Source organism: Emys orbicularis, chromosome 2, assembly GCF_028017835.1.
Source record: "Emys orbicularis isolate rEmyOrb1 chromosome 2, rEmyOrb1.hap1, whole genome shotgun sequence".
NCBI lineage: Eukaryota > Metazoa > Chordata > Testudines > Emydidae > Emys > Emys orbicularis.
The window spans coordinates 214,174,123-214,234,987 of NC_088684.1; the positions used below are offsets into that span (position 1 = coordinate 214,174,123).

A 60,865-nucleotide genomic window follows, 5' to 3' on the forward strand; every position below is an offset into this window, starting at 1 on the left:
CTCAGCGTGAGCCACAGTCTAACCATTCCCACTTTCTCAAAACAAGTCCTTAATCATCATAAACTGACAAATTAATACATGTGAGAGTAGATTTTAACAATCTTTATTAAATCCCCATTAACTAGAATCAAAGCAACTGTGCCCTTAAGCCACTTACATTATCTTATCTCCTATTATAGCCTATAATCCACTAATCAAGGAGACAGGAAGTGCCAGTGACATCCATCTCTAGTACATATTCAGCAAGACCAAGACTGACACCCTGTTAAGATATTCAGTAATTCCCCTAGGCGGTGATGGTAATCGTCTTTTCCCCAGATATTCCTTTGACTTGGTTAGAGGTCAGTTTGGCTACAATTTTTTTCTCTCCTGTTTTATTTGGAGCACATATTATTTGGGATTTAATGATCCTACCAGGCATTATGTCCCTAAGAAGAAGAGGGAAAAAAGAGAGTTACTAACACAATGCTATATGTATTCATTCCTTTCTAACGGTTTCTTTGCGAATGAAATATAGCTTTCGTAGTCAACATAGAGCTGATATTTCCCGCAGCCTGAATGTAAAGTAAAACAAAAATTCTAATGGGGTGGGTGGGGAATGAATTAATGAGCCAATTGGTGGTTAGGGACTAGATCCACTAAGGGACTTAGGCACCTAAAGTGGCTGTTAGGCACCAAAGGACAACATTCAGGCACCGCTAGGGTGACCAGATGCCCTGATTTTATAGGGACAGTCCCGATTTTTGGGTCTTTTTCTTATATAGGCTCCTATTACCCCCACCCCCGTCCCAATTTTTCACACTTGCTGTCTGGTCACCCTAGGCACCGCTGAGCTCTACCTAACACTACTGCCTAAATTTCTGCAGGTACGCATGCACAAAACTGCCTAACTCCTGGTGCCCCAACCTGCTCAGCACCCTCCTTCACACCTAGGTCCCAGCAGGATTCTCAGAATAGGCATTTCCCCACCTATCTTGCCTTCAGTGACTGATCCATTAGGTGTTCCTAGAGCATGTCTAAATCCTTACAATGGACTGCTGGGGCGAACAGATGGGGAATTTTCCAGACTGGGGCATATCACCTTCCCTGTGATTAGAGCACTTACCTGGGATGTGGGAGGCCTGTTTTCAAATTCCCCGCCTGATTTGGAGCAGGGACTTGAACTTAGGTTTCCCACCAGTAGGCTATCAGCTATAATGGGTTTTGATTTTGGGTATTCTGGGTTTTGGCTGCAAGGCCACAGGCTACCTACTCAGCTGACCTGGCGTAGGCACCTAACTCCAGGAGAGGATGCGTCCTCCGGCCTGGACTTAAGCGCTGAGCACCCTGAGAGGGGTGGGACTTAGCCTCAGCATTTCCTACTTGTTCACTTAGGTAGTTCTCCACTCAGTGTGCTGGCTTCTGTGAATCCCCTTCTTAGGCACCTAACTCTCCTCATGCATTGTATGCTGGGAGCCTGGGTGCCTATCTCGGGGCTGTGGATTCCATCAGGCAACAGGCTGCCTTGAAGTCCGGCATGCCAACGCCTAAGTGTCCTGTGTATTTAGCCCTAGGTTTCTTTTCACTGTCTCCAGGGATGGGGCTTCCTCCACTTTCCTTGGTAGACCATCCCACCCTCTTATAAGGCTAAAGTCATTGAAAGGAAAAGGCAAAGAAAGTCAATTCTTTAGCTGTATATGTTGAATAAACCAAGGTTAGATGGGCTGCTACACAGAGACATATACTGTGTGGCATTGCACCTGCTTGCATCAGGTCTGACTAGGGACAATAGACTTTATAAAGGCAATGGGACATATTATTGGATGTACCTAATTGCTTTTAAAAAGTGTACAAATTTCTACAGACAGCAGAAGTTGTACATTAATCTAATGCAAAGTACCATAATTATCTTAAGTGTAATCTCACCCTTGATCAATCGTTTCCATTTTAAAAATGCCCAGTCCTTCTACATGCAATTTGCATTTTTCCAAGGGAATAGACAAGGTATTTTTGAAGATAAAGGAGCAGGTAAAATCTTCATTAATCTTTGCAGTTTCTGGCATCTGCAAAATAAAGAAGGATTACAGAGGCACAGATTAGGTGCATCCTCTTATTAAAAAGCAGAATAGGAGGTGTTTATGGCAGATTGCATTAAAAGAGAGACTGACCATGAGAAAGTCATGCCTTAGTCAAAAAGACAAACAGCTGAGGTCAGAGAGTTAACCGAAACCAGAGATGTTAGTCATCTGGTCCATTTCCCTGCCAAGACAGAGCTGTTTTCCACATAGATTCTCCAGGGCTTTGTACGCTCCAATTTTAAATGACTCAAATAATGTAGTTTTCACCACTTTCCTTGGGAGTCTACCATCTAATAGATTTCACTGACAGGAAACAGACTTTAATATTCAACCCAACATTTAATTTGCTCAGTTTCATTCCATGCCCCTTCATTATTGCCGCATGTGCTCCTCCCACTCCTCAGTGTTTATATACAGGTAGCTGATTCTCATGACCATCCTACCTGTCATTCAGACAAAATAGTCTGCTCTTTTAATTTTTCCTCTGAGGTCATTCTCTCCGGTTATTCTATTTATTTGGCCTTTGAATTCTCTCCAATTTGTTAACATCTTTTTGGGGAATAAGGAGCCCAGAGATAGAAATGGGCCCAAACCAAACCTCCCAGTTTGAACACCCCCAGACTTTGGAATCTCAGGCCTGGTCTACCCTAGGGACTTACATTGGTATAGCTACCTCTCTCAGGGCTGTGAAAAATCTATATCCCTATGAGACATAGCTATACTGCCCTAACCCCTAATGTAGACAGTGCTAGGTCGATGGAAGAGGCTATTGCCTCTCAGAAAAGGGGATTATCTATAGGTTGTGTCTACGCTGAAGACTTAGCGTGGCACAGCTGCGCCACTGTAGTGTTTCAAGTATAGACATACCCTGAAGCTAGATTTTCATTTTATGATTACCCTCCATCTTGATAATGGCCAAACCAGAACTCAAAGTCTAAACAGCCCTGGGCTGGAGGGTTTGTCTAGGCTGCAGTTCCAGGTCCAGATTTTGAAGGCCTGTGGACTCTTGGCTCATCTCTACCTAGAAATAATCATAGCATTCTTGGTGTGGTCTCACCAGTCCTGGGCAGAGTGAGACTATCACCTCCCTTTTGTCTGAGGTGAAGCCTCTGTGATTCTAGCCTATATTTGGTGTTATTTTATATGCCCTAGAGAACCAAAGCACTGGCTGCCCCCTTTTTTTTTTTTTTTCCTGCATTTCAAACTTCCATCTAATTTGTGGTCCTATATAATCCTAAAATAGGTTTTTTTCCCCCATTAGTGCTTTCCAATTAAGTTTTGAGGCCTTGAAATTCAGTCTATCCTGGATTGCATTTTCTACCCTGCAGGGTTAATTCCATTGAATAGCATCAAAATCCTGTTTAAAAAATCCCTTCCTTCATGTGGATCAGGTGAAATATTAGGGCTCTGGGACTATTTACCCTTTATCAGATAGCTATATTTTGGATAACTATTCCCCGGTTCTATCCGTTTGCATTTTATCAGGATGTAAATACCTATTGTATTTCCTGTCCCTGCTTCAAACATCTCTCTGTCAAGGTGTATTATTTCTAACATCATCATCTTCTCTCTTTTTTTTTTTTTTTGCTGTACTTGTCTTGTGCTGCACTGATGGACTAGGGGAGAAAGAGGGCTGATATAGCCCCTTACTTTCATGCAAGCACAGGGTAGGATCTAGGATCTCTCCCTAAGATGTGAGATTGCTAAGGGAGGAGGATGTCCATCTACAGTGCTGACTTATGTATTTTAGGAGTCCACAGGCCAGTGAGGATGTAAGCTGCAGTCAGCACACGTAGCTGTTCCTTTTCATAGGTGCATTAAAACATTCTCTTCCCTCACAATCCTCAGGCCCACCAGTGTAATACCACCCTGGCCAGCAGCATTAACTACAGAGAGAGATGTCTCTCCCAGAATCCTGGCTCGCCTTTGTAGCACAAGCCAGAGAAGGATTTGGCCTTTAGTCTACAATAACATTGAGTGAATATGTTATTTGGATCATTAATAAAAATGCTGAATGAAATCTTGCCTAGCCCTGATCCCTACGGCACCCACTGGCCTACCTTGGTACATATCTGTTTCTCAGTAGCCTCTGAGGCAGTTTTCAATGGACATGAATGTACACAGAGTTATACCAACTGGAACTCATCTTTCAGCCAGGATTTTGTGAGGGACTGTGCCAAGGGATTTAAAGTCCATCTTTATGACATCTTTAAAATGCCACAGCAGTGCCCAGTCAAACACTGCAGCCACCTTTGTAACAAGAGGAGCTGAAAGTCAGGCTCCTCACTCTGGTATTTAGCCCTATAACAAGAGGCCTGGTTTTCAAAACAGCTGAGCTCCCAGCAGCTCTCCCATCATAGGAGTGTTGAGTGCTCAGCACATTTGAAAATCAAGCCACTTATTTGGGTATCTAAATATAGATTGAGGAGCACAGTTTCAGGTTCCAATTTTTGAAAATCTTGGCTGCGATGTTAGGTTGAGGTAGTTCGGGGCACCTACATTTATCTGGAAGCAGGGCTCCATGTCCTTATTTTGGAAAATATCCAGATGCTCAGTTCTCACTAGCCTTTCTAGTCACAATTCTAGCTAACTTCTTTACCTAGCCATCCATCCATAGGCATTTGTATAACACCCATCACCAGGGTATCTATGCACAGCTTCATCCGTCATTTAAATTCTTACCTCTATCTTGAGAGGGGGATATTGGAATGTTAGTATTAGCTCATCAGTGAGCTTTTCATTAGTTTCCTGAATCTCAGCAATAATATTGACTTTGATGAGAAGTTCATCCTCCACAGATGTTATAGTCTTCATATAAGCATCAGCTGCTATATTCAGAGGGAGCTGAATAACTGGACAAACAACAGGGGGAAAAAAGATGTTAATGCAGCATATTCTGTACACAACAGAAGGTTGAAGCAGAAAGTCAGTTGATCTTCATGAAAATGTTTGGTGATATCTATTCTACATAGACTTAATGTGCTGCACAGCTTTAATTATGGACCAATAAATGGTGACTGTTTTGCTTCTGGTTTAACGTGGTTCCAACTAGGGATGTAAATAACGGTTAAAAAAAGTAACCGTGTAACTGGGGAACTATGGGTGTGGGGGGTGCTGCAGGATCCCCACGTTTTACATGGGGCTCCACTGCCAGCCCCTGCTGCGGGGGATCCTGGCTGCTGGCCCTCACCACTGGCCCCAGTGCCCGGGGACTCCGCTGCCCACCCCCGCGCCCAGGGTTTCTCCTGGCTGCCGCCCCCGGGGCAGCAACGGAGTCCTGGGCTCAGGCAGCAGCAGAGTTTAATCATTAACCGAAACAGATAAGACTGATGCTTATCCATTAACTGGTTAAACTTTTACATCCCTAGTTCCAATATGGGAAGAAGGTGAATTATCTGCAGAGGCCGTGGGCTGAAACTCACAGAAAAGGGTGTGGCTGCTGTTACTAAGCAAGCCATGGTTAGGATTGAGGAATGGAACTCCAAAGAAAGTCCCACCCAGGCCTCCGCACAGTAATGATGGGGCCTATATGTGTGAAAACCAGGGACATGAAGACCCTCTGGGAGAAAAGTTCAAGTGAACAATATTTGATTGACAAGGGAAGATTCTGTCCCATATGTAACTCTCTTGGCAGCAGGGCTCAGCACTTATTAGTTATAGTGTGTTTCCTTGATTCAGAAGTAGTTTGATAGGATGGATTGTAAAGTGCCTAAGTGCATTTGGACGTATGAAATGCATAGATGCATTTGGGATACTTCCACTTCTTTGCCAGAGGCACAGGACATAAGGTATTGATTGTGATTATGTAAATTCTCTCCTCTTCTTAACTTCGCATTTTATTCCTAATTTTCTGGAAAACTTCCTTAGTGCTTGTGAAAAGCACCCAGACTTGACTTGCAGGAGACTGAATTCTATCTAGCCACAAAACCTCCGTCCAACTAATCTTCTTTATATTTCCTGTCCTCGCCTTTAAAGTGCCAACCTATGTAGCAGACCTCCACCCCCCCAAATGGTAGAGCTAGTGTCCTATCACATACATTCTGTGTATTCAGATGGCCATTTGATATATGTAATAACACTCATGAATCTCCAGAATTGAATGTATTTTAGCCTGAATGACTATTCCTCTGAAGACTCTTACTACAAGTGCATTATTTGCTGTTAATTATTTGTCATTCATTAGTCTCCTGTTTTAAAAAATTTCAGTCATCTAGTCAGGGATTGGAAATACTCTCACGTGACCCCCAGTGACACACAATGAATAACAGTTATGGGGCAGCCCATCGTCTGAAATTAGTTTGTGTAAACTATTCTGCAAATAACAGCCAAGAATGAATACATTTGCAGAAGCCCTGAATCAGTTCATCAACAATTTAGAAATAGAAACAACACAAATGGGTTTAAATTCACAATCCCCAACTATCTCACCACCAATAATCCAACCAATTTTAGCTGCCAAAATCTGCAAATTGGTGTGTTGGTTTTAGTGCTGTTGACACTCATCCACTGGAAACTGGACTGAAGTTAGCAAACTTATTTCACTCAGGCAACCAAAAGGCCATCAAATTAAATGCAAATGTTTCAGATTATAAACTCTTTGGGAATGTCTTTCTTTGTTCTGTGTTTGTACAGAACCTAGCATAATGGGGTTCTGATCCTTGACTGGGGCTCCTACGCACTACCACAGAAGAAATAAATAATGATAATGATAATTATATAGACTCCCCTGCACAAATCCCTCTTTGCTATGCCATAAGCATCGTCAGACCACAGGTCATACACCTGTGTTGATTCACAGTCATTCCACACTAGCTCTCTTGAAGACACATTGCAGTATCATAAGAGAAGGCACATGGGATAGGACAGATTCATGGACCCACCAGGTTTGCCTTCGGTCTGGACAGTCTGTTTGATGGATCCAAGATTGGCCTCTACTTTCCCGGTGTAGGACTGCAGTTGGCAAGAGGCAACGAGATTGATCGTCCATGCACCAGCAGAACTGTTTTGTACCATGATGTTCAGATTAATGGGATTGCCCAGCCATAAAACTTTTTCGCCCTCTACGTCCAGTTGGATCCCAGCCTGGAGGGGTGGAAGAGGAGTTTTGCTCTCACAAACTGCCAAATTTGAAGAGTTCAGATAGGAGCAAGCCTTTTCCACAGCTTTCCTTTCCTCTGGAGAGCCTGAATACCAAGAAAAGGAAAAGCAAAGCTAAAGTCATAATAAATAATGTGCACTGTAGTTTCCTCAATCTGGTCCAATTTTTCTGTTTATCCTTCTGCTAAAATATAGACATAGCAAGACATGCTTCCCAGCACTGAGCACTGCATGTTTAAACTAGTCTATATATCTCTAGGGATTTTACTCTACCATAGGATCTAAACAGTAGGTGAACACACCAGGCCAGATTTTCAGAAGTGACCAGTAATTTTGTGGGTTGTCAATTTGAGACACTTCAGAGGACCCTGATCTTTAGAAGGCAGGTGCTCAGCACTTCCTGAAAATCAGTCTCTCAAGTTGGGCACCCAAACCACACTACTCTTTTTTGAAAACTTAGGCCACCAGGTTTACACAACTCAAGGGTGAAGGAGGATGACTGGGAGTCAATATCAATATATGTGGTGGCCAAAAGCTACACTAAAAGTGTTCCATAGAACTTTGTACATACAGAATGGAGCGTGAAGCAGGTTCAGAGATCCCAGGCTTCTGTTCACAAGAATGGGCTAGCACAAAGACCTAAGACTGCAAGAGCTGAGGAGAAGTAAACTTATCTAAAATATCTATATTGGAAGACTGGTGAGAAGAAGGATCAAATGCAGAGTCTAACTTAAATGCCTTTCTGCAATGTTCCTCTGATTTCCCAATTTGGCTGTTCCTCAAATGAGATGTTTTAATAGTCACATTGCTTAACATAGCAAGTTTTGGGTATGTGGTAAGGGGGGCGGGGGAAGGAGCTGCTTCTTGAAATATGATATAATTTGTTGATAGAAGAAGATAAGAAATGGAGCAGTTTTGGATCAAGCAGAACTGCTGAATCTATTGGGCCTACTTCTCTTGTTAATAGCATGCTTGCTACAACTTCTTACTAGAAAACAGCCAGCAGGTGTCACTGCGGACACAAAGATACTCATACGCGAATTTTCCTGATTCCCTCGCTGTTTCTGAATGTATTTTGCTGAGTAGTACACTTTAAATGTGCATTACTAAAGCAGCCGATCGGATTTCCACACTGATAAAGCATGTGACTACTCTGGTGTCTGCAGAAAATCACATGACCAGCAGTCTCATCTTATCTTCTACAGGATGCTGGAAAGATCTCAACCGGTCACCTTCTGGGAATTTGTACTGTGTCGTAATGTCTTCCCTTGTGGTCTTCCCAACAGCTTTGGTGCTGATGCTCTTCCCAATGGCCTTGGTCTCCTCACGCAGTTTGACAAGTTTCTGTTTGCCATTCACGTTCTTCACTTGCCAGAAGACCCTGTCGGCATTCACTTCAGCAAACACAAACTTGGAGTCGTACAGCAAATAGACTTCTCCACTTCTGATGGCTTTGAGTGGACAAGGGCCGCACTGGTAAACACCTAAAGAGTATGTTGAATGTTACTTGCTTTTCACATGTATTAAGTGAGGCTCCATTTTCCTCAATCACCACATACACATAATATCCCTGACCTCCCACAGCAGTGGCCCACCCCCATGGTAACGGAACCTGGCAATAAATACTCCTCCACACTAGTTCCGAGCCCAAAACTTTTTCGCTCCTTTAAGTAGCAGATTTTTTACACGATGAAATGTGACTTGTATCAAAGGTGCAAAGCTCAGAGTGGCCTGTAAGAACTTCTATATATTTTACTCTCTTGAAGAAACACAGAATGAGAAAGAGACAGTCTTGTGATTCAGGGAGTTGGACTCTGGAACTCTGGGTTCAACTCCCGGTCGTGCCATTGATCTGCTGTGTGATCTTGGGTAAGGCCCTTTAACCCTCTGTACCCCAGTTCCCCATCTGTAATATAGGATACTACTACCCTATTTGACAATACTTCCTGTCATTTACAGATGTATAGAACCAGGGCCAGTAATACCTTCCCAGGGAAACCCTACAGAAAGGGCAACATTACATGGGAAACCTGAGAAGCTGCAATTTGTGGTTTCTGACTCACTGTCCGGTTGGGGAGAGGAAATCATGGTCCTCCTGTTGTGAAGCCTTTGCAGAAATCCCATGGCTCAGAAGGTATTGGGACCTTGATGCTACTCCCTGGGCCTCCTGGCTAGCAGCACAGCACCTGCCTCCTCCTCTACCATAACCCGTCCCACAAAAGAAAGCAGTGTGAGAATGTTATGATTAACTGCCATGGAGTTTGCAAGAACACCAGGTAGAGAAACTGTTCCATGACGATGCAATCTCTGTCCACCTTCCTGAAGCCTATGAAGCCCTAACCACATGGGGTTTCCCTCCATAGGTTCAAAGGAGTGACACCCTTCCCTCAGCTGTTTTAGGATTAAAGGAGTGGGATTTCTCTTCCTTTCAGCCCATTCGCAATGCAGAGTGGGGATGGAAAAGGGATTGTGGGTCAGATAAGGCCCCTGAAGTATGGGCTACTGGACTGAGACTCAGGAGTCCTGAATTCTATTCCCAGCTTTGCCACTGACCTGCTGGGTGACCTTGGACAAAGCACAGCTCTATGCCTCAGTTTCCCCATATGTAAAAGAGGGATAATGATACTGACTTCCTTTGTAAATCAGTTGAAATCTACTGATGAAAAGCACCATATAAGTGTTTTATTGTTATTTGAAATCTGATTGTTGATTTTGTAAGGAACTTATTTTTTCTCAAGACACTGGGAACAATTCCCCATAAGAACCATTCAGGTTCAGTGCACTAAGGGCCTTGTCCCAGTTTAAACTTCCTATTATTCATTACACTCTGTCCCCTTCCCTCACTCTGCAATCCCCTAGTGCTTCGTTAGATGCCATCTCCCTCCAGCCTCCTCCTTACTCTGGAGTAGGAGAGATCTGATAAATAATCCCACTCTTTGTATGTTCACTGTTGGTAGCCCTGATTGCCATCCCCAGCCCAGCTGATGCTGCTAGGAATCCTACCACATTCTCCCCTATGAAACCAGCTGCAGACATGCAATTTCTAAGCAGGTTTTACAAAGCAGCAAAAGATTTCCGAAGCCCAATATCACGGCGCTTCCTGAGCACCCTCAATTCCCATTGACTATAACGAGAGTTGACAGGGCTCAGCACCACGCAGCACTGCAGGATCAGGCCCTTTGTATCTAGCTGCATGTGCTGGAGTTCAGCATATTTCAGTTTGCAATGATATTTCTAGGCCTTCTTTATTTCACCTCTTCTGACTCCTGCTACAATTATACAGTTGCTGACTACTCTGTTCCCAAACCCGAAATGGCAAGGGACAGCATATTAAATAGCATCGGTAACAGGGGCTAATGCACAGGCCAACCCTTTGAAACCTGCTTTATCGGTAGGATCTAGAGATGTATACTGATGGATGTTGGAAACTGACCCAAAAAGGTACAGGTTGAAAAAAGTGTGTCAACAGAATTTACTGTAAAATAAAAAGAGTGCTTTGCCTTTCTGTAGTGCTTGTAATCTGAGGACATCAAAATGCTTTGCTAACATTAATCAATTAGTCTTCACAACACTCTTTTAGGCAGGTAACTATCATCTCCTGTTCAGTAATGGGTAAACTGAGGCCCAGAGAGGCAAAATGACTTGCCCAAGGTCACCCAGTAAATCAGGGCAGAGATGAGAACAGAACCCAGATCAGGAGCCCATGCTCCAACCCCTTAAACCATTTTCATTTCCTAGTGCCATCAAAGGTTTGATTTTCTGCTTGCAAAAATGCCATAACATTTATATCCACGGCACCAGCAGTGAGACCAAAGGACTTTCATTTAAGAGGTCAGAGCATAGGGCTGGGAACCAGGAGATCTAACTTCTATTCTCAGCTCTACCCCTGTGTGAACTTGGGCAACTCACTTCACTCAGGTTTGACATGAATTGGATTAGTCAAGTGCTTAAAGTGTTTAAGTGCTTTGCTGAAAAATTTTCCTTGTAGAATATCCCCTCCTGCCTCCCAAATCACAATAGAGTCTCTTTGTTTGTAAATCCTACCTTGACTTATCTCCTGTGGGGTGGCATCAACTGCCTGCCAACCATCAAAACCCTGGGGCAAGTCTGGCCTTTTCATCCACACATCATTCCACACGTGAAAATTCCTACAAGCAATTAGGTTGCAAAGTTAAAAACAAAATTATTTGCACCCTGCAATTTAATATGCATGTTCAGCCTCATGGACCCAAAGAGCTGAGTGATCATATTGATCCCCCAGAGGAAGAAGTGGGCTCAGTTTGGTACACTGACTCATTTTTACAGCAGATATACTTTTTTAAAGAATGGGGGGAGGAAATCTGTATTTTCCATGCATTACGTCCTTTGCACGTTGTGAGAAGAGAGCTGTAAACCACTGCAGCAGTCTTACCTCTTTCTGTCTTTAATTGTCGGATTGGGTCAGATTGGGTCAGATTGTGATCTCCTTACTCACACTGACTGGTAGTTTACACTGCAGCTTTACCACTGGGGGCAACAGGGCCGGCGCAACCCATTAGGCGACCTAGGCGGTCGCCTAGGGCGCTACAATTTGGGGGGCGGCGACCCCGGCGGTATTCCAGCGGCGGGACCTTCCGCCGCCTCTGTGGGGGGCGGCATTTCAGGGCGGGACCTTCCGCCGCCTACGGCGGCAGTAAAGCTGGCGGCGCTCCTGGGTGGCAATGAGACTAGTTGGGGAGCCACGTGCTACTCAGCCTGAACAAGGGGGCCACAGTCTGGCCCTTTATTTGGGGAGAAGGAACAGGGACATGCACCTGTGCAGAGTGAGACCCTCGTCCAAAGCCTGCTGGCTTTGGTTAATGGGAATCTTACTATTGACGTCAATAGGCTTTGGATCGGGCCCAGAATGAAGCTGGGCTCCTAAACATGACCTGCCTCATTCACTATAAATCAGCTAGGCTTTTGATGCACACACAGCACCATCCACCTTTGCTCAGACCATTATGTGATCGTTGCTAAAAAGACCCTTAATGTTATTTTTAAAAATGTACGACCTGATCCAATGTCCACTGTAGGCCATAAAAGTCTTCCATTGAGTTAAAAGAGCACTGGATTAGGCCCTTACTGCTCATGGGCAAAGTATGATTTTCAAAGGCTCATGTGGCCAAGTCAACCACAAATTGCATCAGGTCACTTGGAAACACTTCTCTGGTCCAAGGGTTGTTTCCATGACACATGTCAAGCACCAATCATGTAGTGGGGGCAAAAGACATATCTGGCTTCAAGACTAAGCTTGATAAGTTTATGGAGGGGATGGTATGATGGGATAGCCTAATTTTGGCAATTAATTGATCTTTGATTATTAGCAGGTAAATATGCCCAATGGTCTGGGATGGGATGTTAGATGGGGTGGGATCTGAGTTACTACAGAGAATTCTTTCCTGGGTGCTGGCTGGTGAGTCTTGCCCACATGCTCAGGGTTTAGCTGATCGCCATATTTGGGGTCAGGAAGGAATTTTCCTCCAGGGCAGATTGGCAGAAGCCCTGGGGGGTTTTCACCTTCCTCTGCAGTGTGGGGCATGGGTCACTTGCTGGAGGAGTATCTGCACCTTGAGGTCTTTAAACCACGATCTGAGGACTTCAATAACTCAGATATAGGTTAGGGGTTTGTTACAGGAGTGCGTGGGTGAGATTCTGTGGCTTGCGTTGTGCAGGAGGTCAGACTAGATGATCATAATGGTCCCTTCTGACCTTAAAGTCTATGAGTCTATGAGACACTAGAACTAAGTAATACGTAAGGTTTTTTTTCATAATGAAAAAAAAGGCATTTTTTTCATTTTCTTCACCCACAAAGATGGCTGAAACACTTTTCCATGTGGTTTGCAGGAAAATTCAACTTCAGAAAGAGACCAAGCATGCAAAATTTCAGCCGGATAGGACAGAAAGATATGAGCAGGTCAAAACAAGAGCTTAGAATGGAACAGTTTGGGAATCCTTAACTACAGCTGCAGCTAAGGCTATAACACAAACCCTGCTAGAGCCCAAACTGTCTATTCCTCTCAGATGCAGGTCTAACAGGGAAATGCCTATAGAAAATATTCAAGCTACCTCTTATTGTTCAGCGGCAAAATCAAAATAATAGAGAAGTCCTAAAAGAAAAACCTCCTGGTGCTTAGAAATACAAATGAAAGTTCTACAGGAAAGCTTCAGGAGTACAGGAATTATCTAGCATTCTTTAGAGTTACCAGACAGAGTCTGATGTCATGTCATCCAGTTTTTCGCCTTTTTCATTCAGGTAGATGTCAACTTTCAGATTTTCCTCAGTATCATGAGCCGAGGCGAAGTTAGTCACACTTCTGGCTGGAATCCCCAGGCAGCGCATGGCTGAAATATAGATGAACGAAACCTCACTGGGAAAAGCTGTTTGGAAAGTTCCCCACCACCAGCTGCACTGTGTGGAGGAATCTCTCCCCAGTGTTTGGTGTATCAGGAAAGATGGATGGCACCGTATTTTACCTGTAGTAAGAACTCCAGAGAAAACCCAGCACTGACCAAAGCAGATGGGTTTTTTTGTTTTGTAGTATTTCTGCAAAATTGGAGCACTTCCTGTCCAGGCCATGGGGGAGGTTCCGCCAGTATAGGTTCCTGACCAGTTCCCAAAAAGGACTCCTGAGTCATCATGGGAATTAACCTCAGACACAGAGAACAGAGAAAACAAAGTCAAGCAAGAGACCCAGTGGAACTCAGACTTGTCACGGAGATCTCTTCTGTGCCTGCACTTCCTCTGGGCACAGGGCACCCACTGCCACTGTAACTATGACAGTTAGCAAGGCTGTCTTGCTATCATTAGCTGGCTTCCCTCAGCCAGCTGCCCATGTTCTTCCTGTAAGGCTCAGACATCCAGAGGGGAGGTGTAACTGCTGCTCAGAGGAGCTGTAACTCAGCATGCATTTTGCATCATAAGTTCTTCTAGTGCACTGAATGGGGAACATACCATGTACAACAGCTGTTCTCCTGATTCTTGCCCTGCAGAGAGTACAACTTCAGCATAGCAGCCATGCATCAGAAAGGACTGGCTAGATAATGTGGGGATGCTACATTGCAGCTACCTTTTCCCTCTGCCAGTTTCTTCAGACCCTCCTCCATGTGAGTTATAAGCAAAATCCATTTCAAATTAGGCCTGTCATGGTTTTCTAAATGCCAGGGGCGCAGAAGAGATTGAGACAGACAAACAGGAGGAAGGTTGGGACAAACTGATTTGTAGCAGCAAAACAAAAAGAAATGAGTCAATGGCAAGTCACTTCTCAGAGAGACTCACCAAGGCAGACATGGCTCTGGACACAATCACAGGATCTTTTCTAACTTTTTGCTTGAGTTTACTTTTGTCCAGGAGATACATACAGGAGTCCAAGACGTCTTCCTCAAACTGTTTTGGAGAGGAAAAAAAAAGGCCCGTTTACTTGCTGCTCCAAATGCAAACTGCCTGATTCTGACAAGTCTATTTGAGTTTTCTTACAGCAACTAATCGATATGACTCAGATTAACCTCCAAACCTTATGATGTCAAATGAATTTAGTGTTCATGAAAGGTACTGGATTGACTTCCATGGAGACTGAAGTTCACCGGTTATCTACAGAACAGGGCCCCAGAACTGTCATACCTCTGTCTTAGGCTGAAATGGAAGGACCTCGTCTGGGTGGGGGGGCAAGCATAGACCAGTCTCCATGCATTAATATATAGGACCTTATCCAGCAATCCTTACTCATGTGAGTAGTCTTTAGTTACATTAATAGTCTCACCGAAGTCAGTGGAACTACTCATGTGAGTAACAAAAGCTTGTGAGAGTAAAAGGTAGAATGAATAAATCTATATATTGCCACCTAACCGTAGAGAGACAAGGTGGGGGGGGCAATATCTTTTATTGGACCAACTTCTGTAAATGAGAGAGACATGCATACACAGAGCTCTTCTTCAGTCCTCTGAGACCTTTCTCCCTCGCAGGGTCTCAGAACCCAGGCTCCAACCTGAACGTAAACGTTTACACTACAATTTTATAGCTGCTGCAGCCAAAGCCCCACAAGCCTGAGTCAGCTGATCTGAGCCAGCCACAGCCATGCAGTCCATCTTTTATTGCAGTGCAGACATACCTCTAACTTTGTTTTGTTTATTTATTACTTGTGTGAACAGAGAATTCAAGAAATATGCCAGAGAGCACTAGAGGCTAAAGCTCTCTATCTATAGCACACATACAGATTTCCTCCACTTCTCTGCTAATGGTATCTCACAGCTGCCTTGGCGAGTGACCTTTATGAGTTACAGGGTAGTTCACCCACCGTGCTCATTCAGTCACTGGTCAACCAGTATAGTGTGTAAATTAGGGTGACCAGACAGCAAGTGTGAAAAATTGGGACAGGGGGTGGGGGGTAATAGGAGCCTATATAAGAAAAAAGACTCAAAAATCGGGACTGTCCCTATAAAATCGGGACATCTGGTCACCCTAGTGTAAATTACATGATGAGGTCTTTAGAACATTTGGGCCCAGTTCTCCCCTTTCTTACACTGATGTAACAGCGTGGAGAATCAGGTCTTTTATTTCTTAACACTTTCTGAATATCATTATCACACTAATAACAACCACTTTTTAAATCAAATCTATCGTTTAGGGTTTTATACTGTCTCCAATCACGGTAATATCTGAGTGCCTACCATGTTAAATCAACAGCAATAGCAAAGTCCCTAGTGGACTTCATGGAGTCTCTGGCATGTCTCCCTTTTCGAGGTAAAAACCTCTGCTTGGACTAGGGTTTTTGCTTTCTATCTTTTAGATTTCATTAATTTACCTTTTAAAACCATGTCTTGGGGGACTGCGGCTTGGTATTGGGGGGTTGAGTAGAAGGGGTGTCCGTGCTGTGTCATTCATACGGTGGGGAGGCCTTTTTGAAGAATAAGGTTTCACAAAGTTTCCTAAAGATGGTTAGACTCTGGATTTGCCTGAGATCCTCTGGAAGTTGGCTCCATAGCCACCTCCCCTCTACCAAGAATGCTTTAATCATGTGTGTTACTTTAAGCATGTGAGTATTCGCATTGAAATGAAAAAGAGTACTCATGACCTCTGAGATATGTGTGTGCTTACGTAGCTCCTTGAACTGGGGTCTCAATGAAAGGTCACATTTGTTGGAATAGCACCTGCTTATGTTGAGAGAGAGAGAGAGAGAGCGAGTACATGTGATCATGCCCATATTATTACTGTCTTTTACCTGTCCAAAATTCCAGGGTCTTCCAACTATATTTTGTATTGATCCAACATAGATGTAGCCTGTGTCACTGAGAACGTACTCCAATCTTTCAGTATCATTAGGCATGAAAACTGTGTCAGCTGAAGAAAACACATGAACATGTTACTTGATTTTCATGCACTTCGTAGAAAACTTTTCAAAGGCTAAACAAGTCTTTTCTGTTCTTGAAACAAAGCTAGTGAAGCTTAGAGTTAGTAGCACTGGTTCCAGAAGAATGATTAAACAGCGTTCAGATTTAAGTCCTGAACTTTCTTCCGTCCCTGGAAAAATAACCATGTTCTCTATGAAATGGTAGAAAATGTCTTTATTTTTAACACCTACTTGTTCGCAATGAACTGGAGGGTGAACCCCTTTTTCCCATTGATAAGCCGCTACTCAGAGAAACGATGCCATTGGCTTAAATGGGACCATTAGTGTGAATAATGGAGCACCAATGGGAGTAAGGGATTCACAGTCACAGTCAGGCCCAGTATCAGTGCTAAATATTATTGGCTGATGTTCCATGGCTTGCAGAATTAGGTGTCAGTGTTTTAAAGAGAAGAGGAGCAAGAAACTGAGAATAAAGAGGGAAAGTCTCATAATCTCCTATAGCAGTCATTGTAACCATGTCACGAGGCCATTTCTATTACCTTCACACCAAGGGTTGAACAACACGTAGACAACTTTGTTTCCAGGGTTATAAATGTGAGGCCCAGTTTTCACACTCAGGAAGTATTTTCCAACAGCTGCATCTGCCGGACTGGTCACAGCTACCAGGCACTAAGCAAAGCACAAGGCAGGCGATTACCCATCACATTGCCCCCTCTTCAATGTGAACAAGTGTGGTACAAGTAACACTCTCCGATCTTACAGCAACGAATCTAGTCAAGCCTGTGGCGCGTGCTAAAGGGAGAAATGGAGGGGATGAGGACGAGGCAGCTGTCAGAAATATAGTGATAGAGCGATGAATTAAACGGGACGGTGTTTCTCCTATAAAGCTAGTGAGCAGGCAGCAGAAGCCAATCTCAGAGCTCTGAGTACTCTCCCATGTCTCCCAATTAACTCCCCTTCCCATATTGCAGTGACTCTTTCCCAGGCACAGAAAAGGGCTGGGCACAGCTTCCCTTGAAGCCTGCTGACTCTGTTCCACCTTGCATCCATCTGCCTCAAAGGGGGCCTTAGGGAGTGACACAGGTGTTCTCGCTCTCCCCAAAGCTGAGTGTAGTCCCTGCTTCCACAGCGCCCTCAGGCCCTGGCATACCCAGAGCACCCACTCTGCCATTGCAGCACTGAGTGGTCCTTTCATTTGCCACTTGAATGAATTATGTGTACAAGTGATCTGTCTACCTCCTTCCCACTGGTGTTAGAGATGTTGGCACACCAGCACCGGGAGTCCTGCCCAGACTTCAGGTTCATCGACAAAAGGGTCTCGTTGGATTCCATTGGATTCTCTCCTAGAAATAGATCAATACAAAATACAGAGGAGGTGTGAATCAGCATGTGATAAGATGACAAGGTCTAATGGTTAGACCAGGTGTATGGTAGTCAGGACTACAAAGTTCTATTTCCTATTCTCATGCTTTGATCTATAATCTAGCTACCAGCCAAGGTCTGGAAGAAATTAAGTCTCCACCATGATGGTGTAGTATAAAATTGGCCTGGTGCATCCAAACCTTCACCCTTTTCTGTAGCAGCATTGGCTAGTGTTGAGACTGGATACCATACACGTCTGGTCGGGCTAGTGTACCCCAGTATGGCAACTCCTGCATTGCTAGACATACCTCTGAGAGCTAAAGAGTTGTGTTCTTACCGACACTGAGCTGCACCACCACTTTGTCATTGTCTTTCAGCTCCCGGTCAAAGGTCAGCTTTAACTGAAACACCTGCCCTCGTCTCACAATCAGACTGGTGTTCTCATGATATTCCTCAGAGTGATGAAGACGGGCATTTTGCTTTTGGAGCAAATCAACTCCAAGGGTCTTCAGGCTGCTGGCTGGAAACAGTGAGCAAGGAGGGAGAAAGAGAAACGGTTTGATGTTAAAACACTCCAGTGGGGGGGAAATTCCAGTTGCTTTTACTGTTTATTTTGTTAAATAACGAAAACAACTGAGTGCAGTTTCTATTCTTAGTGGGGTGGGACCCAACTCCCAAGCCCATCTACGTGTGTTTGATGACTAAGTGCAAACAGCCTTTAAAGAGATTTAGGACCGACTCACGTTAGGACCCCAAACAATCATCCTGCCTCCAAACTCCCCCCGCCTCAGTGTTAACTAGTCAATAACATCGTGCAAGGGAGGGTGAAAGTGACTAGAAATAACAGTGAAACAGAACAGGCTCTGATTACCCAGTGCCCAAACTGAACGAAATGTACGAAATACAAATAAATTAGATTCTTAAAATTCCTTCAGTTTTCTTAAGTTCAGATGTCACTGGCAGCAAAGTATAGCCAAGCCATAGACACAAAGGGCCCCATTCATCTCTACACCCAACCAGCACTAGGCACAGGGCCCAAAACAGGAGGGCAAAGGTAACTTTATGCCACTTTTTCCTTACCCAATCTGCGTGCCAATGTAGGGCTGCTCTCCCTTGGGCCTGGCTGCCAAAGGCCCCAAGGAGTCATTGAGGCAGGTGGGAACTGCCAGAGCACAGAAGCACTCCACTCATGTCTCCATTCCCTCAGGAATAGCCCCCAACGTGTCCCCTGTTTGGGGACCTGCTATCGTAGCTGGCATTGAACAATCTGTGCTGATGCTATGCCACATGGGGGGCTTCCCTTATCTCAAGGGCATTCTTCAGAGCAGCCAGTGTAAAGGGACTGCAGCACAGGGATGACATAACCGGCATCTAAACAGCCAACATGCAGCATCAGGAGTAGTACCCAGAACCTTCATTTCCAAAAACACCGGCCTTTACCACACAAATTAAGCTTGTGCTGCTCCTTCAGCTCTGCTTGTAGAGGTCTTCATTTTTGCACCTGTAGGAGCTAAGCGTTCATACCCTGTGGCGAGGGGTACGGGATGGTTGGAACAATAGATAGCTAGATTCTAGTCTGATGCCAAATGTGTTCAGTTTAGTTGGCAATTGTGTTGTTTGTACCAGTTGCTCCTCTGGCAAAATGGAACTCTACAACGAGGGTAAAGTTCATCTGTGGAGGACAGAACTTTCTCAAGGGCTGGCCCAGGACTGTGGAATGAACTCCTATAGGAACTAAAGTATCAGGAGGTAGCCGTGTTAGTCTGTATCCACAAAAACAACAAGGAGTCTAACATTTATTTGGGCATAAGCTTTCATGGGTAAAAAAACCACTTCTTCAGATGCATGGAGTATCTGAAGAAGTGAGGTTTTTTACCCACGAAAGCTTATGCCCAAATAAATCTGTTAGTCTTTAAAGTGCCACCGGACTCCTTGTTGTTTTTATATGAACTAAAGACCATCCCAAACCTCACCACCGGCACTCCGAGTGCAAGACACATTTCTTTGACTTTACCTTCTTTCATTTACACATAGAACAACATGCATGTGTATAGATATTAATAAACAAATAAACAAAAACACTCCCTGGTACACACTTCCCCTCCTGGGGTGAGGGTGATAAAGCAAACACGAGACAGATGTTAGCTACATTGTTTAATGTGCTACCAGAGGGTGCTCAGATATAGTGGTGATGAGCATGATATAAGAACCTATATAGAAGAGAGTAGCTTATCCGCATTGCTCTCCAAAACATTCGGATACTGGGTTTCTGCAATGCGCTTCCTTCCTGCCCCTTCTAAATACAATAAACAATTAGTTGTTCAGGATTTTTTGTGATAACTGAAAACAGAACCGAGCAGAGCAAGGGGATTGCCAACTTTTGCCACGGCTGCTCATGCACACCCTACTTCTCGGGGGATGTGAGCACTGTCAGCTCTATACAATGTGCCTTGCGTAACCATTTTCTTGGTCAACAAAAGCTTGGATTACATCCTTGTCACTTACGGGGACGTTGCCATGGTTTGGAAACTCAACTTTACTGCTCTAGAGTTTAGTCTTCTGTGCTACCAGCTGACATGAGCTAGGCAGGTGCTGAGCTGCGTCTCCTGCTTATTGCACGACAACTGCATCCTGACAACAAATTTTGGACGGGATATTAAACCTCATGCTTCAGCCAATCTCTAGCTATTAGACAGCAGTGAGAGACCTGTGGGGGGAGCAGCTTACTCCACACCTGCCTACTGCGGAGTTCTTATACCTTCCTCTGCACCAGCTGGTATTGGACACTCTCAGATACTATGGACTAGATGGATCTTGAATCTTATCCAGTCTGGCAATTCCTGTGTTCCTAATGCTTCATTGATACCTCATTCGCTCCCTCACCCCACATCAATTTGTCTCATTCATCTGTTGTGCCAGCTCATAACCTAGACTATGAATTCTTTGGGGTGTGGATTATCTTTTCACTGCATGTCTACACAGCACCTAGTACAATGGGGTTTTGCTCTTTGAGCAGCACCTGTATGTGCTACAGCAATACCAATCATCGTCGTCTGTGTTAAAATAAATCATACCAGCATCAAGCTCATCTTTGAGACTCCTGGGGAAGTTTGTTCTTCCTGTTGCTCTCCAATAAGTACCATAGTGAAATATCACAAACAAAATAAGACTGATTACATTTTAGGCATAGACGCCTCATTATTAGCCCTTTAAAATAGATTTCTGAAGCTCTTCGGAAGGGATCTCCTCAGTGGACCGTCAGTATGGTTTTATCGCAGGTGGCGAATACTGTAATCACTTCAGTTTATATATGAGGAAAGTACTCATGTCCAGGCCTGTTCAGAAAGTCCTAAAAGGTCTGCACTGGCATTTAACTAGCACAGCGCAGCTTCAAGGATCTGTCCTCTTTGGGTTTTACTTCTAAGGGTATTCTCCTTAGAGCAAGGATTGTCTCTGTGTCTGTATCTTGTACAGACCTGAGCACATCATTTGTGCTTACCAACTAATAATTAATAGGAATAGCAGGTGTCTCTTTGAAGCCATATTTGGACCGCTAAGATTTAGAGTTTTAGGGTCCAGTCCTGCCAGGTGCAGAGTATCCTTCGTTCCTAATGAATTAGACTGTGCTGATGTCATTGGGAGCTCAGAGCAATGGGAAATAGCATCCCACAGGACACTGCAGAAGGCACTCAGCACCATGCAGGACCGGGCCCTTGTAAACTACAGTATTACCACTAGTAAATCTCATTTGGGAATCTGTGCTCATGACCAATTGAAAAACATTTCACCCAGGAACACCCTGACCAATCAAGAAACAAAAGGAGCATTAGAGCGACGAAACGTTACTCAGCTAAATGTATTGTCAGACTAGAGTGGGGGCAGTGTTTAAACTTTAGGGGTGATATCCCTAAAGTGAAGGGGAGTTTTGCTCTTGACTTTAATGGGGCCAGGATTTCACCCTAGTAGCATTATTCCGGTTTACGTCTAGTAAAACAATCAACCATATAGATGCCACATTCTAAAAAACTCCTCCTGATGGTTATTGCTCTATTACTGAAACAACTCAGGGGCCCCAATTCTTCCCTCCACTGAGACGGCTTTGTGACACTCACCCAGAGCAAAGCAGCCTGAAAGCCACTTTCATCATAGTGGCCCCTACACCACCTCCTACTCTGCAGTGAGTGCAGGGAGTTTGGGCAGGCCATCCTTGCACCCCAGCAGTCTCCTGCTTTCATAACAGCTTTCTGGGGCCTTTGGCAGCCAATGTAACTTAGAGCAGCTTTCAGGCTGCTCTTAATTTATTCCAGTGCCCAGGTAGGGGGTAAAGGAGCACCTTTGTACTCCACCCTTTGAGCAGCATGAGTGCCCCTTAGCTGCAGCGGAGGCTCAGAGCTATGGTATCAAGTCAAATCCACTATGCTACCCGAGGCAAAAAAAAAAAAAAATATCGCAGGGGTCTGGCAATGGCAGAACAAAGCTAACACAGTCATATTTAAAATGACTATTCTTGGGGCACTCCTACCTTCGTTTCTTGGTGTTTGATTGCAAAGGTGTGACAGCACAAGCCAAGGAGTGCCAGGCTAAAGCTTAGGTAACTTTCTATTTAAGTGCCCCAATGCAGTTTTTATTTACACTCTAAGCTTCCAGTAAATACTCATTTATAAGTACTGTGTAAATCTTGGTTGCTTATGACTACGGCAGACATAACTTGTGGCTGTGACATGCATGTGTAGAAGATCCAGGAATTTAAAAGGGTCTCATGACAGCAGAAAAAGAACAGAGTCAAAGGCCAGGGGGGTATTTCAAAGAGAAAAGATCCTGTAGGATGGCTGGACAGATGTAGCTACATTAACTGCACCATGGGAAGCAAGAAACAGTCACAATATCTAAGAAATAAACCCAGTGCCCAGCCAGTACCTGTTGTATTAGCTGTACTACATTAGATGCTAACACAGTTAGGGCTTGACTCATCTGGATCAGACCAACAGCATGTGCAAAAGGATTAATTGCATGTGCAAATGGCTACTTGTATGTCATTGTGTGTGCATGTATACTTACACATCTGACAAGAGAAAATTGTTCTCAAAATTACCTTTTTATTTATTTTTCAAGCAAAATACCTAATTTTGATAATTTGGTCACAAAGGTGGATTAAATAGAAGTCACAATCAAAAATTATTTATAGAACATAGTGAATTATTTATAGGATAGTTTTACATCATATTTCCTGAAGTTCATTGGGATATTATTAGTTTGCAGTTACCAGAGGTTTTTTAACTTCATCATTATAATAATCTTTTAAGTCTGTGTTTTCCTACCTTATGTATGTTCTTTGTGTATTTTTTGATTAACTGAATTGACTCAGTTTGTGCATACATAGCATACCTGCGAGCTAGATTTATCTCTCAGTGTATTTTTGCCTGGTAAATGTTTTAATAATAGGCATAATAATTACCTAACAATTAATAATAATTATAAGCAGAGCTGGTTACACAACTTACAGTTAAGGTTTTTCAACACTTCCCATTCTGACACCTTGTTTATGGTTGCTTATAATTTTCCCAACTTTAAACCATCCAGGTTGAAAGTTCCTATGCTAAGTGTCTGCCTTATGCTGAATTCTTTTGGAAAATCTTAAATCTTTTTTGCATCCTTAATTTTGGCATTTGCTAACTTCTGAGTGCTTGACTTTCCAATGTTCTAGTAAGATAGTTTTTTAATATAACATGTATGGAGAAAAACGGTAAAGAGAAAAAGGAGAGAGAGTATATAGAAATATTGTCTGCATACTAAAGCCGTGACATGGTTCTATCCTGTGTGTGCGCATCTGCATAGTTAGTTAAATAGATAGAAATATACATTTTTTTCTTAGCTTTTCATTATTTTGTTCAAGGCAGCTGCAAACAGTTCCAAACACTGGGTGCGATTGTCCCTTCATGTGGCAAAAGACACAGAAAGGGTTTTTTGGTTGAAAATCTCCATGAGATTTCCCTTGTGGAAGTTCCCCCAAAATTAGTCTCTCAGCCTAGCAGTGCACTACCTTGTTTGGGTAAGGTAGTACAACACCATAAGCAAGGAGAAGGCTCAGATATATATGGTGGAGTGGGGTGGGTATGGTCTAAAGAAGAGAAGGCGCAGGGGAGACATGATAAGTTTTCACATATGAAAACGCTTATTATAAACAGGACCGTGATCAATTGTTCTCCATGTCCACCGAGGGAAGGACAAGAAGTAACCGGCTTAGTTTGCAGCAAGGAATATTGAGGCTAGATATTGGGAAATACTTTCTAACTATACGCACCAGAACTGGTTACCAAGGGAGATTGTGGAATTTCCATCCTTGGAGGTTTTTAAGAACAGGTTGGATAAACACGTCTCAGGGATGGTCTAGGTTTAGTTAGTCCTGCCTCAGCATGGGGGGGGATGGACTAGTCACCTCGAGAGGTCCCTTCCAGTCCTACATTTCTATGACTCCATGGAGGCAGTTGAACCCACCTTCCATGAACAAGGGAGGAGAGCCACATGTGCAGGGGCCCCTCCATACACAGACTGGGATCATGGTCTGGCTCACTGTTAGGCCTAGCATTTTAATGCTTACAGCTCCTAAATCTAGTAATTACAGAATTAATTTTAAAATGGGGGTGGTAGAGGGCGTGTGTTTGGCTTCAGTGGTAGTAAGGATTATTCAGGAGAGCTCCTGGGTTGTGGAATTCAGCCTTTAAGCTTTGGTAGGATGGTTTAGAGTCAGGCCAGGTGACAAATTACAATTTGGACTGTAGAATTTACTACCCTGATTTAACAGCAATCATTTACCACTACGATGGGGACCTGTGTGCAAACATCTTCTCGCAGCCAAGCTCAAAGCAGCAGAGATGAAAGAGTCCCTAAGAACTTCCCACCGAAGCCTGCCCATGGCCTGGGGATCTCTAGCACAACTTGAACTCTGTTAGGTGATGATTTACCTCAGGATCTGTATTTTGTAAGGCAGCCCAGTTTCTTACATAACAAGCGGCACAAAGGGCCATTGTACTGTAAACAGTCCAGTGACAAGCTATTCATCATTGCACTGGACTTATCAACAAGGAAAAGGGGATATAAAACATATGCACCCACCTGCATTTCTATCTGTTCCTTGAAGTTTCAGGAGAGAAGCTGAAGCAGAAGAAAGAATTTGTATACTTGGGAAGTACACTTAGGGCCATTAGAGGGAGTTCTGGAGAACTGAAAAGAAGAACCCACTGGGCATGGGCAGCAGTGAAAGAAATGGCAGGAGTGCTGTGGGACCAGCAATTCAGTAACAAACCGAAATGAAAAGTGCATGCTGGGTGTATTTGTCCCTGCCTGCTCTATGGTTTGGAAATGGTCAGTCCTACAGAGATGGAAGAAGAGAAGATACATAGATAGTAATAGAAAATAATACACCGAGGATGGCAGGCAAGCAGCTGGTTGACAGAGTGCGCATGGAAGAAATTAGGGGGAAGATGAACTTGGGACTCTCTGTGGTAGGCTTCAGAGCACATGTTTGGACACATAATACGAATGGGAGAAGACCAACCAGCACAGAAAGCACGGGAGGAAGAGGACAGAAAGAACGGCATGGAAGACTGAGGGGATATGATGGAAAGATTCTGTCAAGAAAAGCCTGAAGAGAAAAGGGCTGGAATTCCAAGACATATGAACCCGGGCCACAGACCAGAAAGACTGGCAAAGAATCCTGGTCCCCTCCGATCCTGTGTAAACAGGAAAAGGAGTGGAGAAGAAGTGTATTTATCTTAACTTTAGCTTAACTTCTGTACCTGGAAAGATAATGGAGCAAATAATTAAGCAATCAATTTGCAAATACCTAGAAGATAATAAGGGGATAAATAACAGTCAGCATATCTTCTCTTCTTCCATCTCTGTAGGACTGACCATTTCCAAACCATAGAGCAGGCAGGGACAAATACACCCACCATGCACTTTTCATTTTGGTTTGTTACTGAATTGCTGGTCCCACAGCACTCCTGCCATTTCTTTCACAAACAAATCGTGTCAAAGCAACCTGATAGCTTTCTTTGACAGGGTAACAAGCCTTGTAGATGGGGGGAAGTAGAAGATGTGGTATATCTTGACTTTAGTAAGGCTTTTGATACTGTCTCGCATGACCTTCTCATAAACAAACTAGAGAAATACAACCTAGATGGAGCTACTATAAGGTGGGTGCATAACTGGTTGGAAAATCATTCCCAGAGAGTAGTTATCAGTAGTTCACAGTCATGCTAGAAGGGCATAATGAGTGGGGTCCCACAGGGATCGGTTCTTTCAATATCTTCATCAATGATTTAGATAATGGCACAGAGAGTACAGTACACTTACAAAGTTTGTGGATGATACCAAGCTGGGAGGGGTTGCAAGTGCTTTGGAGGATAGGATTAAACATCAAAATGATCTGGACAAACTGGAGAAATGGTCTGAAGTAAATAGGATGAAATTCAATAAGGACAAATGCAAAGTACTCCACTTAGGAAGGAACAATCAGTTGCACACATACAAAATGGGAAATGACTGCCTAGGAAGGAGTACTGTGGAAAGGGATCTGGGGGTCATAGTGGATCACAATCTAAATATGAGTCAACAGTGTAATGCTGTTGCAAAAAAAAAAAAAAAAAAAACCACATCATTCTGGGCTGTATTAGCAGGAACGTTGTAAGCAAGATACGAGAAATAATTCTTCCGCTCTACTCCACGCTGATTAGCCCTCAACTGGAGTATTGTGTCCAGTTCTGGGTGCCACATTTCAGGAAAGATGCGGACAAATTGGAGAAAGTCCAGAGAAGAGCAATAAAAATGATTAAAGGTCTAGAAAACATGACCTATGAGGGAAGATTGAAAAAATTGGGTTTGTTTAGTCTGGAGAAGAGAAGACTGAGAGGGGACATGCTAACAGTTTTCAAGTACATAAAAGGATGTTACAAGGAGGAGAGAGAAAAATTGTTGTTTTTAACCTCTGAGGATAGGACAAGAAGCAATGGGCTTAAATTGCAGCAAGGGCGGCTTAGGTTGGACATTAGGAAAAATTTCCTGTCAGGTGGTTAAGCACTGGAATAAATTACCTAGGAAGGTTGTGGAATCTCCATATCTGGAGATATTTAAGGTTGGACAAACACCTGTCAGGGATGGTCTAGATAATACTTAGTCCTGCCTTGAGCGCAGGGGACTGGACTAGATGACCTCTCGAGGTCCCTTCCAATCTATGATTCTATATAGCAAGCTCAGACTCTTCTCTGCACTTCATCAGCTTATGCTCCCTTCCCTCTGTAATGAAGATGTGTTGCCAGCAACAAACTCAATGACTAGATAGTTTACAAATAGTTTCTGGAGCTGAAGCCAATGGAAAGAGTGCTATTTACTTCAATGGGCTTCAGATCAGGTTCTTAGTGGAGGAGCTTGCCAAAAAGCAACTCCTGTGCATACACTGGTCTTACATCTTACAAAGTTTTAAAACTCACCAGCTGTCTGACTCATGATCCTTTCTGGTCTTGTGTCCTGAAGTACTGGCAAAGCCTATCGTCACTTCTGCCACCTTCCTCTGACCACATAGAAGGAACCAGCCCCTTTTTATCAGTAGCTGGCTTTGAAATGTCAGCATGTACAGTGCCAAGGGGTGGTGTTTGGAAAGAGGGAGTTGATCTGAAAGAATTAATACAACTTACACTGCACATAAAAAACCCTAAATACCAACAACATATAAATCACAACAGATCTGACTGGTGACATGACAGCTGCAATCAATGACAATAATAGTGCCACAGACTTCTTTTTTCATCAACAAGGGCATCACAAGTATGGACGATGAGTAATGTGTTTGCATCCATGCCAACAGCACCACACTTCCAGAGCTGCCTTTAAAGCACAGCCAAAGAACTTTAACCCTGAAAGTCACAGCATTTTCCACAGGGGCAGATCTGGCTGCCTTGGAAGTTAATGAGAGTTTTGCCATTAACATCAACAGTGGAAGGAAAATCCAGCATCCTCATCTGTGCCCAGGGGAGCACCTGGAGGGTGGGAGTCAGCATGAATATGGGGAACCACGCATGGGGAGCCCAGCATGGAGCTCTGCTGCACGTGAGCTCCCTGCCCTGTGCAGCAGTGTGCAGGATTTCCGAGGGAGGGGGGGGGATATGGGTGGGCAAGGGCAGAGCATCCCTCTCTTTTACTCCCCACTGGCTCACTGTGTAAGGGACTGTGCTGGAATAATCTCTGCAAAGCGGTGGTGGAGCCACCCGCACCATCCCCCTCCACATCTGTCCAATGGCCAGCGTGGCTCCTCGGGTTGGGCACTGGGGTGCGGATTTGGACGTTAGTGCGCCCTTTGTACACACAACTACCTGCTTACAAGTGCATCTGAAATGGCTGTGTTTGAACGTGTATCCTTGTATGATCCCAGCCCCCAAAGGTTAAACACACAGAGATGTGACTTTCGATAAATTAGATTAACTGTATGATACAGAGCAAGTACTTTTGTGGTAGTTTTATCTCTAGAGTGAGAGACCTTTAGAATACCTATTGATTAAATCACTGCACAGTGAGTCACCAGAACTTGAAATTGTATACTGGGCAGAGCTATAATTCATGTTATTCTTCTGTCTGCAAGGATAAAATAAAACAAAACCAGAGAAATCAGTATCACCAACCAGCACTTATTTCCCTTATTTGAGAGTTCACGCCTCATCATAGTTTTAGCCTCCAAGTAGTTAAAAATTATTACGAGAAAGAAAACTCCCAGGGTATGGCAACAAAGACTCATTTCCTGTTAGAAAACTACATGTTATAAAAACAATTAGCATTATATTATATATAATTTGCAAACAACAAAAGGCTCTGTCACATATTTACTTATAGGTTTTTGTCTTTTATTGTATAAACAGTTAGGCCTACCACAGGCGCTGACTCCATGGTGCTCTGGGGCTGGAGCACCCACAGAAAAAAAAAATAGTGGGTGCTCAGCACCTGCTGGCAGCCCACGGATCCTCTTCCTCCCCGCCAGCACCTCCCGCCCACTGGTGGCCCTGTCATTCAGCTCCTCCCCCTTTGCCCCCAGCGCCTCCCCCCCACTGTGATCAGCTGCGTGAAGGAAGAGGCAGGGAAAGAGGGTGGGAAGAAGCGGGACAAGGGCTTGAGGGAAGGGGTGGAGTGGGGATGAGGCCTGGGGTGGGCAGGGGTTGAGCACTCCCAGGAACTGAGGAAGTCAGCACCTGTGTATAATATAATGCTACATTTTTCAGAAGTGACTAATGATTTGGGTGCCTCCATTTTTTGGGTGCCTGATTTGAGTCACCTTAAAAGGGCCTGACTTTTAGGGTGGGGTACTCACAACTTTCCGAAAATCAGGCCCTTTAAAAGTTGTCTTGCGCTGAGCACCTAAATATGGAGGCTCCCAAAAGCACCAGTCCCTGCTGAGAATTTAAGCTTTTGTATCTATACACAGTTGTCATGGTTCAAACACTTTTGAAATGTAAACTAATCCTCCCAACACCCCTGTGAAGTAAACATTGCTCCAATTTTACAGAGAAACGTAGGCAGAGAAGTTGTAACTTCCCAAAGAGTGAGCAATACATAAACTTAAATATAGTCACATAAGCCATCCATTGAGACCCTGATTCAACAAGGTACTTAAGCCCATGCCTAACTTTAAACTCGAATAGTCTTTCATTGGCTTCTGTGGGCCTACTCCCATGCTTAAAGTTAGGCGCATGCTGAGTAACTGAACAAGTGTATAAAAATCAAATTCTGTCTGAAGATAATTTGTGCACAGTAAAAGATATTAAATTTGGTATATCAATAGTTTGCTGCAAATGGTTTGTGCAGCTGTACTAAAGAGACCCAAATACAGATAGGACCAATAGGATAGTAAAATGTGTATTTATTTTAAAACATTTTCATTATCAACTGCTTGCCTAAAATATTATCTCACAGAATAAAATGAGACATATAGACTGACAGACATTCTGTTGTAGGGCCAGATCCTTAGCTGGGATAAGTCAGTGCATCTCCATTGAAATTGCTGGAGCTATACTGATTTACAATCACCTTAGGATCTGGCTCATAGTTTTCAAGCTGGATCTTATCTGAGATTCTGTTTTGTTTCTTCTCCATTTAAGTATGATTCTGTTTCTGTAAAGACGCATTCATGATAAAATAGTAATAATAATAATAATTCTAAACAAATAATACAATTGAAGTGCTCTCATGAATATTATATCTCAGATGAATATACGCTGGTTCACAAACACTCTGACTTGCATATTTTAAATACGGGCTGTGACAGCAGCGCATCAGATATTATCCTGACACATTCCATGCGTATGGCGGGCAAAGTCTCCTTTTATCTTACAAGCCAACTTGAGCACAAAGGGCAACCAGATGTCAGTGTTTCATGTAGGTTTGCCAAGCCTGCAATGGTTCCAGAATGTCTGGGTTCCGCTTCTGAAGAGCCTTTTTTTCTTCAGTTTAAATATAAAAAGTAATCAAAATCCAAGAGCTTATGCAAACACATTGTCAATTTCACCTATTCGAGTAAAGCTAGTTATATCTGGTAAACCCTTCTCAAGCTAGTGGGACAGAGTCCAAATCTGGAGAATGCTGAGTCTGTCACAGAATAAACCCCCCTGATTTTCTCTATAGGAATGGGGAAGGATTTTCCTTTTCAGTTTTTTTGTCTTTTTGTTGGGAAAGAAGCTCTGCAGCCACACAAAGCAACACTGACCTCCCTTGCCCACTGGTATCACTCCACAAGGCCACCGGTAACAAACCGCATTCTTCCATCAGAGGACTGCATGGGAATGAATCCTTTTTCAGCCTAATAGTGGCATAATTTAACTGCACAAAGTACCAACTGGCTCCCCATTATTTGGACTCCACTGGAAGCTAAACGGCTCCAAATACAGCAAAAACTTGTAAGTACCTGCTTAACTTTCATCATGTAATTAACTCCTATTGACTTCAATGGGTCTTAGGAAGGGGCTTAAATTCTGTGCTGAATCAGGCCCCAAATGAAGCCATTTATTTATGTACCTAGCGAGAGGAATTTAGGTGCCTAACTTCAGGCACCTACGTTTGAAAAAAATGTACATTTTTATTCATTAGATGCATTACCATGGATCTAATCCCAGGCCCACTGTAGTCAATGCCTCCCAGTGATGTCTACAGAACCTGCTCCTTTTGAAGTCAGTGCCAAAAATACCATTGGCCAGCAGGGGCAGGATTGGACCCTTGGTGATAACTTTTTATTTATTCAAGATGTAATGGGAGGTTTTTAGGAACAGGTTAGACAAATACCAGTCAGGGATGGTCTAGGTTGACTTGGTCCTGCCTCAGCACAGGGGACTGATATGGCCTCCTGAGGTCCCCTCCAGCCCTACATGTCTATGATTATATGAAATGTACGTAAAATGTAGATACAAAATTTCAAACTAAGATACCTGAAGTTCAGCACCTAAATTTGTATCTCTAGGTACACAAATAAGAGGTCCCAAATACAGTCCCCAATTCTGCCGCCCTTGTGCTGGCAAAACTCCCTGCAGCATTTTGCCAGCACAAGGACTGAAACAGAAGCCCTACAATGAATACAGATGAATGAATTTATAGGCCAAGCCATCTCATAGATCCCATGAGGCAAAATATATTTGAAACAAGTAAATGACAAGTACATTTCCAATATGCCATAACTTTAAACCTTCTTTCCTGGTTGCTACCAAACTTTCCAAAAAAGCTTTACTCAGGAATGAAATGTGACATGCAAAATTTCAGGAAGATTTCTTTTCAGGTGTGGTAGTAAAAATTATGTTTCCAGGGGAATGCCAGCTTCAATCTTAACTATGGCCCAACTATTGCTGCACCAGAATAAAGCATTTGGATATAATATGTTATACTTTTCAATGTATTACACTATGTATATATTTATATTATGTATTTCTGCATTTCATAAAACTCCTCAGAGTTTGCAGCAACAAATTTATTTCAAATCACAGACAACACCTAAAGCAAACAATAATGTTCTTACAATTGTAAGAGGAATTGATAAGAGTTAAATAAATCAGTAGACCATATATTGATTCAGGGGTAAAATGGCTTAGTCATGTGCAAAAACCATAGCAGTGGAGAACCAGGAAAATATTTGATCAAATACCTCTCCACCTTCAGCAAATGACTAGAGATGTGTGCGCATGCATGAGAAACAGGAATTTCCAAATCAGTGTTTTAGAAAAATATATTTCCTTTTCAGGCCTCCATTCTTTTTTTCTACAGTAAAAACAATCGTCTTTCATGTTTGCTAGGGTTCTTTGGTATCTGGATTAAACAAAGTTAATACAGCAAAAGAAGATCTAGGTGAGTTTAAGCAAAACTGCATCTCTGCCAACTCGCACTGAAACTCAAACTAACAGTTAGAAGCAAACAAGAAGCTGATCCTGCACAGACGTGCATGCCTGGGCATCTCTGGATAGGGGAGCAGTCCCATAGCACGGCATAAAGTTACTTAGGTGCCCATGATATTGCAGGTTCAGGCCCTTCGACCCTGATCCTAGAAACTAACACGTGTGTGATTTTATGTAGGTGAATAGTCCCACTGAATTTGACTGGACTGTTCATGAGTGTAAAATTACACACATTCGTACATCTCTGCAAGCTCAGGGTCTCGGGGCGTTAGTCTTTGCACTTACTGGCAGTACAGCAAACTGCGATTTCAGTAACGTGGAAAATCTGGAAAAAATCCACCCAGAGTCCTGTTGGTGTAACAGATCAGAATCTGGCCCAGTAACTCAGAGTGGAAAGCTATCAATGGTCTCAAGTTCTGGATGTAGGAGTGTAGTGAAAAAGAAAAAAAAAAAAAGTCACTCAACCAACCTAGCTCCTAGATTGAGAAACACATGGCTACTAGCCATCAGAAGCTACAAAACAGGGTACTACATTGAAATATAGAAAGTATAGGGGCCGATTCAGTAGTCAGCAAATTTATTTGTTTGCTTTCAATGAAAATAATCTAGACATTGCACTAATGGATTTGCAGTATTTATAGTGAAAAATGTGACAACGTTTAGACAGTGGGCATGCTGTGACTGCTGCTTACCATACCAATCATGATAGTTTCACTGTTACCTTGTCCTCCTTCCCATTTGTTACTTCCACCTTCTGTGCCTTGTCACATACAGTACACCGCTACCCCGATATAACATTGTCCTCGGGAGCCAAAAAAGCTTACCACGTTATAGGTGAAACCACGTTATATTGAACTTGCTTTGATTCGCGGGAGCGCGCAGCCCCGCCGCCCCGGAGCACTGCTTTACCGCGTTATATCCGAATTTATGTTATATCGGGTCATGTTATATCGGGGTAGAGGTGTACTTAAATCATAAGCTCATTGGGGCCGGGACATCTTTTTTATTACGAATGTGTACAGCGCTGATCCCAGAGTGGGGCCTCTGTGTGCTAATGCAATATCAATACCAATAACAACTCATCACTCAGAAGCAGATTCCTGAAGACTTCTGATGCCTGGTATAAATGATACAATATTTTCAGTGCTTCTGAGTCAAGTCTGACCTATTATTACTATTCAGCAACCACTCTTCTTTAATCATTGTGCATTGAGAACAAAAAAAAATCAGGATTATTAAATGTACTTGGAAACCAGAACAGATTCCTTTACAGGATCTGAAAGTAATTGATTACTGTATTATTGATTCAATTCTTAGAGAAATAATAGACTACCACAGCAAAGCAAAGGGAAAACACTCTATAAATGCCAAGCATTGGTAGCATTGTAGATTAGTGTTCTGTTGTGTTCTCAAATACTGTACCACCTCTCTCTCCCCTCCCTGCTTCCCAGCAGCTGCACTTCACAGCAACACTATGGCTAGTCAAGTCCAGGGAGGCTAGACTCAAATGGGTGAGCAGCCCAGTGGCTGTGGGTCAGCCGTGAAACAGCAACAGATAAAGATCAGGCTGAGCCTAAGCTTTGCAACCCTCAGGTCTTGCACCACAGCCTCTCTTTCAGAAAACATCTGAACAATTTGGGCTAGTCCACGCTAGAAAGTTGCACTTTTAAAAACTCTCTCAGTCTAGTTAAAGCAGTACAACCCCAAGCAGTATAGATCCTGCTATCTTGGTATAAAGGTCCTTGATACAGGTACAGCTATTCCCACATGGGAAGGAGAAGAATTATAGCAGTATAAGGCACCTTTATACTGGTATATTTATGTCCACACAGGCTTTTACTGGTATAACTATTGTTAAAACAAATCCCATCCTAGTTATATTGGTAAAACTTTTAAATGTAGACCAGGCCTTTGTTTGCTTGTTCTGAAGTTATGTAGATGCGTTGATGACCTACCCACAATTATCATCACCATTTAATTTTTGTATTATCATAATGCCTAGGAGCCCTCGTCCTGGACCAGGACCCCATTGTGCTAGGCTCTGTACAAACAATGACTCAAATCTTTTTTTCAGAGTGGTCACAGTTAATTTAGAACCCATCACAAGGTGAAGGAACACTGAGTGTTTCTCCTGAGTTTGCACTTACCTCCATGGAATGTCATTTCTCATCACATTGCCCAACTGTCTAGTTTTGTTTGGTCCTTCTGAAGCTCCTAATACCTGCTTTTAGCCTTGAATAACCTCAAAAATTCAGCATCATTCCCAAATTTTAGCACGTCACCATTCACTCTCTTTCCCAGGCACTAATAAATATGTTAAAGGCAGTGATGCAAGTAGAGTTTAACTCTTACCGGTACGGTACCAACCCCCCAACTCCGCTCACAAAAACATTCCGTGACTAGAGCCCTGCATGGATACAAATTTATACCTGCGGATATCCGCAGATAGAAATCAGTATCTGCTGAACTGCAGGGCTCTCCCGGGAACTGCAGTGGCGAAAGGAGCAGAATGTGGGGCTGCCGTTTTCAGGAGCCAGCGCCCCATGCCGCCAGCTCCTCCAGTGTGCCTGTACCGCCCCCAGCCCTGCCCCCAGCCCTGTCTTCCAGCGGGACTGTACAGACTCCAGCTAGGAGACGCAGTTGTGTGGAAGGGCTTGGGGCAGTACAGCTGTGCCGGAAGAGCTGCTGCTGTGGGGTGCTGGCTCCTGGGAGCGGCGGCTCCACGTTCTGCTCCTTTGGCCGCTGTGGTTCCCGGGAGAGCCCTGCAGTTCAGCAGATACAGATTTCTATCTGCAGATATCCACATCCCTGGGTATAAATCTGTATCTGTGCAGGGCTCTACAATTCATTCTTGAAAATGTGTCTTTCTGGTACAGCGTACCAGCAATAAATGTCTTAATGGTATGGCGTGCCTGACCGTACCGGCTTACCTGCACCACTGGTTAAAGGGTAACTTATATTAAACCTCCTTCCATCTTGATAATAGTCCAGTTATTTCTCCTCTTTGTTTTCTAATTCTGTCAACCAGTGAGTTGACAAACAAAAGGATCATTTTAATGTAAACTGTAATGTGAACAATAACTCCTCCCCTTTCTTCAGGGCAGTTGTGAGTTAAGGAGAGCAGGCTAAGATTCTCAACCGGTGTAAATCAGTGTGGCTCCGTGAGGATCTGGCCCAGAGCATCAGACTTGGCTTTCGATTTCTGTGTCTGGATGTAAGAAACTTTCTGTTTCTTATTCAACAAACGAACACTCGGTGCTAAAGGAACCAAAGAACAATGCTGAATAGTTCTCCTGAGAGGAAGGGATGGCTGCCAGCCACATGAATGCCACAGGACAGAGGGTGCCAAGCGCCTCTGGCAACCTGATGGTTAAGGCTTTGTAAAGATAAACACCTCCCTAATTTTAACACTCTGGTTCTTCTCCTGAACTTCTTAATAAGGAGGCTACAGCGTACAGCTGACTGAGAATGCATAATACTGTAAAGGTGGCACACAAAGGGATATAAATTGGGTGTGTTCTTATTTTACTTCTTTATGATGTATGAAGGCCCAAGAGAATTTGTTTTCTTTAAACAAGCTTTTTCCACAATTGTGATTTGCTTAGAAATATGAGGAATGCCAAGTCTTGCCTTCCCAGTTCTAGCTGGAGAATTTCTTGTTTGGCTCAGAAATGTGGAGAGGCAGCTTTTTTCAGCCTTCAGCTGAAAGGGCAGACAGCTTTTCCCATCTTCCCATTCTTTACATCTGCCTACTGCTCAGTTCTTACAACTTCTTCTGAAGCAGCTGGTGCTGGCCCTTTTTAGAGCCAGCATTGGTCTGATCCAGCCCGGCAATTCCTACATTGTCCGCATGTCTGAATTAAATAGGTTGGACCTAGTCTATTCAATAGGTTTTAACCAGTGTAAGCAAACAAGAATCATTTCCCCTCTCAGCCAGTCTAGATTTCTGTGCGTCAGAATCCTGCTAGCTCTGCAGTTATCAAGAGAGTCTTCAGATTACACAAAAGACTTGAATTTCCAATGTGAAAAAAAAACACTGAAAAAACCACACACACCCAAAAACCATTAAAAAAAAACAACAACACAAATCAGGCCTATTTTATACACCAGCAAGAAGAGAAAAATGGTGCAAGCGTAACTTCCACCCGCACCCCTCCTTGGCAGGTTACCTTTAGACGTCTGGCAGATACTGAGCAGATTTGCCAGTGGTGACAAGCCAAGGATACTCACTGGCCAGGGTTCTGATAATGCAGGTGACTCAGATGGGCCCTAGATGAGAACTGGCTCTCTGAATTTGCGGACAGCTACCAAAATGATTTAAAATGTTAGTTACAGACAGGCCTCTCAAGACCAGCAGAATATATGTTTAGAGTCAGTATGATCACTTGCAGATCTAGAAGACCAGATAAACTTGGTAACCCTAATGTTTGGCCAAAGTGGTGCCTCCCATCTCTTATGAACATGCAGAATGCTAAAATTATGGCTAAAGGCCTCAGTTCCCATAGTTATAAGATGATACTGGTGAACTGGTGATCCCAGAACAAACTGGTGAAATATCCAGCACAGAGTTGCAAATCCTTATGTACCTTTGTTTCTCTGAATTAGGATTGTTGTTAAAAATTGCCTTCATAAAAGATGTGGTGAAAAAAGAATCTACCTACCTTTTAAGTTACACTTTCTGCAGTATGTGATGTACTGAACCTATACACATTCAGAAACCTAGAGGACCAAGGTCTATACTCAGCAATACTGGCATGAATCCAAACTAACTATGGAGGTCAGTGAAGTTACTTTAGATTTACACTGGTATAACTGAGTGCAGAATTTTGGTCCAGAGACTATGCCAAAGGGCAGGTGCAGTATCAATTTAATATCCTGTAAGCAAAGTCTTTCCCCTGACTCCAGTGACTCCTGACTTTCCATTGACTCCTTCCTTTCTGAAGGATTATGGCCTGCCCTTACAGGGAGCATAGACTCTTACGAACCTATAAATATTTACTGAAATACTAAGGAGTCCAAGTTTCCCCATTTCATCCCTTTGTTTTCCATTGTTTTTGTTTCTGACCTGTATGCAATCCACTCCAGTGGCAAAGTAAACTTGTTATCGACCCATAGAAAATGGACCTGGACACCACGGTTACCATTTAACATTCTTTCCAAAACCCAAAACAGCTCTATTGCCAGAGGAAAGGAAAAACAGTCATGGTCCATAAGGCTCTGATGTCACTACGCCTGGAATATCGTACTCAGATCAGGGCACCTTATGAGACAGATACAGTACTGACACATTTGAGGAAGTTCAACAACAAAACTGATGTGGAGTCTAGTGGGATTGGTTTACAAAGAAAGATTTAAATGCATATAACTTGGTTAAGCATTGACAAAATGGAGGAGACATGATAACGGGCTATAAATACGTGAAGAATGTAAACATTCAGGAGGGGGAGGAGGTTTTTTTAGTGTGTTGAATAGGACAGAGATATGACTGGGGCTCGTAGGATGCAAGTATTATTTAGGCTAAAGATATAGAAAAAACTTCCTAGCAGTGAGGTATCCTGTGATGAGCCTCTAAAGGAAGTGGTGGAAGACACATTGTTTGGGACATTTAGAACTAGACAGGGGAACAATCCCACCCTGGTCAGTGAACAGACTACAGCAGATGAATTAACAGGTCTCTTCCATCTCTACAGACTCTTAGCCAAATCTTGCTTTCAAGTACATCCATGCAACCCTAGTGACATCAAAGTGTTCACATAGGAATAAACAGGGGCAGAGTTCAGGTCAATGATTCAATACACAGTATCATACCTTCACCTGGTGAAATGTAAAACAGGAATTGCTCCAAGAATTGTACCATTGGCTTGGAGAGACAAGAGTTCCCACCTGACTCCTTGAATATCCAGCTGCCAACACTGTGGCACATATTACTTACCAAGAACATAGTGCTAGGTGCCTCACAGCGAACAGAAATGAAACAGTTTCGGTGTTGTTCTACTTCATGGTACAGTACAAATGCTTTAGTTCACATTAATCCAGCCCTGTCGTCACAGTCTCTGAGGTGCTAAACAGACAATGCAACCAGGAAATAGCTGTACTATTTTCTATAAATATGGTGCATGGCTGTGTGTGTTTATGATGGGTCACTTACCATGGAGTTAGAGCAAAAGGGTTGTTAGAGGACCCAAGCAGGAAAGGTAACACAATAACATAGATGAGGGTTCTGAGGAAGCAATGGAGAAGCTGTTTATTGGGGGAATAACCCCTACTAGACTCCAGGCAGGCTAGAGTGGATTGCTCTTCCTAAGGCTAAGCCTAGGATCAAAAGGAGGATACTAAACATTAGAGGCCCCTAGGCCTAGAAAAGGGCGAAGGCTGCAGGACTGGCCAGAGGCTGCCCTGGGAGTGTCAGTGAGAGCTGACAGGCTGGCAAGGGGACACAGAGACACAGCAATTGCAGCAGGGGCAGTCAGCTTCTCCCAATGTAAACAGAGACAACAGGGCTGGCTGAGACACATGAAAGCTGGCAAGGAAAGATTAAGGCTTAGGCTAAGGGAAATCTGCATGTAGCCCTTTAATGTTTGTACCCTTTGCTGCTCTGTGGGAATGAATACATAATGCATTGTTTTGAAGAAGCTGTTCTGAGTCACTTTTAACCACTTTGCTGGTCGCAGGTCCCCAGAGCGAAAAGGCTTACGGATGCCTAACTCAGCTGGGCCTCAGTTCACGTGGTTGAGAAACAAGGAGTCGGACACCCAAAGCCAGACTGGTTGGACTGCATTGTTCTGCCCCGAGTGAGGAGCAGGAAGTCAGGCCTGTCACTTAAGGGGAGGGAGTAAAAAAAAAAAAAAAATTCAAAGCACAGTTCACCCTGTAACCATGACAGCAACATACGGGGGAGAATCATCCAAGGAGCAAGTCTGCAGGAGCATCACCCACCTACAGCAGAAAGGCCTGAAGGCTGATTTTGTCATTAGATTGTTGACAGAAACTAACCCAGTGGGTTTAGTTTCTATTTGTCCTTCTTCTCAGAATGCTGCTGTTCTGTGTGAGGTGAAGCTGTGTGCAGCAGCAGGAGTCCACAGAGTGTCACGCTGATTCCTACCCACCACAAGAGTGCACGAGTCTCTCCAAAGAGCAGCTTGCCCAGGAAGGCCTGAGGGAAGGAAAGAGAAATACATTCACAAGGCAGAGTTGCAAAGAAATCTTCTCCAGTACAAAACCTGGGGCAGATCCTCAGCTGGTGTGTACAATGGCCTAGCTCCATTGAAGTCAGTGGAGCTACGCTGAATTACACCACTAGATGATCTGACCCGTGATTCTTAGTATAAAGCCTGCCTAACGAAACTACTGCAATCATCACCAACAGGAACATCTGCTGCTGCTTAGATTCACCGGAGTTAAAGTTGGAAAAGACCTACTAGGTCACCCAATCCATTTTACAGCCAACACAGGATTGGTCCCTGGTGCTTTGTCCAGCCCAGTAAAAAAGAGACTTGGCAGATGCTGATTTTTGTTTTTTTTTATAATTTTGACAGATAACAATGTTGACTTGAGCATTTTTTTTCCAATTTACATATTCACAGCTGTGGGAAATTATGGAGTGTCAGACAATTATTTAATTATAATAGATGTTAAGATTCAAACAGCTAAAGCTTTATAATCATTAAAACACACAACTGTCAACATCACATGTCAAAATATACAAAATAAATATCTTTACATCAAACTCCAATATGTTCTCAAGCAGCATTCTTCTTACTGTGCCTAGCTGTAAATTTGAATGATCCTTGATGGAAATATATTTCAGTGGTTTGTGTTTGTATGGCGAAATTCACGTTTACTGACATTTACTGATAAAAATCGAATCCTTCCAAGCCTTCTCTTAAATGTCCAAAGTGATGGGACTACCCTGAAACACTATTCTGCAGATTAAGATGGGAATGTCTTCTTCATATTTGACTTTAATTTTTTCTTTCTTAATTTTATCCTATTACTCTTACTTATAGTCCCTAAATTCCTCTCTATCCTTGGCAAAATTCCCACTGAGTTCAGTGGGCCCAGAATGTCACCTCTAGTATTTAAGTCATCTCTTGGCCAAACGAGTGGTTTTAAACCTTCCTTGCAAATCAGTGCTGCAGACCCTGATCTTTTTTGCTGGTCATTTCTGTAATCTCTGAATATCTTCTATGGTCAATATCTTTCTGGAAACAAGGGGACTGATCTAAAGTTCACTGAAGTCAACAGAAAGACCACTGGACTTTGGATCAAGCCCATAGTGCTAAAAACTGGACAAGAGTTATCTAAAGTAGGGGAAAAGAGATTAATATGTCAGTTGAAGAGTTACAGGTAAGCAGGGGCAAGTGTAAAACACCCCATATTCCTAAAGGCATGATGGTTTTGGCTTGGGGCTTGCTAAGGAGTGATGCAAAGTAAAAGTGAAACCCTGACAGTGTGTCTCCTCTCCAGTTCTTAAGCATGCACAAGGACAAGGCCAGTCTGTCGCAACCTATCAGAAAATTATGATAAACACTAAACCAACCACAAGCCATTGAGCAAGATAGCATTCGCTTATGTAGTAGGGAAGAATAATTTCCCTACAGCAATTACTAGGAGAAATTCTACGGCCTGTGTCATGTAGGAGATCAGACTAGATGATCATTGGTTTGATTATCCCACATCTGCCTAATCTGGAGTTCTTACATTTTCCTCTGGAGTATCTGGTGCTGGCCACAGTTAGACAGAATACTAGGCTAGATGGACCCCGGGGGGTCTGATCCAGTCTGGCAATTCCAGCATCACAGAAGTCCCTTCTGGCCTTCAAATCTATGACATCAGTTCTACTCACCGAAGAGATGAAGTTGGAGGCTGTTGTTGTCACCGTGGCGGTCGCTGAGGAAGAGGAGTAGTGGAGGGCTTTTGCAAAGAAGGTCCACATGACAGCATTGCATGCAAACACCAGACCGACACATCCTACTCGGAGCACCACGTGTAACTGCAGAAGGGGGGTGGTGGAAATACAGATTTTTTTCACCAACAGTTGACTCTCCCAATTATTTTGCAAATACGTTATGCAAAATAAAATGTCACAAGCTGTGAAATGGCCTGGACCTGAATTACAAACATTATTTTGTGAAATCTCAACTCTTGTGTTCCTACATTTACTAATATACCGTATAAAAAGGAGGCAAATTATGAAGACTGTTCTGACATTTTAAACGGATGATACATTAGAGGATCCGATGCCCTGTTTTTTCCCTCACCATTAAAGAACGGAAATCTGGAGAGTGGGAAAAAAAAGACACGTGGGAAAACAGAACGGTTGCTCTTCTCTTTACCACCTACCACTGAATGAAGGAGAATCCCTCAGTAAGTGCTTGATCCTACAAGATACCAAGCGCCATCCACTCCTATTAGCTTAAAAATCATTTGATGGAGCACATAACCCTGTAGATGTTGAGCTTCTGAGCAGACTTGGGGCTTCAGAGAATGTCAGTTTCTCAATTTCCTTGGCCTAGATTCCTGGAGAATTAAAATCTCCTACCCTCCAACTGCATCCAAGCTCCACATGTTCTTTATCTTGTGGTCAGACTCTAGTTCCTGGGGTGGGGGGAACTGGAGACTGCTTCATGGAAGAAAATTCCCTAAGAAACGGATCCATCCTTGCTGGAACATCCTTAGAAATGCGTTATCTGAGAGATCTGCTCTCAGCCTTTGAGCTTTAGGCTACCAAAGAGGAGCCAGAGGCCAAAGTTCTGCAAAATCTCAGTCCCCAGATTGACTGTTCTGGGCTGTAAGGAGAAGAAAGGAAACCGAGTGCCTGTGCCCATCTGCCAGTTGCTGCTGCTGCTGCTGTATGTGGGTGTGGGGGGTGTCACTGGAGTAGAGGCAGTGGGATATTGGCATATGGAGATGTGCATCAGCAGCAAAGAACGAGCAAATGATAAAGAAGAAAGAGAGAGCTCTAAGGAGACTAGATAGGGGATTGTTCATGGGAATCAGCAGTATTCAGCAGCTGTTCAGGATATATCTATGAATCTATATCATTTCAGTTCAGGCCTATAGTGAGTATAAGTTATTACCTTCTGACCATTTGCTCAGTTACCAATCTGAAATGAGCCGGTCTTCCACAATTCCTAGAGAACAGAAGGCCGCTCCACCAAATCTCCCCCACAACCTGAATCCTCAGCAGAATGGCCAAAAGGATTGAATGGTGCCGCAGAGTGAACTTCTGCCTTGCTAGCAGTGGATCCTGCAGAACAATACTGAGGAAGCGTGGTTGTAGGGGAGTTTACACTGCTGCTACCTGTAGTACTATACTGCACAAGGACTTCTACCTTTGTGGCTGTCAATCAACACTTTTCATGACCACTACAATAACTCCCCACTTTATGTTACATTAAAATAGAAAAGGGAAATGAGCCGCATATAATTGTGTGTCTCAAACTAAACAAATAAGTAAAAGAACATACTAAACTGACATACTAAATTGCAGAGGACAACCAGCACCACCATAGAAGGAAGCAACTGGAATGTGGATGTAACAATCACAGATGGAGAATGACTCGCTGATAGATTATGCAATAAAATCCAGCCCCTCTGGTTATCTCAGACTACAAACTGTATGGAAAACATACATGAATGGTCCTATACTGCTAAGGAAAACAAAACAATCTAGGAAGTCCTCTGAGTCAGGCTTCAATGCATCTAAACCACTTATTTCCTGCGGCACACAATGGGCCAAATTCAGTCCTGGCATAAGAGAGCGCATTGAACCCTGGAGTTGTGCTTGTTTAAGAAAAGGCTAAATTTGATCCAGAATCTGTCCAAAGTATGATATGAAAATCAGATAGAAACCAATGCTCCCTACAACCCTCCTGCTAGCTATTCTGACACAGCGTTTGCAGGGAGACGTTAGAGCAGAGGCAAACAGCCAAGTGCAATCCGGCGGCTGCTGAATTCAAGCACCTTCCAACACTAGCAAGTTGCTAAGACAAAATGAACCTGCAGGTCTGATTAGAAATAGAACCCAGGGTGTGATCCTGCCATGAGCTCTGGGTGGACAGGCCCTTCTATCTCTGTAGAGCTCATTGTAGGATCAGGGCCTCAGTCTGGAAAAAGGCTGCAGTTTTGTTTTGTTTAAGAACCTTATATTATTTGCAAATCTCCTATTAATATACCCGGGTTTCATGCCCTGATCTGCTTTATGTTATGTCCTTGAAATAAGGATATGGAGAGGTAAGGGAGGAAACTGCAACGGCAAAAAAGCCCTGCAAGCATCTCATGAGTGCCTGAGGGCAGGAAAAACCACTTTTTTTCTGTGCGTTAGATTAATGGCCAAGCCTTCATGGTATATACCTTATGCTAGATCCAACTAAATACCTAAAAGAACTCAATCTTCAATTGATATCAGTGCATGAGCCTTTGAACAAACACACCTGAAGGTGTTGCCTTCTCCATGGGGATTAACTGCGCTTTGCCTCACCCTCAGGTGCCTTCATAGCAAAGGAGGCCTTTGTTCATGGTAGGGACAAACTGTTTACTGCCAGCCTAGGGAGGCAATTGGATTTTGTGATGCACACAATACCTGGTGGTCAGGATTAAAGACAATGGCCCACATTGTAAATTCAGAGATTGGCTTAATTCTACAAGTTTTTCTTATTAGGGCCCTGATTTGACTTTACAGCAAGTCTTTGCATGCAGCTTGTTGGGAATGGAACTGCACATTGGTCACGTCTACTCAACCCCAGTGAGCCAGTTTACACCTCTGCTCCGTTGTGTACACTGTCCTCCAGTGCGCTGACTGTAGGCAGTTAGGGTGAGATTTTGAAAAGACTCAGTATTGGCCTAACTCTGTTCCCACTGAAGTTAGTGGTAAAGCTCCCTTGACTTCAACGGAAGCTGAGTTAGGCTAAGACTGAGCACTTTTGAAATTCCCTCCCTTAAAGTCCTTAACGGGGTGAGCCCTCCCACTCCATACTCACCACTTCTTTGGTGAACCTTGTCACGAGGGCGGATTGTGCTCAGACCCCACCTGCCTCTTGGGGTTTCTCCTGCTGGGTCCTGGGTCAGTGAGTGCTGGGGTTGGCCTGACAGTGCCGAATTTGCTTCCCTTTGTGCTAGCCCCTTCTTCATAGCCTGGCCCTCTGCCCCTTTGTATCGGACAGTCTCAGCTTTCTCAGGGCGGTGTTACATTTCTGTATAGTGTTACTGTTGGGCAGGGGGATGTGGGAATTTAAAATAAAAACCCAACCTCTACATTTTAACTAAATTCAACATATTATTTTTATATTTAAAAAGGGCCCAGCAAGATGTGCCTGTAACAAAAGTACTTCTCATTACCAGGCTAGGTGATCATAATGGTCCCTTTTTGGTCTTAAATCATCTACCTTTTCCAGCCACACTTGCCTCCCATGCTTGCCCTTCTTGTCCAGTTTCCCTTGCTAACCTTTGTCTAACATGGGGCTCAATGCCATAGAGAGTTATTCCCACAGGCAGCCCAATGAAATCAAATGAACTATGCTCTGGAGTAAGCATGTACACCTCTACCCCTATATAACGCAACCCGATATAACACAAATTCGGATATAACGCGGTAAAGCAGTGCTCCGGGGGGGCGGGGCTACGCACTCCGACGGATCAAAGCAAGTTCGATATAACGCGGTTTCATCTATAACGTGGTAAGATTTTTTGGCTCCCGAGGACAGCGTTATATTGGGGTAGAGGTGTATATGGAAATGACTCTTTGCAGAATCAGGCACACTGAAGTCATAGACTTTAGAGTCACTGACTTTAAGGTCAGAAGGGACCATCATGATCGTCTAGTCTGACCTCCTGCACAACCTCCTGCAGGCCACAGAATCTCACCCACCCACTCCTGTAATAAGTCTCTAAAATGCCATGTACGCTTGTGCTGATATAGAAATAATTTTTTCATTGTTATTACTATTTATTTTCACAGGAAAGGACCAAGGCATTCCCTTGTTTCTAAGAATTGAGCGATCTTATCTTGTTTCTAAGAACTGTTTTGAATTTTCAGCCTAATAAATCAAGAGTTACGGATAGAAAGTTTTTAAGAGCTGAACTTCATTTGAATTTACACTTTAAATATTCCAGGATCTCTCTCCTGTCCCAACAGAGGTAAAATACAATGAAAATGGGGTAGGGGGGCTATTTACAATCTCTTGCCTCAGATGAAATTCAAACCACAACCCCTTAAAAGCACTAATCTATGTTTAGCATTAGGTACAACTTTCCAGGTACCAAGCAACAGAGGGTCCTGTGGCACCTTTAAGACTAACAGAAGTATTGGAGCATAAGCTTTCGTGGGTGAATGCCCACTTCATCAGACGCATCAGTCTTGCGTCTGACGAAGTGGGCATTCACCCACGAAAGCTTATGCTCCAATACTTCTGTTAGTCTTAAAGGTGCCACAGGACCCTCTGTTGCTTTTTACAGATTCAGACTAACACGGCTACCCCTCTGATACTTTCCAGGTACCGTAAGTAATGGTTGACATTTAACATTCATCCTCAGTTCCTGTAGATTCTTCTTATCACACAGCCCACTGAAGTCAGCAAGAACCAGACCACTTGCCTATGGCCACGTGCAGCAAGTATAATAGGCCAGGGGAGGCTCTGCCTCTGGCGAGGACCCCTGGTTGTGGGGTTTGGCGGCAAAGTTTTTGCTTTATTATGCCCCATGCAGGTTCTGGGGCGGCGGCGGAGGCACATACCGCCTCAGCGGCCCCAGAACCTGCATGGGGCATATCGAAAAGTGTCTTCTACAGACACTTTCCCCCTGGGCATTGGGTGGGTTAGGTCTGGGGAGGGGCGGCACGGCACAGCTGCAGCCAGCCCCGGGCCCGGCTGGGGCTCCTCTGGGTGTGAATGGGGGGAGGCTCAGGGCTCTGGCCAGGGCTCCTCCAGGCACTGGGGGCACTCTGGGCTGCAGCTGGCCTGGGGCTCCTCTAGCCGAGGGGAGGGAGGGGCGCAGGGGGTCTTGTGGCTCCGGCCGTAGGGAGGGTGTGGGCGGAAGGGGCGGAGCTGGGGGGTAGCCTCCCCAGAGTGGGGTTCCACCCGCCGCCCATGCCTATGGCTGTGGTACAGACGCTCTTGGGGTGAGAATGCAGAACTAAAACGGATTCTAAGGGTACGTCTACAATGCACACTCCGTATGGTGCCACGTAGAGTCCGTACACTGCACGCCCCCCCGCACGGGTATAAATGGCAGCATAGACGGCAAGGCACTGCTTAGGTGAGTAGAGTAAAGACACGCCTGAACCCTGTGAATATGTATATGGCTCTCTACTTGCCCAAGCAGTGCCTCCCCCATCTACACTGCTATTTTTAGCAGTGTAGCGTCTCCCGGCCTCACCGCTGCCGGAGCCTGTCCACACTGCAGTGACAGACTCTGTAGGCAGGCAAAAACTCTAGAAGGGGGAGATAGTGGGGAAAGGCTTCAGCCAGCTGCTGGAACCTTTCCCCGCTGCTGGGAGGTAGGCGGAGGAGCGGGGACACGGCGCACTCAGGGGGAGGAGGAAGTGAGGTGGGGTGGGGGTGAGGGGAGCTTGGCTGCTGGTGGGTGCAGAGCACCCACTAATTTTTCCCCGTGGGTGCACCGGGGCTGGAGCACCCACGGAGTTGGCGCCTATGCCCTGAGACTCTGAAATATATAAGGCTAAGAACTGTGCTACTGCTCAATTCCAGTCACTAGCAAGATAGTTCATGGGTCCACTTGTTATTGTTACAGCTAAAAAGATGAATTGGGTTCAGAATTCTTATTCAAGGTGGAGTTAGAAACAGGCAATTGGGAGAAACAACTTGCTTTTAAAAAAGAAAAACTGTCATGTACTTCTGTACCAGATATGGACTGCCTACAGAGCTTGCTTATACACACCGGATGTGTTCAGCATAAGATCCTTTAATGCTCTGCCAGGTATGGCTAAGGTTAGCTTAAATAAGGTATTTTACAGAGTGGCACCTAGCAGCTGAACAGTACAGTAGCGCGGGGTGGCCAACCTGAGCCTGAGAAGGAGCCAGAATTTACCAACGTACATTGCCAAAGTAATATGTCAGCAGCGCCCCCATCAGCTCCACCCCCAACCCCTTCCCGTTCCCAGCGCCTCCCGCCCACCGGCAGCCCTGCGGATCTGCACCTCCCCCTCCCTCCCCACACCTCCTGATCAGCTGTTTCATGGCGTGCAGGAGGCTCTGGGGGGGTGGGGGAGGAGCGAGGGCACGGCAGGCTCAGGGGAGGGGGCAGGAAGGGGTGGAGTGGGAGCAGGGCCTGTGGCAGAGCCAGGGGTTGAGCAGTGAGCACCCCCCGGCACACTGGAAAGTTGGCGCCTGTAGCTCCAGCCCCGGAGTCGGTGCCTATACAAGGAGCCGCATATTAACTTCTGAAGAGCCACATGTGGCTCCGGAGCCACAGGTTGGCCGCCCCTGCACTAGCGTTTAGCATTCCACTGCACAAAACAGACATGTTGGTCACTCCTGCTTCAAATAATTAGCAAAGCTGGTCAACATTTTTAATTCCCCCCCCCCGTCATTATGGAGAGGATCAACATTTTTTGTATCGGGGGGTAGCCGTGTTAGTCTGTACCCACAAAAACAACAAGGAGCCCCGTGGCACCTTAAAGACTAACAGATTTATTTGGGCATATTTTGAATATTTTTGGGGCATATTTTGAATATTTTTTAAAATAAAAAAGGGTGGGAGAGGATATGCAAAAAAAAAAAAAAAAATTAACCAGCTCTAATAATTAGAAAGGGTGAATTTCCCATTTCCTGAGTTGGGGCCTGATATGTCCAGTCCATTTTTTTGTGGTTTTTCCTTTGGACCTCAAATTGTTCTATCCTGTGCAAGTGTCTAGACTCTCTGATATATTTTTCGATGTGTGCTTTAAAATCCTCACTAACCTCATAATACATAGTTGCTCATTATTTATTATTTACGTGATGCAAAATAATTGTGGTCTCTTGGCATTTGTAATCCAACAAGTACAATTTTGGATATGTCAATAATGTTTACTACATGACTAAACAATTCTCCCCATGTGGTTTTTCATATTGCCTACACCTGCAGCCTCACCTCTTGATTTAAAACAGAAATAATCTTTTACTGTATGTGTATGCAAATCCAAACAGGAAATGATACACACTTCTGTGTTTTTAAACATTGTGGTAACTAAAAAAGAAACAATCAAAATGCAAAGCAGCAAAGATCTTCCCAAGATCACTGAACAAAGTTGAACACAGCATCTGAGGCGAGGCATGATGGAAATCAATAACTGCATCTAGTTTTTCTTTTAACGAAAGGAAAAGGAAGGAGAAAAACAACTGGAAGGAGAAGAGAAAGCTGTTAGCAAGAGAAAGGAACAAGAACAAATATTTCCTGTTTATTTTAAAGTGCAATAATATCCACCAATTACATGAAGAATTATGGAAAAAGGCTACAAATAAGGGCATTCTGGGTTGGACTGCAGCCATTTCCCATATCATGCTAGCATCCTCCCTTGTGCAGTTTTATCAAAATGGCACCAGAAACTTTTGATCCTATTTATTGGCTTTATATTCACAGTTACTGCTGTGCATTTGTCAGTCTCATGTTAACTACAACGACATTGCGCTATGAATTCCTGAGTTACAGTACAGCATGCTAAGGAATGATTTTGGCATTAATCTAAGAGGAAAACCTTGCATTACTGAGGAAATGGTGCAAGGACGCTACATAGACTTTAAGGTCAGAAGGGACCACCACGATCGTCTAGTCTGACCTCCTGCACATCGCAGGCCACAGAACCTCACCCACCCACTCCTGTAATAGACCCCTAACCTCTGGCTGAGTTACTGAAGTCCTCAAATCATGATTTCAAGACTTCAAGTTACAGAGGATCCACCATTTAGACCTGCCAGTCAGGGCCGGCTCCAGCATTTTTGCCGCCCCAAACGGCGAAGAAAAAAAAGAAAGAAAAGAAAAGCCCGATTGAGCTGCCGCCGAAGGACCCGCCGCTGAATTGCCACCAAAGAGGAAGTGAGGGACTGAAGGACCCGCCACCGAATTGCTACTGGAGACCCGAACGTGCCGCCCCAATAACAGACAGAGTGCCGCCCCTTTCTATTGACCGCTCCAGGCACCTGCTTCCTTCACTGGTGCCTGGAGCCGGCCCTGCTGCCAGTGACCCATGCTTCAAAGGAAGGTGAACCCCCCAACCCCTCACCCGCTCCGGGTCTCTGCCAATCAGACCCAGGGGAAAATTCCTTCTTGACCCCAAATATGGCAATCAGTTAGATCCTGAGCATGTGGGCAAGACTCACCAGCCAGACACGTGGGAAAGAACTCTCTGTTGTAACTCAGAGCCCTCCCTATCTAGTGGCTCATCACCAGCCATTGGAGATATTTGCTGCAAAGAATCAAATAAGCAATTTATTTTCTATCACAAAGGTATGAACCATGAGAAGAAAAGCCATAACAGCTGAAGGAACAACTCCACAGCCAGTGGTTTCAGAGTGGATACATTAAGGAACCGCGTGAACTTATGATAACTATTTGAATGTATTACAAAGCTTTAGTAGAGAGGTCTACCATTTTGACAGTGAGGACAATTAACCATTGGAATAATTTAACAAGGGTAAATTGGTAACTTTTAAAGAAAGCTTGGATGTTTTTCTAAAAGACCTGCTCTAGGAATTATTTTGGGGGTAATTCTATGGCCTGTGTTATACAGGAGGTCAGACTAGATGATCACAGTGGTCCCTTCTGGTCTTGGAATCTATGAATCTACTATGATACAGTATCATAAATAATAATACAATGCAGTACAGAGCTAGTAAGCTGTTGTGTCAAATCAGCCACAGGAGGTAATGAGGAGCCACAGCAGTGCTTTTTTGTTAACTGTCTGCTCTCACAAAACAGGACACATACTATGCAGCCACTGATGACAGCTATGTGACAAGAACTAAGAATCATCACCTGGTGAAATGCCTTATACACCTCTGGAAAGTATGTTACATGCTCTAAGGCAGTGTTTTTCAACCACTGTTCCGCGGCACACTAGTGTGCCGCGAGATGTTGCCTGGTGTGCCATGGGAAAAAAATATTAAACCATGCTTGAATGTCGGAACTGGTTACTAAAATTTTTGAATCCCACCACTGATGTTAAGGACTATAAATAGCTCCGGTGTCACTGTTACACTAACAGGAGGAGGACAGGAGGAGACATCGCAGTAGATCGCCGATGAGCAGAAGAGCGCCAATGGATCTGGATTTGGAGGAAACATGAGCAGAAGAGCGCTGACTGATGGATCTGGATGGAGACATGCGCAGAAGAGTGCTGAGTGTGACGGACAGCGGCTATCTGGAGGAGACAAGCGCAGTAAGTACTGAGTGACAGTGAGATACTGCAGTGATGGACAAGTTTTTGAAAAGGAAAGAACTGGTCTCTGAACAAAATTTGGAGCCAGATGAGAGCCCAAGTATGAGTGGGGATCAAAAGAAAGCAAAGATGGTTAGCTCAAGCAAATTCTCTGGCACAAGGCAATATAGCGAAAGCTATATTTCATTTGGATTTACTTTCACCGGAGATGCAAACAAACCAACTCCACTGTGCGTGGTGTGTGGTGAAAAGCTAGCTAACAGTGCTATGGTCCCAAGCAAACTAAACGCCATCTCCAAACGAAACACCCTTCGCTTCAAAACAAGAATGCGGACTATTTTGTTCGCCTGCGTGAAAACACGGAGAAACAGGCAACTTTCATGAGAAAAACCACAAAGGTAAATGAAAGAGCTCTTAAAGCTAGCTATCAAGTTGCTGAACTTATAGCCAAGTCAAAAAAGTCGCACACTGTGGCAGAGACATTAATACTTCCCGCCTGCAAAGCTATTGTAGAGGAGATGCTCGGACCTGAAGCAGCTAAGGAAATAGCCAAAGTCCCTCTCTCAGACAACACAATTTCCAGACGTATTAATGACATGTCTGCAGACATCGAAAGTGTGGTTTTGGAAAAGATCCGTATCAGTGAGAAATTTGCATTGCAACTTGACGAGTCTACTGATATCAGTGGACATGCTCAACTCTTGGCCAATGTGCGTTTTGTTGATGGCGATGCAATTAGAGAAAACTTCTTTTTTTGCAAGGCATTGCCAGAAAAAACAACAGGAGAAGAAATTTTTCGGGTCATATCAGAATACCTTGAACAAGGAGGACTTAAGTGGGAAAACTGCACAAGTGTCTGCACCGATGGAGCTGCAGCCATGGTCGGGCGCACCAAAGGCTTTGTAAGCAGAGTGAAGGAAAGAAATCCAGATGTGATTGTTACGCATTGTTTTTTACACCGTGAGGCCCTCGTAGCCAAGACTTTACCAGCAGACCTAGTTCATGTGTTGGATGATGTTGTGCGCATGGTAAACTTTGTAAAGTCACGACCCGTGAAAAGTCGCATATTTGCAGCTTTGTGTGAGGAGATGGGAGCGAAGCATAAAACCTTGCTGTTTCATACGGAGGTCCGGTGGTTGTCGCGTGGCAAGGTCTTGGTTCGTGTGTATGAGCTGCGGGAGGAACTTAAAGTATTTCTGACAAATGAGAGGTCAGATTACGCAAAGCTGCTTGCAAGTGATGAGTGGTGTGCAAGGCTGGCATACCTGGCAGATATATTTCATCATCTGAATGAACTGAACACACGAATGCAAGGCCGAAATGAAAACCTGCTTACAAATACAGATAAAATAAATGGATTCCGTTCAAAGGTGCAACTCTGGCATCAACACGTGGAAAGTGGCAATCTTGAAATGTTCACACTCACCAAGCAATGGCAAGGTGTTCACACTGCTGCACTGTGTGAGATAATAGTTAAACATTTAAAAACTCTCGAGGAGAAGTTGTCATTTTATTTCTCTTCAGTCTCCACTGAATGCCTTGACTGGGTTAGGGACCCTTATAGCTCAGCATCAGTTGGTGGAAAGGACATGACTTTACAGGAGCAGGAGGAACTAACTGAACTGAGACAAAATCGTGGTTTCAAGCTAAGATTTGCTGATCTACCTTTGGACAGTTTTTGGTTGGATACTGCCAAGGAGTTCCCCCTTCTGGCAAACAAAGCTATTTTGACATTGCTCCCATTTTCCACTACATATCTGTGTGAGATGAGCTTTTCAAGCATGATTGCTATAAAAACTAAATACAGAGAGAGACTGAGAGCTGTTGACGAAGAGCTACGTGTGTGTCTTTCTTCGATTCCAGCCAGAATATCAGCTTTGTGTTCAGCCAAACAGGCCCAGGTTGCGCACTGAATAAAGTATTTTATAATTTTTCATATTTCTGTTTACTTACTATTTCATAATAAAGTAATTATAAAATACTTTCTTTGTGTTTATTTGATTCCTATTCAAGAGAATTACTTTATATATAGTCAATATAGGCACAGAGTTAAATTTTTTAACATTTTCTAATGGTGGTGTGCCTCGTGATTTTTTTTATGAAACAAGTGTGCCTTTGCCCAAAAAAAGGTTGAAAAACAATGCTCTAAGGGTATGTCTACACTACGAGGGTAGTTCGATTTCTCTTAAATCGAATTTGTGGAATCGATATTGCAAAGTCGAACGTGTGTGTCCACACTAAGGACAGTAATTCGACTTTGTGAGTCCACACTAACGGGGAAAGCGTCGACATTGGAAGCGGTGCACTGTGGGCAGCTATCCCACAGTTCCCGCAGTCCCCGCTGCCCACTGGAATTCTGGGTCGAGCCGCCAATGCCTTCTGGGTAAAAAAAAAGGGTACAGGGTGCTTTTCGGTAATTGTCGTCATCCGTCCGTCACTACCGCCCTCCCTCCCTCCCTGAAAGCGCCGGCGGGAAATCAGTTCGCGCACTTTTCCGGTCAGTGACAGCGCGGACGCCACAGCACTGCGAGCATGGATCCCGCTGCGACCATCGCTGCAGTTGTGGCCCTTGTCAACGCCTCGCAGGTTATCATCCACCTTTACCAGAGGCAGATGCAGATAAACCAGGCGAGGAGGCTACGGCACCGCGGTGAGGGCCTGAAGTCTGAGAGTGGCACAGACCTGTCACAAAGCACGGGACCCAGCGCCGAGGACATCACGGTGACAATGGGTCATGTGGATGTTGTGGAACGGCGATTCTGGGCACGGGAAACAAACACGGACTGGTGGGACCGCATAGTGCTGCAGGTCTGGGATGAATCCCAGTGGCTGCGAAACTTTCGCATGCGGAAGGGGACTTTCCTTGAACTTTGTGAGTTGCTGTCCCCTGCCCTGAAGCGCAATGACACCCGGATGCGAGCAGCCCTGACTGTCCAGAAGCGAGTGGCCATAGCCTTCTGGAAGCTTGCCACGCCGGACAGCTACCGGTCTGTCGCGAACCAGTTTGGCGTGGGCAAATCTACCGTGGGGGTTGTTGTGATGCAAGTAGCCAACGCAATCGTTAAGGTACTGCTCTCAAAGGTAGTGACCCTGGGAAACGTGGAGGTCATCATAGATGGCTTCGCCGCGATGGGATTCCCAAACTGCGGTGGGGCTATAGATGGAACTCACATCCCTATCCTGGGACCGGACCACCAGGCCAGCCAGTACATTAACAGAAAGGGATACTTTTCAATGGTGCTGCAAGCACTGGTGGACCATCGGGGACGTTTTACAAACATCAACGTCGGATGGCCTGGCAAGGTTCATGACGCTCGTGTTTTCAGGAACTCTGGTCTGTTTAGACGGCTGCAGGAAGGTATTTACTTCCCGGACCACAAAATAACTCTTGGGGATGTGGAGATGCCTACAGTGATCCTTGGGGACCCAGCCTACCCGCTAATGCCCTGGCTCATGAAGCCCTACACTGGAGCCCTAGACACTGAAAAAGAACTGTTCAACTACTGGCTGAGCAAGTGCAGAATGGTGGTGGAGTGTGCTTTTGGCCGTCTCAAGGGGAGATGGAGAAGCTTACTGACTCGCTGTGATCTCAGCGAAACCAATATCCCCATTGTTATAGCAGCTTGCTGTGTGCTCCACAATCTCTGTGAGAGCAAGGGTGAGACCTTTATGGCGGGGTGGGAGGTTGAGGCAAATAGCCTGGCATCTGATTACGCCCAGCCAGACAGCCGGGCGATTAGAAGAGCCCAGCAGGACGCGCTGTGCATCCGGGAGGCTTTGAAAGCTAGGTTCCACAGTGAGCAGGGTAACCAGTGACTTTTAAGTTTCTGTACAGAGAAGCTGAACCTGCGACCGTTTCTTTACCCAGTTAATGTTGACTATCCTCTCCAGTTACAGCCCCCCTCCACCCCCTTCCAAAAAAATAAAATCAGTTTTATTTTGTTAATGAACACCGTTGTCTTTAGTACTGTTTTCACGGGAATGTTTGAAACCTGGGACACAGACTGTGGTGGGGAGCGGGTGTAGTGTACTGATGCAAATGATCCTTCTAAACTCCAGGAATGACAGGATTCGCAGTGGCGGACTGGTTGTTTCAACGGAGCCTGCCAGCCCTCCTGAGCGGGACTGCGTGTATGTGGGGGCTATGTGAGTTTATGGCAGGGGGAGGAGGGTTACAGATCCCCTGCTGCGTGGCTCTGTGATCCAGGACAAGGACCGCTGCATAAGATTTGTAACTGCCCTCCCCCGCAACAAAGTCACAGTGCAAACCCCCCCCCCCCCCACGCACAGAACATGAAAACCACCTCCCAGACTGACCAGGGTAACTAGTCACTGCACTGTGTATGTGCCCTGCTGCTGGACCTGCCCCCGCCTCTGTACCCTGCTAAAGGTGACTGTCCTGTCCAATTACCAAGCCCCTTCCCCCCCTTCAGACAGACTCTCCCTCAAAAGAACATGACTGAAACAGTAATGAACAGAAACGTCTTTTTTATTAATCACACATGAAACTGGGGGGTGAAACTTGGACGGGGGCTTGGGTGAGGCGGGCAGGAAAGGACTTTTCAAATTTTGGGGAATGACAGCCTTCTGGTGCTTGAGCAGTCTGCAGGGGTGGAGTGAGAGTTTTCACGGACTCTGCCGCCCCTCCTTCTTTGGACTTTGGGCGAGGGGGGTATGGGACTTGGTGGCGGGGGAGTGCGGTTACTGATAGACTGCAGCGGGGCTCTGTCCTCCTGCCTCCGTTCCTGCAGAACATCAACAAGGCGCCGGAGCGTGTCCGTTTGCTCCCTCAGAAGTCCAAACAGCGTTTGAGTCGCCTGCTGGTCTTCCTGCCGCCACCTCTCCTCACGTTCCATGTGTGTCCGGTGCATTTGGGACAAATTCTCCCTCCAATGGTTCTGCTGTGCTGCCTGGGCTCGGGAGCAGTCCATTAGTTCTGAGAACATGTCCTCTCGCGTCTTCTTCTTCCTCCGCCTAATGTGCGCTAGCCTCTGGGAGTGTGATGCCAGGCTGTGTTAGGAGACAGTTGCAGATGTGGCTGTGGGAATGAGAAAAAGGTAGTGAATTCCTCCGAAACATAAATGTAGTTGTGAACAAAGAACATAGTCTTTCTCTGTGAACAAGACCATGCACCGCACCTATCACATGCGCACTCAGGACAAGGTCGAATTTTCGGACCTCGCCTTCAGTGCCTGGGGTTTTGCACTGCAGATCTGGGAAGCGTGGCAGGACACCGTAATCTCTGTAGCAGGCAAAGATGGTAAGCCGTAGACTTGTGGCTGCTTAAAACTTCAGTAATACCACTGGCCTCCTTTCACATTGAAAGCAATGCCAGTCTCTGCTGCCAGCAATTGGCCAAGCATGAACTGTGGCCCTGTCCCACCCCCTCGCGGATGTCCCAGGGAAAGATCCCTGTATGCTGCCCCTCTCCCGCATCCACCACGTGGCTGCAAACCAGCGGTTACAATTCTGTAAAGGAACTTGCAAGCAGTCCCAATACTAACAGTCCCCTACCTAATTCAAAGCAGGTCATCATGAGCGACATAACTATCCTGAGGATCTCGGACACCGAGAAGGAAAGGATGTTTCGAGAAAGCCTGCAAAGACCAGGGCCCTATGCCGCCATGCTGTGCAAGGCAATGATACCGGAGTACTTGCTTGTCTCCTGGCGCGGGAACGTCTCCTACTTCGGAGGACCCAATAAGGCCGCTCTCCCCAGGAACCTGATGAACAGGCTTTCCCATTACCTGCAGGAGAGCTTCGTTGAGATGTCAGTGGAGGATTATTGCTCTATCCCCGGACATATAGACCGGATTTTCATATAGCTGCAGTGGCAGGGACTAAAGAGTGGAGCAGCTTGGGCAGCAGAATCATGCACAACCGGACACTGTTTGATTTTTTTTAAATAGTTGGAACTGATTACTTAAGCACCCAGGGTAAAGAAATCATGAAGCACACATTGTTCTTATTCTTAATATTCCAGTTTTGTAAAAAATAAATGTTTAGATGTTTAAAGCACTTACCGCTTGATCCTTCCCCTGAATCTGTGTCCGGGTTACATGCTGGGGAGGGTTGGTAGGGGATCTCTGTAAGGGTGATGAAGAGCTCCTGGCTGTCGGGGAAATCAGCTTGGTAAGCGCTGTCGACTGCCTCGTCCTCCTCATCTCCTTCCTCATCTTCCCCGTCCGCTAACATGTCCGAGGAACCGGCCGTGGACAATATCCCATCCTCAGAGTCCACGGTCAGTGGTGGGGTAGTGGTGGCGGCCGCACCAAGGATGGAATGCAGTGCCTCGTAGAAACGGGATGTGTGGGGCTGGGATCCGGAGCGTCCGTTTGCCTCTTTGGTCTTCTGGTAGCCTTGTCTCAGCTCCTTGATTTTCACGCGGCACTGCGTTGCATCCCGGCTGTATCCTCTCTCTGCCATGGCTTTAGAGATCTTCTCATAGATCTTTGCGTTCCGTCTTTTGGAGCGCAGCTCGGAAAGCACGGACTCATCGCCCCACACAGCGATGAGATCCAAGACTTCCCGATCAGTCCATGCTGGGGCCCTCTTTCTATTCTGGGATTGCAAGGCCATCTCTGCTGGAGAGCTCTGCATCGTTGCCAGTGCTGCTGAGCTCGCCACGCTGTCCAAACAGGAAATGAGATTCAAACTGCCCAGACAGGAAAAGGAATTCAAATTTTCCCGGGCCTTTTCCTGTGTGGCTGGTCAGAGCATCCGAGCTCGGACTGCTGTCCAGAGCGTCAACAGAGTGGTGCACTGTGGGATAGCTCCCGGAACTATTAGCGTCGATTTCCATCCACACCAAGCCTAATTCGATATGGCCATGTCGAATTTAGCGCTACTCCCCTCGTTGGGGAGGAGTACAGAAGTCGAATTTAAGAGACCTCTATGTCGAACTAAATAGCCTCGTGGTGTGGACGGGTGCAGGGTTAATTCGATGTAACGGCCCTAAATTCGACATAAACGCCTAGTGTAGACCAGGCCTAAGTAACGCTAAGCCATCATTTCTTCCAAGCCTTCCCCTGCGCATCACACAGTATGTAATATATACTCTTCCCAGTCTCCCACTGACACCTCTGGATGACTGAATGCAGGAACAGTTTGTTCTTTTCCAATTCTTTAAAATAGCCATTTTAAAAATGCACACGCTTATTTCACATCAGTCAACACCAAGTCTTGATCTCCACTACCTGCTCTCCCTGGACAGCAGTCACTGAGATGTGTGTCTTAAGACTTAAATTCTTGTCAGTTTCGTTTTCACCAGGGAAGACGGATGCACAATAGAACTGATAGGGGCAGCAATAAAAGACAAAGGGTGCACACTGCAGGGCCTTGCAATGTCCTTCTTTTCTCTCTGAAAGGATGGCTCACAGCTTCATCCAAAATATGGCCTGTCTTTGTAATGGAAAAAACTTCCCCCCTAAGCACATACACAGGAGAGGGGACAGGTATTTAGAAATGTGGTCACCCTTAGTGTACGTACTCCCGAGGGGGCTGCCCAGCCAGGATCTTTGGATATTAACCAGTTCCTGACAAAGCAATGCCCAAGGGTCTTATCGGAACTTTGCCTGAGCTCCCCAGAGGCACAAGGAAGGGCGAGTGGCTCTGACTGCGGGGCAACTACAGCTGTGCTGGGGCCCTGGGGGTGAGATGGGCTGGGGGGCCGGGGCCGGCGCGGGCACAGACTGTACGTCTCTTCCAGGACAGATCACACAGGGGCTGGTTTCTCCGCCTCCCCCGATGGGGGAAGCGGAGCTCAGTGGCCAGCCAAGGGAAGGAGCAGCTGCCCGGCTCTTACCCAGACACAGGCGCCGGCGGCCGCCGCCTCCTCCCCTCCGGCCGCAGCTGCACACGCCTCCCGCAGGTAATCAGCGCCCAGAGCCAGTTTAGCGGAGCAGGCGGCTAGCGCCCCCAGCAGGCCGGCCACGGCCGAGTGCGCGGCGCCCCAGCCGGCCAGCATCGCAGCAAGCCAAGCCGAGCCTGCCGGCCCCGCAGCCCGGAGGAGCCGAAGCCACGTGGTGATGCCGCCGGCTGCTCTTCCGGATCTCTGGCGAGCTCACGTGACGGCTCGCTCCCCTCGGGGGTCGGTGCTGGCGGAAGCGCCGCGCTGATGCGTCCCCAGGCCGGGGCTAGCCCCCGCCCCCCGAGCCCTGTGCTTCACCTGCACCCGCCCCTGTAATACTCAGCGCACGCGGGGCTGCCTGTGGGGCCCACGCGCTAAAGCCCTGCTCCAGTGGGAGGCTGCTGTCCCTGCCTGTCTGCCTTCCCAGGCACGGGGGAGCTTTGCCCTTCTCTAGCAAGAGCTCCCCTGGGCGGGAAAGCGTATGCTGCCGCCATACTTCCCCACACGTGTGGCTACGATTAATCATATCAGAGGCATCGGGGCTTGACACCTACTGCTGATGCAGTGTCTGTACCTGTGTTTGATCTGAGATAGTTCCAACCACTTTTATCAAGTAGGATAGCACTCTGGGGGGACCCAGCTGTTGAAAGATGTGTCTTCAGTCCTTGCTCATACTGATGGTAAGGCTATGATTTAGTCAGGGTATTTTTAGTAAAAGTCATGGACAGGTCATGGGCAATACACAAAAATTCAGGGGCTGGGACCCGTCCATGACTTTTACTAAAAATATCCCTGACTAAATCTTAAGGGGGTTGCTGCTGGGGGGGCATCCAGGGGCCACTGCTGGGGGGACATTCAGGAGGGCTGCTGTGGGGGAGCCCAGCCATGGCACCAGCTGCTGGGGGCTGCACCAGCGGCCCAGGGATGCTGCTCAGGCAGTCCCCAGGGCCAGCCGCACTGGCCGCTGCTCAGACAGCTCCTGGCAGCTAGTCCCGGGGACTGCCCGAGCAGCAGCTGATGCGGCTAGCTGCAGAGCCACTCCAGCAGCGGCGGATGTGGCTGGCCCTAGAGCCAGCTGCTAGGGCGGCTCTGGGGTCAGCTACACTGGCCCCCGCAGAAGTCACAGAGCCCTACTGATGAGGAAAATAAATACCTCACTTGAGAAGAGCAGTCCATGTGCTCACGCAACCTACCTTGGCTGACACTCTGCTCACTAATTCTAGACTGGACCTTTCTAGGGAAGGTTATAGGAAAAAGTATTGGTGGCTTTTCAACTTGATTCATAATGAGACAATCTGGTTCTGGACCACTTCTAGTCTAGTTTGCTTTATGAAGACTCTGCTAACGTGACAAATCTGTGTTCAGTGGCTGCTGTGGCCTGATGGCCAATGATCAGTCTTGGTCATGCTTCCTTTGTGAGCTTCCATTGGCACTGTTGAACATAGAGTGTTGCTGTTGTAAATAAGGACCATCACACATATTCCAGAATTGTTTCCCAGTGCATCAAGTTATGCCTGGAACTGGAAGGCAGTGGTAATGGCCTAATAGTACTCACTCATAGGCCACGTTTAATACACCCTGCTGCTTTTTTGAGTGTGGCTTGTTTGCATGTTGCTATCATTTTTTTTTCTTTTTATATACATGGAGACCTTTCAGCCATGCATCAACATTAGACATAGGAAAGACCAATTGAGCTCATCTAACCCATCTACTTTCCTGGGCCATCCCAGGACACTGAAGGTAAGATTATACCCTTATGAAAAGCACAAGGAAGTCTTTACTGACCACAAGTCATTACGATATTGGTTTAACAGCTAATGCAAAAAGTGACAACTTCAACAGCACAAGGTGAGCAAAGAGCACCACCTACCTACTTACCTGCAGCACTGAATTTTTCCTGGAGAGCTACTGACAAGGTCCCGATCTGTTTAGCTTGCGAAATGAGAGGATCACAACCTGAGGTGGTAGGTTTACTGACCAGAATAACCACAGTCAATTCTGTGGAGGTCTTAAAACAAAAACGTAGCCCCAGCTCATTTCCCCAGCTCTCAAAACAGAAATTCCCCTCTGTGTGCAGATGTAACGGCTCTTCCTTGAAATGGGGAGCTCAGCTATCCGCTCTCTGTTCTGAGGCTGAAAGGGGAGAAGGGGCATTGTTCCCCCATCAGCTCTGTGAGGATTACCCAGTAAAAGCAGTAGAGCTCTTTGCTTTTGCTGTAGCAACCCTCTGCACTGCAGAACGCTTCCTTTAAAGGGGGATCCAAGGAGAGCTACAGTCAGATGTGGCTCTGGTAGAGCAGCTCCAATGAGGCTGGACTGCCAAGGAGTGGAGGACAGGAGCTGCTGGA

At 45.1% G+C, this 60,865-nt stretch overlaps 2 protein-coding genes across 2 annotated transcripts; both read right to left on the reverse strand.

The window, feature by feature from the left end:
* Positions 1-286: 286 nt before the first annotated feature.
* On the reverse strand, positions 287-27,385 carry TGM4 (transglutaminase 4). The gene is made up of 14 exons (XM_065399886.1): positions 27,370-27,385; positions 18,219-18,401; positions 17,756-17,862; positions 17,059-17,188; positions 16,391-16,509; positions 14,452-14,559; positions 13,650-13,824; positions 13,379-13,517; positions 11,199-11,302; positions 8,387-8,638; positions 6,938-7,240; positions 4,740-4,909; positions 1,906-2,042; positions 287-428 (listed from the first exon to the last, which is right to left on the reverse strand). The coding sequence occupies exons 1-14, from the start codon at positions 27,383-27,385 to the stop codon at positions 287-289; spliced, it is 2,085 nt and encodes a 694-aa protein (XP_065255958.1).
* Positions 27,386-39,304: 11,919 nt separating this feature from the next.
* On the reverse strand, positions 39,305-58,634 carry TMEM42 (transmembrane protein 42). The gene is made up of 3 exons (XM_065398406.1): positions 58,473-58,634; positions 41,141-41,287; positions 39,305-39,448 (listed from the first exon to the last, which is right to left on the reverse strand). The coding sequence occupies exons 1-3, from the start codon at positions 58,632-58,634 to the stop codon at positions 39,305-39,307; spliced, it is 453 nt and encodes a 150-aa protein (XP_065254478.1).
* Between the last annotated feature and the right edge of the window lie 2,231 nt (positions 58,635-60,865).

Bases quoted from the DNA above. Each gene is read 5' to 3' on its own strand.
- TMEM42 (XM_065398406.1), bottom strand. From the start codon at position 58,634: ATGCTGGCCGGCTGGGGCGCCGCGCACTCGGCCGTGGCCGGCCTGCTG. The intron at 41,288-58,472 runs GTAAGAGCCGGG...CCCCTTCTGCAG, and splicing joins CCGCCGGCGCCTGTGTCTGG to TTACACGTGGTGCTCCGAGT. The intron at 39,449-41,140 runs GTGAGTAGAACT...TCCTTCCCTCAG, and splicing joins CCTCCAACTTCATCTCTTCG to GCCTTCCTGGGCAAGCTGCT.
- TGM4 (XM_065399886.1), bottom strand. The intron at 13,518-13,649 runs GTAAAATACGGT...TCTATATTTCAG, and splicing joins CTCTGGAGTTCTTACTACAG to CCATGCGCTGCCTGGGGATT. The intron at 7,241-8,386 runs GTGACCGGTTGA...CTTGGTATTCAG, and splicing joins ACAGTACAAATTCCCAGAAG to GCTCTCCAGAGGAAAGGAAA.